The 70,600-nt window shown below is 41.7% G+C and overlaps 5 protein-coding genes across 21 annotated transcripts in view; 2 read left to right on the top strand and 3 right to left on the bottom strand.

Annotated features, from left to right (window-relative positions):
• mark2b (MAP/microtubule affinity-regulating kinase 2b) overlaps positions 1–3,960 on the bottom strand; it is a 65,154-nt gene extending 61,194 nt beyond the window's left edge. For all 14 annotated transcript variants that reach the window (XM_050067183.1, XM_050067185.1, XM_050067190.1 and 11 more), the window contains exon 1: positions 2,639–3,960. In XM_050067183.1, coding sequence (XP_049923140.1) covers positions 2,639–2,689 — 51 coding nt within the window. In that variant the 5' untranslated portion in view covers positions 2,690–3,960. The remainder of the gene's footprint in view (positions 1–2,638) is intronic.
• A 7,230-nt stretch (positions 3,961–11,190) lies between these two features.
• krcp (kelch repeat-containing protein) lies at positions 11,191–18,079 on the bottom strand. Its single transcript, XM_050067969.1, has 13 exons — positions 17,854–18,079; positions 17,367–17,528; positions 17,128–17,209; positions 16,451–16,507; positions 15,818–16,049; positions 15,602–15,700; positions 15,278–15,409; positions 14,983–15,170; positions 14,474–14,670; positions 14,265–14,359; positions 14,086–14,140; positions 13,824–13,921; positions 11,191–11,960 (listed from the first exon to the last, which is right to left on the bottom strand). Exons 1-13 carry the CDS (start codon positions 17,913–17,915, stop codon positions 11,719–11,721), a joined length of 1,701 nt encoding a protein of 566 aa, XP_049923926.1. The 5' UTR covers positions 17,916–18,079; the 3' UTR covers positions 11,191–11,718.
• Positions 18,080–22,272: 4,193 nt separating this feature from the next.
• Positions 22,273–27,896, top strand: cct7 (chaperonin containing TCP1, subunit 7 (eta)). The gene is made up of 12 exons (XM_050066791.1): positions 22,273–22,339; positions 24,153–24,236; positions 24,327–24,396; positions 24,486–24,592; positions 24,718–24,896; positions 25,049–25,220; positions 25,351–25,515; positions 25,633–25,821; positions 26,072–26,169; positions 26,273–26,405; positions 26,673–26,879; positions 27,025–27,896. The coding sequence occupies exons 1-12, from the start codon at positions 22,334–22,336 to the stop codon at positions 27,250–27,252; spliced, it is 1,638 nt and encodes a 545-aa protein (XP_049922748.1). The 5' UTR covers positions 22,273–22,333; the 3' UTR covers positions 27,253–27,896.
• Positions 27,897–28,172: 276 nt separating this feature from the next.
• hspa12b (heat shock protein 12B) lies at positions 28,173–47,648 on the bottom strand. Of its 3 annotated transcripts, XM_050066789.1 has the most exons (16): positions 47,591–47,648; positions 45,519–45,644; positions 43,751–44,088; positions 42,270–42,333; positions 41,678–41,760; positions 39,978–40,102; positions 39,704–39,890; positions 39,243–39,347; positions 38,907–39,023; positions 37,559–37,736; positions 33,437–33,523; positions 32,066–32,170; positions 31,694–31,952; positions 31,462–31,565; positions 29,965–30,155; positions 28,173–29,892 (listed from the first exon to the last, which is right to left on the bottom strand). In XM_050066789.1, the coding sequence occupies exons 4-16, from the start codon at positions 42,313–42,315 to the stop codon at positions 29,416–29,418; spliced, it is 2,064 nt and encodes a 687-aa protein (XP_049922746.1). In that variant the 5' UTR covers positions 42,316–42,333; positions 43,751–44,088; positions 45,519–45,644; positions 47,591–47,648; the 3' UTR covers positions 28,173–29,415. The 3 variants fall into 3 exon arrangements, with proteins under 3 accessions (XP_049922746.1, XP_049922747.1, XP_049922745.1); XM_050066790.1 differs by lacking the exons at positions 45,519–45,644; positions 47,591–47,648 and adding an exon at positions 45,098–45,116; XM_050066788.1 differs by lacking the exons at positions 45,519–45,644; positions 47,591–47,648 and having other exon boundaries at positions 43,751–44,455.
• Positions 47,649–51,731: 4,083 nt separating this feature from the next.
• paip2b (poly(A) binding protein interacting protein 2B) lies at positions 51,732–64,757 on the top strand. 2 transcript variants are annotated; one of them, XM_050066832.1, is made up of 4 exons: positions 51,732–51,988; positions 60,560–60,726; positions 62,308–62,490; positions 62,613–64,757. In XM_050066832.1, exons 2-4 carry the CDS (start codon positions 60,571–60,573, stop codon positions 62,667–62,669), a joined length of 396 nt encoding a protein of 131 aa, XP_049922789.1. In that variant the 5' UTR covers positions 51,732–51,988; positions 60,560–60,570; the 3' UTR covers positions 62,670–64,757. The 2 variants fall into 2 exon arrangements, with proteins under 2 accessions (XP_049922789.1, XP_049922788.1); XM_050066831.1 differs by lacking the exon at positions 51,732–51,988 and adding an exon at positions 55,211–55,372.
• The last annotated feature ends 5,843 nt before the right edge of the window (positions 64,758–70,600 follow it).

Raw genomic sequence — 70,600 nt, 5'->3', positions numbered from 1 at the left:
CTGACAGTGTTTGTGTGGGAGTATCCATCCGTGACCTTTTGCCTACAAACCCAGTTAAGGACTTGCCATGACCCCAAACTTTTTCTTACACCCCTAAATCCTCACTTAGTGCTGTAGGTTAAGGGTGTGTTCACAGCTGACAATAGCACTACAGCAAAACAACACAAGCGGCTGTATTGGTGCAGGCGCGTTGCTAAAGGGTACACAAACAAGGCACACCAAGAAGTCAAATTTGAGGGTTATTAATCACCAAGACACTGCATCTTGGTTTTATGCTCTTTCAAGTGTACAACTGTGAAAAGTTATCGCAGCAGCAGTGTATCTCCCTCCCACGAATTCAGTGAGGAAGTTTGCCAATATTAAAGGTTAATACTTGCATGTTTGTACAAGTGTGTGTTATATCGATACGTTCAAAACACATCAAACTTCAACTATGACATCAACCTTAGACATCCCACTGGATATGGAGAAGCCCTGTATGTGTTTGAGGCTGCAACGGTCGAAGACTTATATAACCCAACTGTATTGTTTGTTTCTGACCTCTGTTCCAGGTAAGGGTGTAGCCATATGAGAATATGTATGTGTGTATTTATTTGCCTACGCCTATCTACCTACCTACACAGCAGTCTAGCTTTCGATCTACTTTCCTGTACTCTGTAATGGAAGCAGTGATCTATTGTGTGAAACAGGCATGCGCACACACCGGCACACGCCGTGAGATCATGGTATCAACAGACAACTTCTGTCAGCAATTTACTTGTACAAGAAGTGAAGACAGACAAAACCTTTGACCCTTTGAATCTCCAACACCAAAAGGCTTCCCTATTGGCTAGTAAGAGCAGATCTGCTGACGATTGGCTGTGCAGCTGCAGTTTACACACCTGGGTTGGGCTTTAAATGTTTCAGGTAGAAAACTGACAAAGGCTGCGGCTCTTGGGATAAACTTCCCCCTTATTTATTATTTGTTATTATTAGTTATATTTCGTTAAGAGCCACTGTCAGGTTTATTAAGACGGTTTTTTATGTGTGTACATCTGCTCTGCTTGTGTTGCCACACACATTACAGATACTGACCAACTGCTACAACAATCCATCACGCCAAATCCTAACCGCAGCTACACTCATATACCTATAGAGACTCAAGCAACACAAATATAGAAATGGGTTCAGCTTCACACACGTAGTGACATCATCCACTGGCTACTCTGTCAACGTGCAGACACACAAATGTTTCCATACAATGCTCACAAGAGATTTTTTTTTTAATCACATGATGCTTGTCAACAGCTGCCCAAGTAATGCAAGTCATGGTCTGTATCGGAAACTATAATGGTTTTCATGTGAGCTTGTGCAGCTTTTTCATGATGACAGTGAAACTGCAGATAAAACTGTCGACAAGATTAAGACAGATGCTGTCTTGGAAGCAAAGGCTTTGTTCTGGCCTTCTAATAATGATTTACAGAGCACAGAAGGGGTTTCTTTGTCTTTTTAACCTTTCAGCACACTACAAGAGTCTCTACTCAATTGAATGGAAACATGCTTACTTTTTGAATCTCCAATTCTCTCAATCCTTTGCAGTTTTTGTAGGTGTATTAATTGAATGGTATGTAAAGTGTATTTAAAAGGCATCTGGATAAGGGTCAGCAGATTTAAGTCAACGGGGGACATAATGTTTGTGAGTGCCTTTAACCATCTTCTGTACCTGTATAGCAGAAATAACAATTCCAACTTCATATATAAATTTAAATCTATATCTGTTCCAGGAGTGCTCTGGAGCCCTTCACGCACAACTTATTAACTAATCAATGATTGATTTGTATTGTTTCTAACAAATTGCATTAGCACCAAAAACTCTGAAAGCCTGTTGTCTTCCAATAAACAGCCACCAGTGACTCTTGTGCCCAACAACAACCAGCAAGTACTTGCAGCTTTGTGATATATTCAAGGTTCCCATGTCAAGATTGTCCTGCTCAAACACAATACAACTTTTTTCTCCCAAGAGATCATCACCTGAGGGGATTTTAAGGCCGTGCTTGCACTTCAGAGGTCAAATCAATATTGTATTTTTAAACAAACCCACATAAGGTATCAAGCCTGCAACAAAAGACAACCTTCTTCTCTCTTAGGAAAAGAGAATTTCTCAGACACCATTTGATGATTTTGTGACTTTACAATGGATTATCAATGTTTCCAACAGCTAAAGGTGCATAAATAACACGTGTCACACATGTACTATGGTTAAAATAATCATGCATAGGGCTGATTCGTGGATGCTCGGCTCCTGTGCTGTCAATGGCATTCATGTGAAACTGTCTGACAGGGTTGTCTGTATTGCAACAGGTCAAAGTACTGAAAAGTCAAGCAGGAGGACATGCCCTAACACACAGACTAAACAGAGACCTAAATTTATTCTCCTATTCTGCAAAGAGTGGGAAATCCAGTGTGAGTGCGTAGGCAAGCTGGTGAATCACTGCTGTGTGGCAAAGACAACAGAGACAGAGGAAAAAGCTAAGAGACAACCAGAGACTGTGGAGGGCCAAACAGGGCCTCTATCCAAAGCATTAAGTATTTCATACTAAATGAGATTTATGTGTATATAGAAATAACATTATTTGGAGTAAATATCTTAGGTTCTTACCTGCCCGGTCGAATTTTCAATAACTTGCACCAGTGGGGGCCTTGTTGACATTTTTGAAAGACTTGAAGTTGCCAAAAAAGGGGGGAGAGGAACAGTGAAACAAAAACGATTATTCAGTGTCTATTGTGCATTTAAAATCGGTCTAGCTGATGGTGGAGGAAAATTTCCAACGGATGTCCAGTGCTAGCCAGCTAGCAGCACGACAGATAGCCCGTGAATCAACAAGTTGAATCCCACATCAGCGGCTAGCCGAGTTAGCCAGCTAGCTAGAAACTAGCTAGCAGCAACCGCACGTCCCATGTTTGTCAACAAGCACAAAACGGGAAAAAGCAAAATGTCCTCTTTAGCTTCGGTCTTGATGTGAAGACATTCACTTCCTAATTAGCATTTATCAATGTCGATGGTGACCGGCGAGCTAGCTACCAACCTGATGCTCTGACGTTTTGGCCAGCTAGCGACTTGGGCTAGCTTGAAGAAAAGTTGGGGCAATGGTTGTGTTGAACAAGACAAGGTTCAATTAGGTGGCTAGCATGCTAACCTGTACGGCTGCTAACAAACGTCTGAGAAAGCCCCGACTGTCGCCGAAATCTATAAAAAATGTTTATCCAGCGTCGTTTTCATAACGAAGTGTCGACGCTTTTTTTTCTCCTTTTGTGGCAGAGATGTTTCCTTTCAGATTTGAAACCAGGTCCGGGGTCTGCAAACTTTCAGGCCAAAGTTATTCCCGGCGAGGTCTCGACCTTCCCAACTCACACAAAACAATTCAAAATGTTCCCAGCGAGATATCCAGGGTAGGGTATCCAAAAAATAAAAGCAGCACCATGTAAAATGGTCACATGGCAGATGAGAAACACGAATTAATCTGTTGCGCTAGCTAACTGGCTGACCAATACTAGCCCATGTAGCTAGCTAACGTTAATTCAGTGTTTCTTTGGAGGCAAAGCTAGCTAGTTAGCTTATCCTCCTGCGGCCGCAGCGGCGGTGACTGCCACAGAGCAACCCACAAAACTCAAAATCCACGGAAATCACCGGCGCTCTTCCTTGTGTTGCGTGATTGGAATAAGGTCGTTCAACAGTGCTGCACTGCAGTGTGGCGATATACCAGTTCGTCCTGTCGGTACACCGACTCCTATTATTCCCGACACCAGCCGACTGAAGAGGGAATCATCAAGTTGTAAAATCCATTATCGGTAAACTGGGGTTTTCTCGTTAGGAGGTGCGTGTCACGGGCGACAGGGGGAGAGAGGCGAGGAGCTGCGCCCGATTGCAGTCTATGCGCACGATCCTGCCCTGATACCGGAACAAGCTCGCGGCAACATGGCTGCTTGCACCACGACTGAAAGAGGAGGCTTGGAGAGGGAGGGGGTTCGTTCAGCGTTCGGCTCTACTCGGTTTTTTCCGAGCCTTTACTGGTGACCGCGATTCCTTCAGGCTGGTAAATGGCAGGTGCAGGGAACTGTCTATGTAGCTTAACGAAGATAGGCCCCCAGGGGCCCCAAAAGCCCCACATTCATTTGTGTGTCAGTTGCTTTTCGGTAATATGATAACTTGCAAATTTGCACCACTTAAGTAGGCTACAATATGGTCAAGATCCTACATTATTTTATATCTTTGGCCCTAACTTGTAGAGGGCCCCCGGAGCCCTCACACAAGTTGATAATGCATTCATGTTTATTATAAAAAACAGTCAACATTGGGGGAAACAAATCTGCTGAGAGATCCACCCCTCAATTTGAAAACTAATTCCTACTCTAAGACATGATTTATCACAAGCAAGTACAGCTATACAGTATAATCTATGAATATGCAACAAATGAAAGCTACTATTGTCAATTACACATGCAGCACAACATAAATGATTGACACTTAACACAGACTTTACGTGGGCTAGCTGACGTAATAAGGAAACTTTACTGAATATGTGGGGTATTAACATTCCAGATTTTAACTCTATATGTTATAGAAAATGCATTTCATTATATAAAAATGATGTAAAAATAAATTCAATTACAAAAAAAAAAGTCAAATGTAGGGAAAAGAAACATAATGAAAACCTCCAGGGCTGCTGACCAGATGAAATGAACCTACAATGTTTAAATAATCCAATAAGTTTTGCCAATTTATTTGTGTTTTAAATTTCAGCAGTGGTCAGTATGTAATAAAAACTGTTACTGTAATAAATGTGACAAACTGATGTCTGATGACTTTTTTTTTATTACACAAAGCATCATTGTTTCTAGTGGTGTGAAAGATGCCAATAATTTCAGGGGCACACAGCAAATCCCATATTCTTTCATGGAAACTACAATCCCCAACAACACCAGCAGCTCAAATCTGTTAAGATTAGTTTAAATTACAAACACTGGTATGCACACATATCCTCTTTTACCCCCTCTGTATCTCTCTGTACGTTCCAGTTCTGCAGCTGCCAGATATTTTTACAACAGAGTCACATCCCTATATTTCCTTTCACCTGTCACACACGTATTTTTCCCTCAGGGGATTCCAGTCCTTTACACATCAGTTGGAGCAACCTAGGTCATGTCAGAGCAAAATAACCAAAAGGTAGCTGACCTTGTGTGTTTTTTAAAGTCATTCATGAGGCCACAGTTTTACATCAAGGTACAACATTTAAGGACCAAACCCAGAGCAGCACACCAATGAGCTTGTGGTGATATAATGCCTTGCTCACAGGCAGGATGACCTTTGTTGACACTGGAGATCCTCTGGTTGAACAGTAGTTTAATCGTTACTCCATAAAATCCTCCTTCTTTTGTAAACCAGACAGAATTTTAATGTAAAATATAATTTCCTTCTCCACTATCCCCATCCGCTTTATCTGAATTTATCTGAAGGCCAGTGCCAAATTATTAAACTATACTCTGATGTGGCTGAATTATGGGTCTAGAAATCAAGTGCCATTTGTAAATATGTACCCATACATGTGACTGCGAGATGCCGACAGCCGGCATAGACCTTCTCAAGTTACTTAGCAACAGCCATGGACTGATGAAGCTAACATGGCTGCCTTTGGAAGTGGTCATGCCTGAACTCTGTCAATCAGGAGGTCTGCGGAGACCAGTCACAATACCAAATATTCACCGTGCGCACAATGCAAGGATGTTATGGGGAAAATAAAAAAGAAATCAGGAAATGAAGGGGTATGAGAGGCTTGTTAGTAATGACCGGGAGATCATCCAACTGGCAGGATTTCCCGATGAATCAAGGGAAAAATCACATCCCTGATGATGGAGGGAGTGTACACAGGGGTGCGTCCACTGCTACAGGAGACAAACACCTTGGTTTTCAGGGCAAAAAAGTGTATTCTTATGATTAATAGCCTACTTACTGTACCAGAGGGAATCACGGGGCCTTTCTTGTAACTTATCAATCAGTACACACTCACAACAATCCAACTAACTTGGCAGCATGTCCTTTTTTTTTCCTTTTTCACGTTATTGGAGCATTTCCAATTTGACAGCAGATCACAGGACAGCGGATGTCCCCCATATAGTACAGTATTTTGTGTCAAGCACTTTGTGAAAAATGTTAATTATAATTCACAAAATTATATACCATATGAACTCAATGACTCTATTTTTCTTTTCTTTTTTTACAGATTTTTATGAGTTGTTTGACTTTGTTGCTGGGGGAAATGTGCTGAAGTGTCGCCATCTGCAGGATATCTCAGTATATTACAGTGAGCAGTCTATCTATCTATCTATCTATCTATCTATCTATCTATCTATCTAAATTCCTGCTGTGTCCCATAAAGATTTGACTGAAAATGCATTTTTTTGGCTGCCACACTTTTGCTTCAGAAAATAAATGACACTCTGAGCAGGAGGTTGAAGTGTAGATGATTTGAGGGTATTTTTAAGTCTCATTGGATGCACATTAAAAAACATATCAGCCTTTTTATCTCCAGTCTCCTATTTCAGGCTGCCAACTGTATCTGGCCAGATTGAGGCTGTAATGACAGTTATTTTTAATATGTAGCCAATAATTTTCTCTGTAGAGGCTGGCATCCTACACGCATCACCAGACTGTTGATACATCACTGTCAGGCTGTCTCTCCAGCCTTTTTTTTTTTTTTTTTTTTTTTTGCATTTCCGTTCATCTCGACATGAATCTAGTTCACTCTGTGGTAACATGCACATCTTCATTACAGTGACATCAGATTGAAACTGCATTCAAATCAATTCTCTGTCACGTTGTCACATGTGTGTTCTAAATGCATTGGAGCATAAACTACCCAGTTGTTACCAGTGATTTCACTCTCACTGAGGTATTTATTGAACAGAGTTTGGAAGTAATTACAGCAATTCTCAAAAAGAAATATATGCATTTGTTTGCATCAGAAATGAGCACAAATATATATATTCTTTTCTGATCTTTTTTTGACTAGTGACATATTGTAAAGGCATATTACTCCCAAACTCATCAGACCAAATTTTTGTGTATAAAGATACTTAATTACTGAGGAGTCCACAAAGAGGTTTTTATTACACAAAAGGCTCCATCTTATTATTTTTACAGCGTTGCCTTTTTTTTTTTTTTTTGGTCCATTTAATCCTCAATAAAAAATAAATTAAAATCTAATTCTGACCATGGCGGTCAATTTATTGAGTTGAACCTACTGTAATTGCATGTATTTGTAGATGTACAGTACATTAGAGGTGCAACATTATATGTAATTTCATATCCAGCTAATAAATTATATCAGGAATGTCTACTTTTGGCACACAAATTAAAGCACTTTATCATATTTATCCTCACCCACACAGGTGGTTTTAATTTTTCAGTCTAATCAGACTTCTGCTCCAGTCGAAGGTGGTTAGAGCTGTGTTGAATTTACATCCTGTCATCAAAATGCATGAACCAATAAGAATGATAACAGTGTAATAAACTTATCAGGGGGTCAGATATGTCAATCAAGGACAGGACTTATCAGGTAAATAAAGTGAGAACACCTGTGTAGGTGGACCATAAATCATACGTCGCCATAAAGTAGTCATAATGTCTGATTTGCAATAATCGTTTCTACTGACAATCTTAAGTAGATTTATTGTCACAATAACCGCCAGCAACAGGTTGGCTGTACAGGAAAGCCATCACCCTGAGTCAGCTATTACACTCGTACACCACCTGCTGTGGTTAAATTAGCAGAGAAGTCAAAATGAAGTATTAATACAGGTTAAAATGTCTTCTGCAACAGTATAAATACAAGCTTGACCAAACAAGACATTAACCATTCCACGATCACTTTGTCAGGTGTGAAAATGTTTTGTATGTCTTCTTTTATATGATTTATAGTGTTAAATGACCTCCGGTGTAACGTCCACTTAAATGAGAACAGTTGGAAGATGACGATAAGGGGTGCTTGAACTTATTTGACAGGGCTGACAGGGTTAGTCAGACAAAAATGATAGGAACCACTGCTTTTGGCCAAGACTACATAATATTGCCTACATCATCAATATGAAGGAGACTTGATATCGCTGGTCCAGATCATTCATGGAGATATCATTTAAGGAACACTGGAATAATCTAATCTTTAATAATCAGCTCAGTGGTGAGAATAAAATGTACATTTCTCCAAACCATGGATATGTTACATTTGTACGTTTCAAATCAACATTACTGAAATGGTGTACTTTAGATTACATGTGTGTGAGCTGAGTTTCTCATCAGAAGGAGGAGGGGATGAATGGTGTGACACCTAGGTGAGATGCAGACCACTGTACAACATATTCACTACATATGAAACACAAATGTAACATATCTATGGTTTGTAGTAACATAAAATGTCACCATTATCCTGGCTATTGGGTTGTGCCTACAGTATGCTCTGATGTACAACTGCATTGTAACCTAGTGAGATAAAATGTACTGGACATGATTACAGAAGAGGAAACAAAAAAGAGAAGTAGAGGAGAGGACGCAAAGAAATGTCACATTAGTGAGCGTACAAAGTATCTTTCTTTTGGCTAATTCATGGCCTAACTGACTAAAGAGGTGAAAATCCTTCCTTAAATTCAAGTAAATGTATTTGGTGCTGACTGACAGTGTGGGCAAAATTAGTGGAAAAGAAGCAAGCCCAAATTTTGGCTGAATCTGTACAGACTGCTACAATCACAGATCACACTACATGATGTATTTAATAAGTAATAAGAGAAATAATAAGTAAGTAATGACGACTTGTTTTGTAGCCCATTAAGAGCATTGCATATTTTATCATTTGCAGTGAAAGAATCAAGTGGAAAAAGGGCCTGTACTCGACAACTCATGAAGGGAAATGAGGAAACTGATTTTGTTTTCGATTGGAACCTTTTTTGGAAACCAGGCCTTCCTTTGTATCACCAGAGGAAATGCCACAGAGTAGGTGAAACCAGCTTTGCGGTCTCCAACAGTCTGTTTTCTCATAAGATGCCCAAAAAAAGCTGCAGAATCATTCGCCACAACAAAGCAGCAAGTATATATCTGTCGTCTGTGGGTTCTTGTGTCAAGCTTCAGTTTGCCTTGTAGGCCAAATTCTGTTTTTCACAGATGTCACATATAAATGTGACCTTGCTTGGTCTCTGTGAGGTAAAAGAGGTCACAGTCACTTCATGGCTGCAGGGCTCGCTCTGCATGATGATGATCATTCTTATCCTCACACAACAGACTGCAGTGAAGACTGAGATTGATGGAGTGATGGTTTCCTCGTAAGTCAATAAATGATTATAAAGTCAACAAACTAAACATTTAACCACAATCTGTCTCAGAACTTTTGTATTTTTATCACTGCCATTAGCACCAGATGGCATACTTCTTTCTAGGAAGACTCAAAACACTATATTTCTGTTGTTTTCTGAGTGGTAAAATTCAATCATACTGAATCTCCCACTCCCTCAAGTACAGTTTCCCTATTATAAAATGTATAACTTCTTTACCTCCACACTATGTTTTTATTGTCTTAATACCATACATACATGTCCCATACTTTTAGCACCTTTGTTTTTTCATGCTACACTGTGTAGAGTAGACACTATTAATGTATTCTACTTTTTTAAAAAACATTTTTCGTTCATTAGATCTTAAAGGTTAAGTTCGGTATTTTTCAACCTGACCCCTGTTTCATTTTTTTTAATGTCTAAGAGACCATGAAAAAACATTTTTGAGATTGGTCCAGTATTTAGCAGTGAAACTGGCTGCAATGTAACCATTTGGGGCATGTGTGCACCATCAATTTACATCTACTAAACGTGCTTGTTTTTGCCACTGACAGGCTCAGATTGTTGCTTTAAGTGTCTGACAACAGTATGATAATGATACCTACAAAGATAGTTTTTTAAAAGAGTAAGATCCTCTTTATTTACCCAGAAACAGCACCAAAATCAGCATTGTCAAACACACCAGACTCCAGTTAAATAAATAGTAATTTTCCCATCGTACAACACACTTCTTTCAAAGTCAACAGAAACAAAATAAACTCACAAACACTGTTTTGGTATGTCTTCCCACTGTTCCCACAATCATCAAGTCTGGTTTGGATGAAATAAATCCTTAATTCACCCAGCTAGGTGTGAAAACATGCTGCCTCTACAGGCGCTAAAATTCTTGTTTTTTAAAATGGAGTCTGGTGGGTTTGGCAATGGTGAAGTTGGGGCTGTTTCGAGTTAAATGGAAAGGATCTTACTCTTTGAAAAAGGTCTGTCTCTGTAAGGATCTTTTTCATAATGTTGTCAGACACTTAGAATAATAATCTGAGTCTGTCAGTGGCAAAAACAAGGAAGTTGATACCCTGAAGAATTACACTGCAGCCCATTTTGTGGCTGCAGCCCTCTTGCTCAGTAAAGGACCAGTTTCAAAGGTTGTTGTTCCCATTTGTCACTTAGACAACAAAATAGGCTACAGACTGAAAAATACTTATTTTACCCTTTAGGCGTTTAACTGTAGAATGTTTTAACCCGTCATGTTTTTTTGGGGACCAAGTTTCCATTATGATTTCTGCTCTGGGGGACGACCAAACATGGAAACACTTAATGTACCGCTAGTTTGTGCATTAAATGACTCGGCATTAACTGACTTGTGTGAGAGGTTGGCTGTATAATCCAATGAAAATATTAAAAGGTAAAAAACAGCCACATCATGACACCATTATCAGCTATTCAGCAGAAAAGAAGATAATCCCTCTCAAGCTGCTCTAATCTTTTATTAAAATGTCTCCATTTAGCTCTGGCTCTTTGATGATAGCATCAGTGTTGCTCTGCTAGTCTGACATTAGCCCGTGTTAGTGTTGAGTTACCGGGCCAGCAGGGATGTTACTAATCGGCCTTTCCGTTTAAAGTGTCGAACCTCATTTAAATTGCATCAGTTTGACACGACTTGGTATAAAGTATACTTCACCATCTTATGTCAGACTAAAAAGGTGGGTTAATTATTCTGCAAATGGAAAAAGGTTGTCGAAGTTGGGTTTAACTCAGGTCTCTGTGCATGTGGCCTTCTTTCTTTATAGACGCAATTAAGCAGAAAAACAACTGAAGGAAGATTATGCTTAAAATACAACATGAAAATCAAATGTTTATTATGTAAAGATAGAAGCCAAGTGCAAATGAACAGCACGGAAACATGAATTGAAGTATCAGGGCTACTGAAAGCCCATAATACTCATGATTCAAAAATAAAAATATACATTTTATCCGAGGAAGAAGTTGAAAACCTTTAAACTATGTACATAAAAAATTGACTGCTGTCCTTGATTACTAAATAATCTGAAATGTTTGATGTTTTTAATCAAGATCATTAATCGTAACCACAAGAGGAGAATGAGGAATCTCTTTTCTCTTGAGTTTGCCAAAAATCTTTCTGTTACGCACTCCTTGGAAACGACAGTTAAACTTTGGAGATCTGAAGAAATGCCCAAATTATAGACCTTAAAAACCTTTAAAAACCACAAAATAAAGAAGAGGGAGCTCACACGAAAAAACAGAAGCAAAGACAAACTATAGGAATATAAATAATAAAGGATCTGTGGGGGTGTTAAAATAGCTTCACATCCAGTCAGGGAGTGAGGATTCACCTCTGACTCACTCTCTCTAAATAGCGCCGAGCAGTTCCTCCACAGCGACAGTCGTCAGGTCGGAGTAGAAGTTGCCCTCGTTGTCTCCGCCTCCGAACACCAGCAGGGTTCTGCTGACAGAGCCGGCGTCCATATCCACGTCTTCATCCTCCCCTGAGAAACGTTGGTGGAGACTGGCTGTCTCCATGGTGATGATGGAGTGCCCTGCCCTGGGGACGGAGAGCTGAGGGAGCGTCACCTCTGTCCAGCTGTTGGTGTCTAAACCAATGAAACGAAGACAAAAGGGATTATGGCCATATTCACTGTGTAATTTCTGTAAATTAACACATTCTTTTGATATTTTTCTACTATCAGATTGAGAAATTGAGAGTAATAAGTGCTGAAACAATTAGCTGATCAACTGAAAATGTATTTTAATGAACATAAAAAATAGCAAACAACTGTTGCTTCCAGTTACAGTTACTCAAACGTAAGGATGTGCTGTTTTACCATTTTTCTCACTGCTGTTAATTAAAGTATTTTGGGGTTTTGAAGTGTTGCTCAGACAAAAAAGAAATCTGAAGACATCACTTTAGACTCAGGGAAATGCATTTTGTTGTCTCAGTACCTGTACTCTCAGGCAATGACGATAAAATCTAATCTAATCTTATATAATCTAAAATGTCTGTCACAGTTTCTCAATGTCATGATATTTCAAAGACCGCAGGATTAACTGAGAAATAATGGACAGATTAATGGATAATGAAACTTATCTGTTCCTATTACTTACAGAGCTCGCTGCAAGAAAACCTTTGATTCCACAGTTCAAAAGACAGGTGACTACTTGTATGTACTTTGATCTGTTAAAGGGGAACACCACCCAAATGAAGAATTCCATATATATTACTTCCAGTACCTTGTAAAGTTCAATCAGTATTTCAACTCTCTTCAAGCCAGAAACCAGAGAATTTAGTCTCAAACTTGTGATGTCATAGGTATAAAGTCTGGAGCTGCTCCGTGGACAATGATTGGGAGACTGATTTTGTGGACACAAGCTTTATTCTATTGTAGTGCTCTCAGTTGTGAGACAGACAATGTCCCCATGTACTCAGAACTTTCCCATGGGCGCTCTCAAGGCCTGTTTATACCTGGTATTAACATGCATCTTTGGTGATCTGATCACAAGTGGACTAGTCTCGCTCACCAGACCTCTCTCAAGAAAAGAAAGGTCTGGCTGCACCGACTCTCACTTTAAGATTGGAGAAAAAAACGCCCCGGCTTTTTTTTTCTTCTTTCAACCAATCACAATCGTTCTTGGCGGTGCCACAGCAACGGTGCGCTTGAAAACTGCTACACAACCGGAGGTGGTAGGGCGGGACTTCAGCGGGTGGCTCGTTCCGCCCAATGAGAGGCTGATCTATGCAGCGGACTTCCGCCCACTCAGACTACAAGTGGACAGACAATAACAACAACCATTGAGACGCACTGTGATCTGATCTCTCAAACTACTTGCTGAGGTTGGGGGGACGCATTTGACTACAAACTTTTGTAGTGTTAACACTAATGCGTCCTGATGCGTCTACATGCTGGACATTCTGGTTGTTTTGGTGACAAGATGCGATGACTATAACTTGCCCATTTTACGACAAGTTGGTCAAAGTGTTGCGTGACCGTCCATTGTTTTGTCTTACTGAAGGAGACATGTTGGATTCTGCTGACAGAGATATCTACAACTGCACTGACAAAACTGATAACATGAATAGCAAGTAGTCAGTTGGAGACGCATGATAGACACAGGTGGGAACGGCGATGTGTCTCAGCTGTCCACTTGTGTTTGGATCACCAAAATACATGTTGATACCAGGTGTAAACAGGCTCTAAGGGTCATCTATAGCATTTTTTTCTGACACTTGTCTACAGAGCAGCTCCAGACTTTAAACTTGATGACATCACAAACCCGAGTTTTAGCACTCTTGGTTTTGAATATTTGGACTGTCTTAGACCAGAGGAATAACATGTATGAATTCTGAAAATGAGAAGAGTTCCACTTTAATGTTAACCAGTATTTCTCATGGAAATCTTTCCTTTTGGTTGTATTTTATGTACGTGTGTATGTGCATGTAATCATGAGCTGCCTCTCACCTATGTCAAAGATGAAGGTGTCACTGAGAGCATTGTTTCCGTTGTAACCTCCGTGGATCAGGAACTTTGTGTCTGAGAGCACGGCACTGCCATGCCAGCTGGAACACACGCATCATATAAAAATTACATAATGAATCTGACCAGACATTCAACAGTTTTGTTTACTGACAGTTTTTAAATCAGCGCCTCTGATACATTTTGTTTGATACAGAGGTTCAATATCAACTTTTAGCTGGGAGCGTTTGTGTGTTTTGTTGAGTACCTTCGAGGAGAGGGCGCTTTCCCAGATGTTTTCACAGCAGAAAACTCCATCAGACCTAACAAAATCAAAAGCATTTTAATTTTAATATGCATGCGGTTTATTTACAACTCTATCCAGATACATGTGCCTTGTGTGTATCCATAAAAGTTCCCATAAAAACCTGCTGATGTGTGGCTTACCGAGGTCCAACATGTACATGTCATTGTAGCAGATGGGAGTGTCCCATCCACCAAACACATAGATCTTCCTCTCCTGCATCACACACGCAGAGTGGCTGAAAGGGAAATGAAGAGGGAGGATGAGACATGGAGAAAATGTGTGTGTGAAAAAAAAAAAAAGGACTGCCAGCCAGACATGCTGAGATGACATTTGGATCAAACCATCTTACCCTGAGCGGGGGGAGGGCTTGTCGCCAGTTACAATGGGCTGGTACCAGATGGAGAGGTGGGGATCGAAGATATACAGTGAGTCACTGCAGCCGTCGGGCTCCGGGTTTGGACAGGGAAACACTCCTCCCAGCACAAACAGCTCCCCCCGAAACATGCTGCAGCTGTGGTAGGCCAGAGGAGGAACCTTACCTTGTGCCTGGAGGAGACCAGAGAGGAGGAGAAGGAGGAGGACATGAAGAAAACAACAAGCTGCAAAAAATTGTGGAGATAAAGCTGGCGTATGCAGTTTTCTGGAAAGAGGAGTAAAAAAATAAAACAACAGAAATACACCGTTCTCCTGCAGCTCTCCGTCTCTGTCCTAAGGCCCTACCAGACGACCACGGGCATATGCAGGCGCTTCAAACAGTCACCCAATGTTTAGTCTAGTCTAGTTTGCTCTCGGACCACAACATTATCCTATATTATATTACTGCCTACCCGAGCTTTAAAACAAGCAAAACACACACACCTCCACCATGGTCCACTTCCAGCTCTGCGTGTCGAGGATGTGAACGTCGTTGAACCACTTTTTGTTCTTTGAGCCTCCAAACACAAAGATCCGCCTCGAGTCTGGGTCGTAGATGGCTGTGTGGCCGATCCTGGCCTCGGGTGTTGGACCCTCTGCCAGAGTCTCTGCTGCAACCCAGGACATGTCCTCTGTTGGACAGAGACAAAAACACTCACTCTGACATATACCAGGAACTGATTTACACACACTTCTCACTGAGGCCCGATTCTGAAATGTTTGTTTAAGACTGACGCACCTGTGCAGAGCTTCCACATGGGATCTTTGCAGAACTGCATCCTGGCTCCCTGTCCTCCAATCAGAATAGCTGTCTGAGCGTCGATGGGACACACAGTCTGACCCCAGCGGCCTGACGGGCTGGCCAATGGAGCTGCAGGAAAACCAGAGATTTGTTATTTGGAGAGCCCCACGTTTAAGTATACAGGAAACAATATTTTATGAAGTCAGGTGGGCGAAGATGTGCATCAACGCACCAGCTATGGGACTGAAAGGTGAATAAATAGGACAAAAGGTAAAGATAAAAACGACTAAAATAGTATGTAATGTGTAGGCACACACTCACCAGTCTGTGTGGGAGTCTTGGCCTGCCTACTCTTCGTCCTGGCTGCACTCTGAGGAGGCGTTCTTCCCACAGTCCCCTGCGCCTCTCCTGCTCCCGTTGCTACAGAGAGGAGAGAGTGAAGATGATTTGAAAGAGGAAAGAGTACACGAAGAAATGCTCGACATCAGGACATTATCATATTAGAATTGTCCTTACACAACATGCGGCCCCTCTCACCTGTTCCCTTCGTCTTTGTTGCATCTGCTCCACTACTGAACAGCTTCTGCCCCGCTTTAGTTTGACCTCTGGCCTTTCGCACAGGCGTGGTCTTCTCCACGGTGCCATTTGGACACATGTTCTCTTCCTCCCCTCTCATCTTCATCCTGCTCTCCTCGCTGTCTCCCTCTGACACTCGCTCTCTCTTCCTCTTGCTGTTGAGCTCCCGGGCTGCGAGGGGAGCCATGGTGTCCTGAGACGGTCAACAGTCAGCGTCAATTATCATTAAGACAACATTTATTTTTTGAAATATGATTCCAAGAGTTAATTGGGAGAGAAAGGTAAGCTGTCACAAAGCTTGACATGACTGACATTAGCCTCAAAAGACCAGAATGCAATGCTGCGACACAACCATGTTGCCTAAAAAAAACAAGTTATCGACCATTCTAGGTTGCTAAGAGGCATTGTGGGAAATGTAGGAAACTTAGAAAAGTAAATAATCATGAACAAAATTTACATTGAAGGGTGTTAAATATAAATATAGTACATTTTAAATATACTTCATGCAGATTTTGAAATGGGATTTTAATAACTAGATGGCTAATTTACAAAACAAGCATTAGCATATATAAAGTATATTATCACACAGATTACCTTTGGTGTGTATTCCTTCACAGACAGGAGCTCTGGCTCTGACCAATCTGCTTTTGCCTGAGGAAAAAGAATAACTAAAATGAATCCTTGCGTAGGAACTGACTTATAAATGTGATATTATTAAATATTTGTAATATATTACAAATTTGTCTACCATGTTAAGGCCTGGGCGATATGGAGAAAATCAAATATCACAAAATCAATCTTGCGACAAAGTTGAAAGGTAGACTACTGATACCCCCACAAAGTATTTACAAAATTATATTTTTGATAAATAATCACTGGTACCGGGGATATAATGACTTAAGTGAGTAACGGCAAATAATAGAACAGCCAGAACAGTCAGGTAAGTTCAGGAAATAACATCACTTTACTGTAATACAGCCTTTAAAACCAGGAAAACACAACACTTAGAACATCACAATATTCAAAATCTAAGATGATATTTAGTCTCATATTACCATATCAATATAATGTCCAACCTTAACCATGATACATAAGCTGATTTTACCCCCTTACTGTTTTAATTAAAAGGAATACAGTGTTATGTTTCCACTCTTTTTGTGTCATGGCTTGGTTATTAACTGGAACAACACAATAACCACTTCTTAGCCATTTGTTGTGCTAATCCCAGCATGCCATTTAGTCCAGAATCTTAGGGTTTGTTTTATATTTACCAGGTTTCCTCCCTCCAGAGTGACATTGAGTGTGACGCTGTTTGTCCAGGTCTCCTCTTCCCACTGCTCCCATGACAGGCACCTGCAGGACATAAGCATTCAGTGAAAGCTTCAGATGTGATGACAGTGGGAGACAGCAGATGCTCAATGCACCCAGACATAACACAACACAGTCAACTTTTGCTATATGAGTAAGCAGTCAAAGTGTGATAATAGTGACATGGTCAGAGTCATCTTACTTGTTATATGGAGTCAGTTTTCCGATAGTGATAGGGAACCGGTCAGCATCGTTGAGCTCCGCATTGACGCAGATCCTCTCCCCCCACGGCCCACTGCTGAACAGCACCACCTGGCGGACACTCGGGGGAACTGCGACAGACACCCTGCACGAACCTTCAGCACTGGAAAAACAAATAAATAAAGGAATACTGGTCTCTCTTACAAGAAAAAACAAGTATATATATGGGAAAATCTTAAGTAGCATGCGTTTAACAATAACAGACAAACTAACCGACGAACCCCCTCTACGGCTCATTTGAAGAGGCGCCATTGAGGAGCAAGATTTATGACATGAGCTGGTGACAACTACGTAACGTTATTTAATAACCCTCGCGCTGCAGTTTAGATACATTAAAGCTCTCAGACAAAATGAAAATGTGTCAAGGTGAGCTAATAGCTAACCTTAACGTTACTGGTAAAAGCCTTCATAGTTTATCGTAACGTTACCTCAGCAGCCTTTGAGGCGGACCGTGCACTCCGAAAACCGCATATACTCCAAAGTCTTCCATCTTTGCGTCGTCGTCCAAACAAAGCTGTTTCTTGTTCAAACTCTTTCTGCTATTCTACTTTATTTTGACGCTATTTTAAATACCAAAAAACGATATTTCTATCTCCCACTGTTCAAAATCTCCCGCCACAGCTCTGTGTACAAGATCTAAACTCCGCGCGAGTTCTTGGTGAAAGATTGGGAGCGCGTGTTTTGGTGTTGAGAGTATCTGCGCGGGTGGAGTCTGCACTATTGAGTATACTGGAGCAGACCTGGAGCTCCGCCCCTGCAGTAGATGCTGATACAGAATCGAGCACACTTCAGGCTGCAAGTCACAAGCCGCAAGCCAATCAGAGGCCTGCATTCAGCAGCGCTGCGAGACGTCACAAGAGCTGCGTTCAAGAGTACTTGTCACCACTGGAATTAAATGTTGAAATAAATACGTTTGATTTAATGCTATATTTTAGTCAATATCCGATTGGAAATAACATGTTGTGTACCGTACAGTGATTTCAACAATGTAGCATCGTGTTATCTAATGTTAAGAACAAAAAAGACCTTTTAGTTATTAAATGATTATAATATGATGAATATAACAAAACGTTCGCATGATAAAATGTTAATGCATTAATTTTTTAATAGTTTTTCATTAGCTTTCGTCTTTTTATTTTTATTTTATTTTATTATTTTTTTGTTGTTCGATATGTATCTGTACCTCTTTAAATGAATTTGAGCACAATAAGGAAAGTGAGAATATACATATTTCCACTTCTATTCGTAGGCTATTCTGCACTGTACTGTGTCTGCACTGCTATTTATTTCTCCTTTATTATGTTTTATTCAATTTTAGCTAATTTTAACTATATTCTATTGTCTTAAAATTACATTTCTATGCGTAGACCCATTGTCCTTGTTGATGGACACTTTTTTTATGCCATCTAATGGTAGCGAACTAATCCATGTAAAAACAAGATGGCAGCCATCTCTGCCAAGTCAGTCTGCAGTCGATCCCGCCACAAAAGTGGACAAGGTCCAAAGATCACATTTAATGGTTGAAATTTGTTTATTTATGATTGATTATGTTTGTAGTTTGATATGGCAACAAATTTGACCAATTTTAGCAACAGATATAAGCTAAGACACTGTTAATCAGGATGCACTAGTTTGAGGACATTAGGACTTTATTATCGTCTCATTTGAGACACTGGGGCTTAATTATCGTTGACAGTGTTTAGTTTTTATATTTATCAGGTCCTACTAGCTAGGAGAAATTAAAAATGCATACCAAACAAAAGTTCAGGTCTCAGGAGGAAATAATAGGCCACGCTGTATGTGGTTTGTAGTCTGGTTCATGTCATTTTCATGCAAATCTACAGTGTTCATGAGGGCAGCAGCTTTTTTAAATGACCCCTCAACACTGAGCAAACAGTTGGAGCACACCCTGCCTTCAAAGCGCCACTCTCATGGAAAGGTTTGTTACACCTACTTTACAGTATGTTCATCATTTGTAAATAAATCACACTGTCATGCAAGAAAAACTTATGCAGGTTTGCTACTTTGCTGTACTTTAATGACAAGAATTAAAAGATCATGTTTTAAATATGCAGTTTAAAGGCTTAATGTTGACCATTTCCTTTTTCCTCTGCAGTATGAACGGATCCTCTGTAAACTCTTCTTCCTCAGCCGCAGCATATTTCTGGTCTGAGTGTGATCCTTATGATGATGGTGCTGGCAAATTAGGAGGACCTTCAGCAGGCCTTCTCATCCTCTTCATCACCTTCTGCTTTGAATTCCTCATCGGCGTTCCGTCAAACATTTGGCTCATCTGTCACATCCTCAGAAAAAAGTAAATGTTTTCTTATGTTTTGGTGTAATGTTGCGACATAGCATGTACAGCCATAATGCATCTTTAATCAAATGATCTAATTAAAGAAAAATAGGGGCCTAGACCTATTTTTATTATTTTAATGTGGCATTCACTCTTTATTATTTATATTTATTTACTAAATTTAAAGGTCAAAGGTTGCTGGCGTCCTTCCTGCAGACTTCTTCCCCCTCCACCTGGCCCTCACCCACCTGGCCTTCTACCTGATCTTGCCTACATTCTTTGCAAATCACTATCTGTGGCAGAGTAATGATGTGCTGGTCGTGGTGACTTTGCTGATTTCGTTGGTGTTGGTTATGAAGCCGCTGCTCCTCTGTCTGGTGTGTGTGGAGATGTACATGGCTGTGGTGCGACCCCTCCATTATCTACAGTAAAGCCACACACAAGATGAAACATAACACCTTTTCTTTTTTAATTTGATGTTGCTTTGGGGTTGAGAACGGTTGACAACATCAGTGTGTAATTATTTGTAAAACCTTGGTGTAATAACCATAAACACATGAAACTATATTTATGATGAATGGGAGTGTCTGTCTCGACTCTCTCCTCTCTATTTCCCTTCCTTCCAGGTTCAAGGTGCATAAGTACAAATGGGGATATTTGGCTGTCTCATGGTGCATTCAAATCATCATGTCTTCAGCTTCCCTTGTTCAGCGCTCTGCTGTCACAGTGTGTGTGGTGTTCCTCCCTGTTCTGGCCATAGACACCTTCTGCAGCCTGTCTGTTCTCAAAACATTAAAAAAAACTCCACCGGGGGACAGAATGGTGATGGAGAAGAAGAAGAAGGAAGGGGGACAGAGACAGAAGAGGATGGAGGAAAAGGTGAAGGAAGCTGGGGGAAGCAAGGCGAAGGCAAAGGGAGAGATGAATTCCATGAAGAAGAAAGCCTTTATCGCCATTGTCGTCATCCAAGTTGTCCTCACGCTCAACTACCTCCCCGTCATCATCAGCTTGCCTATGGATGGACGAGTTCCAGCTCGGACCCTGAAGTGTCAGTATTTAGCCATGGGTTTAGCTGCTTCAGCCGGCTGTAGCTACCTGCAGCCTCTGCTCTACCTAAGCTGCAGATGGTTCTGCTCACACCATGTGACAAAGTCGCCCGCCACAGCTCTGTACTCAGCCTCATCACCATTACTGATACATCCAACAGAGTCATCAGATAACTTCTGCAGATGACAGGACTCTGTGCTGTAGTTGAAGTCTGTGGTGTTGAGGGTAAACAGGGAAGGGAGAAAGGACTTGAATCAAAGTAACAATCTCAACTCCTACAAATGCTCAGTGCAGCTGGATCATTGTAATTGTATAAGATGCACATCTTCAGAGCGTACTGCTGTGTTCAGTATGCAAAGTCACAGACTGCATGCTCAATATGACACTAATGGATGGTGACAATATTGCATGAACTCTTTGCATCTCTGAGCGTGTTTGTGTGCTGATGACAACTTTCCATACAGCGATGTAGATGTTCTTTAGAGAGTTTGCCTAATATTATACAACCTGCTATGAACGAAAACACTGACCTGTGAGGAATTTGTTTAAGAAAAACAAACAAATACCTCAACGTCATTATAGTGACCATCTTTGGTTCACTTCCACAAGCTTTCTGAAGATATTTACATGTAGTAAAATTATGAGCAATATCAACTGAGGTGGATATGATGCAGGAGGAGACATATTTTGCTCATGTGAGCCAGAGAGCAAAGCTTTCGATTTACCGCTCCATCTACGTCCCAACCCTCACCTATGGTCGTGAGCTAAGGTTCAAGGCCAACTAAGGCCCTATGTCTAAAGTTCAGCCTGAGACATAGGGTGAGGTATTCAGACATTCAGAGGGAGCTCGGAGTACAGCTGCTGCTCCTTTGAGTTGAAAGAAGCCAGCTGAGGTGGTTGGAGCATCTGATCAGGATGCCCCCTGGGTGCCTCCCATTAGAGGTTTTTGGGTACGTCCAACTGGTAAGAGGCCCCAGACTAGAGCACACCCAGCCTGGGAACACCCTGGGATCCCCTTGGTAGAGTGTTGCTGGGGAGAGGGATGTCTGGAGCCCTTTGCTCAGCTTACTGCCCCAGTGACGCAGTGCCAAATACGTTGATGAAAATGCATGAATGGATGGATTATGAAATAAAATGCGACATCATGATAAAAAAAAAAAAAACAGACTTTACCCCCGTTACTATGAAAATAACAGCATTGAAATAACATATTTCATGACAATTAGCTGAGTTTGAATCATTTCTGACTTTGTGTCACAATATATTGGTTCTTCTATATTTTACACAATTTAGTATTTGTCTATTTCATAATGTTTATCTTTATGTATCAGATGTTTAACACGTTAGAGCGCCATTTTAGTGATTTAAATTAACAGCATTTACACAAAAGAAGCGTGTTTATCAAAAAAGTTCACGTTTCAACTCAGAAAAGGTGTAAAACAAAACATTCAAATCGTTGACAAAACGTTGCATCATGTTCTTGAACGTACCCCAAGCGGCTCTTGATTTCGAAAAGCATTCTGGGAAGGGATGCCGGTGGAAAGCTTCTCGAAGGAACTGCAAAGATGATGGTGAGTGAGTTAGCATTTATTCCCAAACACAAATGTGTAATCCATGTCCATCCTTCAGTTTATCGGCACACATTTGCATCTGAACTACTCTCAGTTTATATGACAGCCTTCTGGCGTTGTGTGGAAGCAATTATTGTGTGAAAATAATTTAAAAAACGGGTTAATGTCAGCCAGACCGTTAGCCTCGTAGGATACCAAGTATCAATGGGCGTATGCGATGCTAACGGAGATGCTAGCTGACATGTTAGCGTTAGCTATTATTCATATAAGAGGAACTACGCTTCATTGGCGACAGTTTGATCTTAAAATGTAGGGTTGTTTGATTCATGAATTTGTCTGTTGGTAGTTTTAATAGCGTGTGGTATTGCAGCCATTTCAGTCAGGTTTTTATCTCGTTAGCTGCTGTATGTTTAGCCTCTTTGTATTAATGCAGAGGAAACATGTCTGACTTTACATTAAATGAGTTGCTTGAATTAATATATTCCTCGAGTCATGGGAGACTTTGTGTTTGTGTTGAGATTTGGTTAGTGAGCTACGACTGATTGAAGCGGGCTGATGCAGAATAACAAAGACCAGACGAAGTCAATCACAATCATGTGCTAAATGTGCTAGCTAATGATGGGAAACCGGTTTATAAGGTATATGATGAACATAATAAGCTGTTGCTACATGTAACCTGCCATAATGAACAGCATTATGAGCAGACTGTAAACAGACAGCCGGCTTTTGACAGTGTCACACAACATGTGTGGAGTAACAAAAGCATCACACCCTAAAGCTACAGTACCAGCCACAGCCTGTATGAGTCTGACCATATTAGCTTATAACCTTAAATGGTCAAATGATATAACCATAACTTACAGACTGTGCTTGAACTAAAGCTGGGTGATATGGCTGAGTTCAATATTATAATATATAAGTATTTTTCAGATGTTGTGGTATTACGATTTTATATATATTATCATACTGAAAGTTTAAGCAAAATCGCAGTGTTTATTACAGTTAAATATGCTCAAAGTTTTCATTTATTTTGATAGCTTTTAATTACAGTTTGCTGTGTGTGATACATTTGTACACCAGGATTTTGCAAGATGAAACATCATGCACACGACATTATGATCATGATTAGGGCTGCATGACATGCAAAAATGCAGTTGTTGCGATTGCAATGTAAGTTGTGATTTTTCTTGTGGGAATGATCATTTCTGCATTTCATTGTCATTGAAAATGATGTATAAATGGTGATGATGGGATTTTTGCTGGGGTCTGTACCAATCAATCATTATCCTTTATGTCTGGAATATGCTTTGTAGGCTGGGCATCTCTGTTGCACTGTAATACTTTTTTTGTATTGATATGTTTTTGCACATTTTTCTTTATTAAAAAAAGCAGCTCCTATGATTTGGATATATCACTTGGCCATATTGTGATTTTGATAATGTTTTGATTATTTGTGCAGTCATAATCATGATGATTTCACTGAAACATGATCTATTGCTCAGCTATAGTTTTATGAAGGGAAGTCGTGATATTAATAGCTTTTTTTTTTTTTTGCTGTTTGTACTGCTGCTGAACTTGGTCACAGCTTCTTATTGTTGTCACTGATATTCTGTGTTGTGTGATGTTGATGAAGAAGCAAACTGTGGCTGCATAACTGTGCGAGCCAGTTAATTAGATGACCAGGACACACTGTTTCAGTATACCTGGCTTACGTTATTGATCGGTTTGGATTTAGCCGACTCGATTTTCTCAGGCCCTTCTTCTTTTTTGTCTGTTTACCACCCACTTCATTCTTTGCCCTTTCTTTCTCCAGCCCACACCGGTTATCCTGCTGAAGGAGGGGACAGACACGTCTCAGGGCATTCCCCAGCTCGTCAGTAACATCAATGCCTGCCAGGTCAGAAAAACAGCGTTCTCCCTTTGTGCGTGTGTTTACAAGTTATGCTTTAGATGAGTCTAAATATACGTGTTGGGTTGTCCTTTCCAGGTGATTGCAGAGGCTGTCAGGACCACCCTCGGGCCCAGGGGGATGGACAAACTGATGGTGGATAGCAGAGGTGAGGATAAAGTTGGATGAAGGTGGAAGGGATGGATTCCAGGAAGAATTCGCCCTCACCAAATATTTATGATTGCTTGTTTTTTCCAGGTAAGGCCACAATCTCCAATGATGGAGCCACCATCCTGAAACTGCTGGATGTGGTTCACCCTGCTGCCAAGACCCTGGTAGACATCGCTCGCTCCCAGGATGCTGAGGTGAGAAGTGTGTGTTTTTAAGGTTTAAGGCCTGTTGAAATGTCAACACAGAGAAAGATCTCCATTGTCAGAACATCATACATTAGGCTTTGATAATCTTACTCATTCCTTTGTACCACCCTCAGGTCGGGGACGGCACCACCTCCGTCACTCTTCTGGCTGCTGAGTTCCTGAAGCAGCTGAAGCCGTATGTGGAGGAGGGTCTCCATCCTCAGACCATCATCAGAGCGTTCCGCACCGCCACCAACCTCGCTGTCAGCAAGATCAAGGAGATTGCTGTCTCTGTGAAGAAAGACGACAGGCAGTAAGTGCTCACCTTATTTTTTTTCATGGCAGCTACATAGCATTTGAGGTTTAATCACTGCTATGAGCAATATTATTATATTGAATCCTATTGAGCTTTTAAAAAAATGGATGTAAATTGTTGTACTTGTTCCCCCCTCTCTATCCTCTCAGAGAGCAGAGGCAGCTGCTGGAGAAGTGCGCAGCCACAGCCCTGAACTCCAAGCTAATCGCCGGTCAGAAGGATTTCTTCTCCAAAATGGTGGTGGACGCTGTCATGTCTCTGGACGAGCTGCTGTCTCTGAAGATGATTGGCATCAAGAAGGTCCAGGGAGGAGCCCTTGAGGTTTGTATCTTCGCTAAAATTGCCACTGAAATTGCTTAAAACAAGAAATGACAGCAACTGTATGAGGTTCTTTTCATTTTTAAAACTCCAAATCCGTCTGTGTTATACGTTCTGTATTTAATTTTTGCAGGATTCTCAGTTGATCTCTGGGGTTGCATTCAAGAAGACTTTCTCTTATGCTGGGTTTGAGATGCAGCCCAAACGCTATGAGAATCCAAAGATTGCTCTGCTTAATGTGGAGCTGGAGTTGAAGGCTGAGAAGGATAACGCTGAGGTCCGCGTGAAATCTGTGGAGGTATGGAGACCACAACACAGCATCAGGATGTGAAATAAGCACCTGGAACTGTTGTTAAATTAGTCTCGCTTCTGGCTCCCTGTAATTTTTTTTAACTGTCTTTCCCCTTTTCTGCAGGACTACCAGGCCATTGTGGACGCAGAGTGGAACATCCTGTACGACAAACTGGAGAAGATCTATCAGTCAGGAGCCAAGGTGGTTCTGTCCAAGTTGCCCATCGGTGATGTGGCCACCCAGTACTTCGCTGACAGAGACCTGTTCTGTGCTGGCAGGGTGCAGGAGGAGGATCTGAAGAGGACCATGATGGTAGGACACACAGATAATGATTACCCCACATCTTTAAACTATAAATCTGTGTTCCTAAAGGATGACGTTTGATGACTAGAATCTTGCTTAAATTGGATTTTCAGTAAATCTAATTATCTATACTGGCATGTACAATTCAGTCGTTTTAAAAATGTCTTCATTGTTTGAATCCATGTGTGTGTTGCAAACCCATATTTTTAATGTTAAAATGAGCTTAAACAAGTCTAATTGTGTATAATGTGACCTCCAGGCCTGCGGCGGCTCCATCCAGACCTCAATAAGTGCCATGACAGACAGCGTCCTGGGACAGTGTGAACTCTTTGAGGAAGTCCAAGTTGGAGGAGACAGGTAAGTGGGACAAGTTAGTCTTTTGTCCATCCTCTTTAGAGAACTGACACCATGAGTCATAATTCTTTATGACAACTCACACCCATCCCATCTGCGTCTCTAGGTATAACTTCTTCAAGGGCTGTCCGAAGGCAAAGACGTGCACCATCATCCTGAGGGGCGGAGCAGAACAGTTTACAGAGGAGACGGAGCGATCGCTGCACGATGCCATCATGATCGTACGCAGAGCCATCAAGGTCAGTTTATGCACAGAGTGTACTCCGATCACCCAAAACATTAAAACCAGTGGTGGGTGAAGTCAATAACACTGATCATCTTGTTGCAATACAATCTTCTCCTGGGCAGCCTTGGGTCCTGGCAGTTACATGAATGCCATCTGACCAGCTCCTTCCATCCAAGCACAGCTGTAGACCAAATACCCTCCCTTTACAATTTGGAAATTCTTCCTATTTGTCAGCCCATCTGTGCACACAATAAGCTGACTGTACTTAACACATTTCCAGAATGACTCAATTGTAGCGGGTGGAGGAGCCATTGAGATGGAGCTGTCCAAGTACCTGCGGGATTACTCCAGGACCATCCCCGGAAAACAGCAGCTGCTGATTGGTGCATACGCCAAGGCCTTGGAGATCATCCCCAGACAGCTGTGTGACAACGCCGGCTTTGACGCGACCAACATCCTGAACAAACTGCGCGCCAAACATGCACAGGTAGGAAATGAAACACACTTACCTAATCCTACACAAGGCTTTGAATAAAGTACAAGCATATGGGCGCTTTTATGGCCTTAAGTTCTAGAAGTTGAACAGGAAATAACTCTTGTCTTTGTGTGCTTCATCTGCCATCTCCCTGCAGAGCGGTATGTGGTATGGTGTAGATATCAACAACGAGGACATTGTAGACAACTTCAACGCCTGCGTCTGGGAACCATCCATTGTGAGGATCAACGCTCTGACGGCAGCGTCAGAGGCAGCCTGCCTCATCCTGTCAGTGGATGAGACGATCAAGAACCCACGCAGCAGTATGGACGGACCTCCTGGCGCTGGCAGGGGCAGAGGCCGCGGGAGGCCCCACGCTCACTAAGAGAAGCGAGAACAAAACCTCATTTTAAACTGGCATTGAAATCCAAATGACTGTGTCTTAAGTACTGTTTAGGTTACATTTCCAGCTATATGCAGAGATGCAAAGATGATGTTGAATGTAGCTTGGCATGTTTGAGCTGCATTTGGATTTGAATTCTAGATAAAAATTAGGTGTTGCCGCGTCAGTCATAGACACATTGCAAATGGCGGGTGTAGTGAAACAAATAAAAGGGGGAAGGCTATTTCAATACAGTATCTTTCGACTTTGATAAAGATGGCTGGCATTTCTTGTGTTTTCTTTGTCACCTGTGGTTTTTTTCTTACTGAGGTTTAGTCTGTTTAACATTTCAAGCACTGCATCTTTCCATGTGTGGCCATTTTACTAAGAAATTATGTTGCAATAGCCCCCTCTTGGTTTTGAATCAGACACACTCCTGTCCCCTCTAGTTCACTCTTCCTCTCTTTGACCTGAAGCAGCTGTTCCATCATTTCTAGTCTGGTTTTGTGTTCTGTGACAAACTGATGTGTAACATGGGAAGTAAAGCACTGATAGGATGTTGAGCAGTTCTGAACCATGCATTGGTTAGGCTGTGTGAAACTATTTATTGGACCATTCTTATCAATAAATTCACAGCTCAAATCGTACTGTTTATGATTCATATGTGTGTTACTTTAAGTGGTTTCCTGGTGGTGTTCAAGTTGCAGTTGTACTGTATTTAAGTAGTGTTTTTTTTAAATGAGAAAAGAGCGTGGCATTGCTGTAGGAACAATGATATAATAGTTTTTATTTTAATGTAAAATGTAAGGCCATGGATCATAAAATTAGGATAATGTAAGGATGATGCTTTGTAGCATTTTGCAGCTTGCACAGTAAGAAAGTAAGGTTGGGTTAAAGTGTTGTACATGGTACAGTGGTAGACGTAGACATGAATACAGTTTATTACAGCATACACAACATAAAAAGATTGGCAGTAATGTAACACAGTATGTTAAGGTGGCAAAGTTAAAACCCCTGCAGGAGCTCATTCACTTATAAAATTACCAGACAGACAGACAGACAAAATATAGCTTTTATAGCTTTTAACTGCAACTAGCCTGTCTCCCTCAGGTGATGGAGATAACTCAGTTGCCATGGTGATAGCTCAGATGTATGGACCTGTTGTAACGTCTAGTGAAGACTGCAGTGTTGTCATGATACAGGAATTTCTTAGTGATACAATATCTAAAAAAAATACCGATATTTGATACCATCTTCTTTTCCCACATTTAACCTGTGGGAAAAATTGTCCTGAGGTGTTAAACACCACACATAGCAAACACTACACCTGAATGAGAGTGGTGACGTACTTCATGAGAAACATGCAAACTCTGCAATGATGTCACAGTCTTTCCTAGTGAAGGATCTTCAGGTGTGTTTGATGCATCCATGATTTTCTGCTTGTAGTTCTGCCCTTTGACCACTAGGTCACGCACAATCACAGTCATTAGAGAAACATAGCCGCAGTCCAGGTAGTTATATCAATATCTCATAAATGGAGAGTGAGATAGAATTTAAATGAGGTATCGGACCAGAACTTGTGAGATATCTTTGTGTAATTCATCATATGAGGGAACAGAATTCATATTGAGCAATTTAGATGAATAATAACTAGGTAGTATGATGCAAAAGTTGAAACCTTGGACAGGTTGCATTAATAGAAGGTATCTGTTGCAGCAGGGATCTGTACCCAGCTTGCATTAGCTTGTAAAGAGTCCATACAAGTTTTCCACTGAACATGTTCTGGGAAGGAAATGCCTGTGAGAGCATTACATGGTGTAACATGACATATGCCACTCAATCTAGAGGCCGGACCTTTTTCTTTTTTTGTCCAAAGAGGGCGCCCTACCCTTCAGTTGAGGAAACACTTTTTTGATGGGGTATGTACTCCAGAAGGCTGGAGAAAAATGTTCCTCTTGTGATCTTTTTCTACTCTAATGAATAATGTAGAGCCTAAATGTCTGAATGACAGGATGTGAGTTTCTTCTTAGAATGCAAAGTCTAAAAAAAAAAGAAAAAAAAAAAAAGTGGCCCACTCCCAAAGTACCGCTTTCTCTACATCTATCATCCCTAGAATCAGTTTTTTTTGTGTGATTTCTGATCCTTGTCCCCACTTCCTGCTCCTCCTCAGTTAGACAGGAAGTCTATGGAAGCCCGGACAGAGCGGTTAGACATGACGTCAACGGCTGTGACTTTGATCTCTGTGTCCCCAAACTGCATGGTCGTTCTGATCTCTCTTCGCTCTGGGACTACTCCTCCCACTGCCCCTCCCACTGCTCCTGGTACTGGTAACGGTTCTGGTAGGTCCAAAGTTATCGTCCCACACTTCCTGACTCCAGGGTCGGAGATGTATGTGACGTCGTCCATCGCGCTGCAGTAGATGTTGATGATGATCTTCCGCTGGCCCAGACGAGCAGGTGTGTAGCTCCGCCTTACTACCTCACCCAGAGCCACTGACTGGTCCACGCAGACGAAGCGGTCGAGGATGTCGGTGCACCACTCGCGACCATCCTTGATGAGGAGTTTGTCACGAGGGTGGCGTCCTTCCACGAACCGGTTCAAGACGCCAACACCGTAGATCAGGGGGCATCGACGCACTCTGACCTGTGAGAGAGAGGTTGTTAGAATGTTTCAAAGAGCTGCTCCAGTACGGAACGGATGTTCCTAAGCACTCACCACAGTGGGATCCAGCCCGAAGAGCACAGCACCTTTCAGTATGGTCAGTCCGACATCATGGGGGATGATGATGCGACACGTCCGCCCGAGTGCTCTCTGGACTGCTTTCTGCAGCATGGGCGACTCTGCAAAGCCACCAACCAGGAAGAGGAAACGCACCCCGCTGACCTCTGGCTTTGCCATCAGCTCCTCTGTCAGCGAAAAAAAAGAGGGATGATCGGATAATTTTATCTCATGGAGTGTATAAGCAAAGTATGTTTGTCTGTGTGCTACTGCTGGATGTTTCATACATCCACCCTCTGTCTTTTGGTTATCCAACAAATGCCAGCTAAGCCAGACTCTACAAAACCAGTCCCCACTGGCATGTGGCTGATTAAAAACAGACACTCTCCACATTTCTGCTTTAGTGTGGTCTTAACAAGGCTTAAAAAACAAACAGTGAGGTCACCATCACCTAGAAAAAGGTTACAGTTTGTTTTGCTTGGTATGAGCTATACTTGAAAAGCACCAAGTTGTATTTTTTTGCCCTTTTGTACCATTTAGATTCACACCACCCATAAGTAGCTCTCTTAATGGAAAGTTTTGGCATCATGCTGTGAGGTCAGAGGTTTGGGCAATGTGAGAGAGTCAAAACCATAGACTGTATAAAAATAATGGATGTAGCCAACGTGATGTCACCCATTGGTTTGTGGAGTCCCAATTTGAAGCCTCGAGGTTGGCATTTTGGCTGTTGCCATTTTGGAAGTTTGAAACCAGAAGTGACCTGAGTTGACTGTGGATCTGACTGAGAGCCTGAGGTGACGCCTTGCAGACAGTCTGTCACTTAAAGCGGCCACGCCTGTAATGATATGTAACGTTAAGCCTCAATAAAAATCTTAATGGATGAGTTAAAAGATAGAGATAGAGATAAGCTGGGCATTTTATGGTGTGTTCCTTTTGTACTGGGAAGTTTCTGACTTCCCATTCGATGTTTCAGCTGGATCGCCCCCTGATGTCAGATTTCCAACTCAGAAAGTTGGAGGAACCTCACCAACCCTGAACTCAAAATCCAAGATGGCTACTCTGAGCATCAACAGTAGTAAAAGTTGCAGTGCTATTCTGTTCATTAGCACTTCAGCCTCATTTGTGTCTCGTTAAAACAGTCGTACACAACGTCCTGTCCAACTTCTATCTGTGAACATGTTGCTGTGTTTGTAAGCACTACATAATGCGTTGATATCAACTGATTTTGCTAACAGTGGCTAACCTCACTGGAACTGCTAATGCTAACAACGTCTTGGTTTTTACACCTTGTTGTATTGGAATATGGTCATATCGGAAGTGACCTCATTCTAAGCTCTTGGTTGCCTTTTGGAGCCAGCCTCAAAGTGGCCGTTTGAGGCATTGCAGTTTTCGGCACTTGCGCTTCATTTTTCAGCCCCAGAGGTTGCCGTTCGGTCAATGAAAATCCATTCTCTGCTCCACTAATCTGTACACATGTCTTTGTATGTTTCTCACCAATGTGTTTGACAATATTGCTGATGGTGGGCTGGAAGAGCTCGTTCATGGCTTCCTGTGTCAGCCGCAGCATCCCCTGGGACGACCACTTCACTATGTTCATACTGGCACACACACAAACACAGAGGAGAGTTTTCATCTTTAATGTTACAGATAAATCAATACATTGTTTAATTGAACGGCTCACACACTCATACAGTATACACACACACCTCTCCCAGCAAACACTCACTTGCTCCTCCTCAGGGCGGCCTCCACACTCTGCCCCCTGTGTCTCTTATAGTAGTCGATGAAAGAGAAGGGCAGGGAGATGTTGAGGGCGTTGGCCCTGCCCGGTGCCGCCGTCCGCTTCCTTGCCTCAAATGCGATGGTGAGGTCCACCCAGGCCGCCGGCCGCTTGGCTTTGAAGCTCTGGATGAAGTCCTCACCGAAGATCTGGCACAGCATGGCTTCGAAGGCCAGGTCTACTCCGACCGCACCGTAAGGACCGCCTGGAAGAAAAACTACAGCTTTGGAAACTGTAGGATTTTTGTGTGTGTGTGTGTGTGTGTGTGTGTGTGTGTGTGTGTGTGTGTGTGTTTCAGCAGATTGAGAAAGTTTGTACCTGAAGCTTTGTAGAGCTCTTTAAGTGTTCCCTGTGGCTGCTCAATCTGATGGACAGTCAGGTCAACTGTTCCGCCTCCGCAGTCTGCAACAATGTACCTGTCACCTACACAAAGAGCGCACACAGTTTTAATACCTGCAGTGTTCTGGGAACGTTAAGCATTTTCATAAAATCTGTTATTTTTGAAGACTTACTTATCAGTTTGATTTAAGAGCCAGGAAATATTTCACATGGCACTTTAAGAACATGATGTTTCTCATAAATTTGTAGGAGGAAATTGCGGATGATAATGTGTCTTCATTTGTGTGGAATGTCTAAATGTCATGTTTCTAATGTGTGTGTGTGTGTGTGTGTGTGTGTGTGTGTGTGTGTGTGTGTGTGTTTCCCCTGAAACTCTTCAACCAGCGGACTCTCAAACATAAACAACCCTCAGGCATCTGGGATTGCTGCGCTCCCACTGCGAGCGTGTGTGTTTATGATACATCCAGCGATAAGAGCTGGTTTCGGCTTCGTTACCCTGAGTTTAGCAGACCACACCCTGAACACGAATTAGTGAGTGAGAGAGAGAAAAAGTGCGAGCAACAAAAATCAACAACAAATGAAGAATGTGAGGGAAGGATGAGAGAAGAAAATGCAAGAGGAGGAGGACAAATCAGAGTTTCTATTCCTCTGGTTTATTTACAGTGCAGATGCACAGAGTCCCATGGGCTGGGTCCTTCCTGTGTGTGAGTGTGTGTGTGGACAGGAAAGGGAGCAGAAGGGGTCAGCAGGGGCGCGTGGCTCTTCAGATTGTTGTCATGGCTCAACAGAGAGAAAAGGCTGTGTGTAAAAGCCACAGAACTGGGTGAGTTTAACTCTCCAAGCACAGGATTTTATTATCTTAGGCAAAACTGGACACTGTGGGTTGTACACTCAGGGGCTGTCAGTACAGCTGTGTTTGGTAGTTTAAAGTGACAGACCAGTTGTTTCTTGGCACTTTATAGAAAGTATTAGGATTTTATTTTTATAATATTAAACACTTTTTGCAAAATTATCACATTCTTAAATTCTGACTTTATTCTTAAAATATTTAGACTTTTTTTCTCAAAATACTAGGACTTAATTTTCAAATCCTCAGTCCCCAAACAGTGCAGATATAGTAGGTAAAATGTGAAAGCTATTATCGCGCTGAAATTGAAAAGAACACAGTGAATGCAGTACCGAAAACTGAGGGTTAGTAGAAATGAGAAGGTGTGTGTGCTTCTCTTTGTGAGCCAACTGGGGTTAAAAGTCAATATCATCAATATCTCCGACATGTGGGGTCTGTCTTTCTCTCTTACACACACACACACACACACACACACACACACGAACATGAACACAGAGTCTCACCAGTCTGCAGCTCTGACCACAGCTCTCCGGTTCCACTCTCTACCAGGAAGGTCCTGCTGTGTCTGGATCGCCTCAGCTGCTCCCTCGCTGCAACAAACATAAGACATAATTCAGTTTTTATACCTTTGATATTTGGATTTCATCTCAGTTGCACACGCACTTGAATGAAAGTATTCATGTCATAGAATAAGTTCAAAAAGTCACAGTGAAGCAAAAAATAATGTTTAAACATTGTAAAAAAGCCAAAAAAAAAAGCAAAGTTCTCCTGTTTAGGGGCACAGCAAGGACCTCTATGTCCCAGGGGCACAAGTAAGAGCTGTAGTCCCCCTGAAATATTGCTCTGGGCCCCCCTTTTCAAAATACAACAATTGGACAAGAATTTTTATGGACTCTCTCCAGCTGTGGGCCCAGAGAGTCATCACCCCCTTCGACCACAGTACACTGCTTTTCCAGCATTTGCACATTTTTTAGTATGTCTGTATAAACGTGCTGCAGGGTCAGACACTTTAGCTTGTGTTTAACTAATGCTCACTGCAAAACCCTGATGAGGATGAATGTTAATTTAGCTTTAATTTAGTTTAGAAGTTTTGTTACCCTGGAGGTCATGACATTTATGCATTGAGTAGTTAAAAGTCTTTCTATTGAAGGAAAAAAAAGAAAAACACACCAAAATGAGAGTCACAGTGTTTTTGCATGACAGAAACAATTTGTTGGAAACACTCTCAGATTTCAGCTTTCCTCTTCACTCTCAACATGCAAACCGCTTGACTGACAGGTTAAAAGTATGGACGGAGGCCAACAAAAACAGAACACACTCAAACACAGCTGACAGAAATACAAAACACCTGACATCCCGTTTGACAGAGCAGATACACTCGTACTCCCCCATAAATGCAAGTGAACGCATAAAGTGAAACATAATGGCTTTAAGATGAGAAATAACTGCAGATCAAAGAAGCGAAAGGAGGATGGTGGAGGTAAAAATTTTTGTCTCTCGTGTTTAAAAACCCAAACTCTTTGAAAGGGTTGTGGTCTTGATGTTTAAGTGTATGAGTGTGTTGTAACAGGTTTGACAGCCTGGAGTGAAGTGTTTGTATAATTTAGGTAAAAGTGGTTTTTACTAGGTTCCCTCAAACCCCATGAGTACTACACACCACGATAATTAGAATAAGAGCAAGGTAAAGGAGATTTGTGGCAGGATAAGGAAAGAAAGAAAGAAAGAAAGAAAGAAAGAAAGAAAGAAGGAAAGAAAAACAATGACTACATTGTCTTTAAAGCAAATACTCTTACAGTTGTTTTAAGACTGGATGACGCAGGAGGTAATGTATGTGCGTCTGTGTGTGTGTGTGTGTGTGTGTGTGTGTGTGTGTATCTTTGTATGGGGGTGATGGATGAAATGCAAGTCTGGAAACCATTTACATGAAACAGCAGAAAAGAAAATGTATGTGTGTATTTGTGTGTGTGTGTGTGTGTGCGTGTGTGTGTGTGTGTGTGTGTGTGTGCGCGCGTGCACTAATGACTCCCCTGTGCTATCTTTGGAGACGAAATGAGGTGGAATAAAAGCTAAAGATAGTAAAAACCATGACCGTGATGCCAAGCGTGTGTGTTTGTGTGTGTGTGGAAGTACTGTTATGTCTGTTTATGCAGCTTTCTGTGTGTCTGCAGAGTCCTTGCAGAGTGTACAACCTGGCAAAAGAAAGTTAGAGGGGGAGGAAATGCTAGAACGACAGAGGGAAAAGAAAGAAAAATGAATGTGAGCGAAGGAGAGGGAGAATGACAGGCCGGGAGGGGGTGAGATCATAGTCTCGCTGCACCTTGTTCCAATTACAATATCCTGTGTTTAGTGTGTGTCGTTGTGCGTGTGAATGTTCTTTGTGTGCGTGTGTGTGTCACTGACTGCATATGTATAAGTGGGCCTGTGCAGGGGATTTTGGACGGCATGTTCGTTCCCTGAATTATACATCAGTCTCCTTTTTCCCCGGCCTGAAATCGCTCTTTGTTCCTTTGCTGTGTTTTAGTAGTATTTTCCTGTAGCTGTTGCAAACACAAATGTTTTCAATGCAGCTTTAATGTAGAGTTGTGACAATATGACGGCCATGTTTTCGCACAGTCAACAACTACGCTTTCTTTTAAAAGTAGTCACCTTTGTCCTTGTATTTTGATTGGGATGGTATAGGGTTGCAAAGTGAAAAGAGTTGATTGTTGTGGAAGAATTTCTCCTCACTGTAAATTTGGATTGTAAAGTTTTCTTTTAAAGCTGCACTATTCAATACATTTCTATCAACAGTGGGTCAAATGACTATGTGTAATGTAAAACTCCTCTCCAGGCATTTGAATAAATTCATCTCTGTTCATCAAAACTACACATTTACATATTTATATCCCTAAATGCTTTAAAATGGCTAAGATGCAACTCTTCACCTTGGCCTCATTTTGTACGCGTACATTGCGCAGATCTATGAATATGCATATTAGCTTCATCCTCACACACTTCCCTGCAGCTTTAGTGAACCTGCTTTGACTCTGCTCGTCAAACACACAAACCTCTGCTTGTTAACAGCAGATAAAGTGATTCTTAAACTTGACTATGTTATCAAACAGCTAATAATATGTTGCTAATGTTAGATAAACCTTGTTCCCAATCGTGAGCTCTGATAAGTTTAGGCGAAAGGGAAATGTAACTTGCAAAATACCAGTACGTAGCTATACCTACTTCTCCTCTGATACCCCTTGTTTTGCTGTAGCGTTATGCTAATGATATGGAAAGCCTAACTGTACTAGTTCAGAGGACCGGTTCCTTTGGTTTGTGATGTAACAAGCCCTGGAAGTCAGAATCCGTGTTTCTGAGGTATTGGTATACTGTCGTTCTGAGGTGGAAATGCTCAGCCATGGCATCGACTGCTTATTTTGCTCATGATATGTTTTGTAGAATATAAAATGGACATTGATTTTTCACTAGAGGAGGTCTTTAAAAAACTCTCTTGACACCCAAACGCACAGAGAATTATCACCCAGCTCTGCAGCTCTATGGAGAGTTTTAGCATCTTTCATTATTGTTTTGGTGTCTGGCCTGGAACCTAACTGTTTTGGTTCACTCTCACTGTTCTCATCAGCGTAAATTTCATGCTCAATAGGCTACTATTTTCTGTAGGCAAATAAGCTCTGACAACCTGCCCAGCACCAAATGACAGACAGGTAACATACAGATTAGAGCATTTAGCATCTAATGAGCCAGACATTTCCCTTAAGAGCGAGGACGAAAACAGAGCTAAAAAGTGAGTGAATATTAAAATTACATTATTTGGATGGCCAGAGACTCAACCTCAAATGAATGGCATCTTCTGAATATGCAAAAGGGGAACTGTCTACTTGCCAAATCAACTTCAACCAAATCAACAAAACCAGTCAGATGCTCAAATCAAGGCATCAGCAAATAAGCAAAATGAGTCTCACCTTAAGTTGCACATGCAACAAACTTTCAAGCCCATTTCACTGTTGGAGTCATAGTTATGTTCTCTCCTGACGTTTTTATGTACATAGGTTTGTACCTTTGACTTTTCTGGTGAAAGAACCAGATTTTGGAACACAGCTCCTCTGTTGACTGATTGATTCAACCAGTAAAGTTACATGCCCAAACTATGCTCCCTCTGCCAGGCAGCTATTATTGTTTTTGCAGAAAATAAACCCTGGATGCCCGAAATAACTTCTCCCACTTCGCAATAGTGAACTGAAAAGCCAGATTTACACAAACATAAAAGATACAGAAAACGTCACCATCTAGAAAAATGTTTTCATATCAAAAGTAGTTTGTCCACTGTGCGTGACACATATGGCGTCTCCAGGGTCATTTGTAAGTGTGCCCCCCCCCCCATCCACAAACACACAGACACACATAAACAACTGCAAAGTCATCTGAGGGAAAACCGCAAGTAGTATCTGAAGTCAGATCTCCTTCTCTCACACACACAAACCCACTTCGTCCTTTGCATAGACCACAATCCCCGAGTGAAACCCAACAACAACATTTCCAGGAACACAGTGTGGTTTCATGCTTATGCTAATGACAAAGTCTACACGAAGACACACACACACACACATCGACCCAAACTCTCTCTTCACTACCTTGTCTGAAGCTTGAGTCGAAGGGCCGCGACCCCTCCGGATCAAAGCCATTTGTGATTGGTTGCAAGCTCAGGTCAAGCACCTGGTGGAGGCGGAGCTTACGGCAGTAAATTGACGCTGCTTCAGGTTCCAGAGCGATAAGGAGCTGCTCAGGACAGTCTGGAGACACCAGACCAGCCTGGAGGAGAAAAGACCGACAGAGAGGGAGAGAAAAATTTACGAGCAGAATTTTATTATCCCGCAAAGCTCTTGATTGTATTGAGATATCTGGGGACTGAGCAAGAGAAAGAAAAGAGAGAGACATACTTGTACTGAAAAAAGCAGTTCTCAAAAATCCACCATGCTTTTAGACATGCATGTAGACACTGCTTTGGTCTGTTTATACATACACTGAGTGCCATTAGGAGAGGAGAGCTGGTATATAAGCATTAGCCTTGATGTATTGGGTGTAAAGTTGAGTGGCTGGAATGATGTGTGTGTATGCAGGGCGGGGGTCTGGACACCACTTCCTGTGTTTGTACGCCGGTCTCCCTCATTGTTCACTTGTGATGACATCATCACCAGCAGGAAGCACACACACCCCGACGGCCTCAAGCCGGGAGCCAGCGCAGGGTGTGTGTGCGTATATGTCAGTGTTGCATTTGAGTGCGTATGCATTAGGCTATTTATTTATGTACCGTGGTGAGTGAAGGGCAGATGAGAGATACTGGTGAACAAATTCACGTGTGTGTGTGTGTAAAAATGAGAACATTGAACAGAGAGAGAACAGGAATCAGGAAAGCGTTGACATTCAAGTAAAAGGTTGACACAGTTTTTCCCATGGACCACTGCATATGTACTGCCCAAGCACACATGTGTGAGTCCACTCTCAGTGATGTGTATTGTGATAGGACCCCCTACATTCCTGTCCATGTACGCACACTTCCTACAAGTCATTGTGACACGTATGGTGTGTGTGTATTGGTGGGAAGATACACAGGGAGGATAGAGGCAAAAGTGCAGCGTGATGATCTCTATGTGTGTGTACGTGTGTGTGTGGATCTTCCATGGGAACATTAATTGGGCAGGCTTTATCTCATGCTTCATACACTGCCTTTCTTTCCATCTCCCTGTTGTTCTTCCTCTTTCTCTGTCACACACACACACACACACACACACACACATACACACAGTCTACCATCATTCCCTACGTGTGTGTGCACATGTGTATGTATCTAGAAGACTTGAGTTGTATACATAATGTAAGTGGATGTATGTATGTATTGATGTATTAAACATGTATTAAACATAAACCCTCCTAGACTTAGGTAATGTCTTCTTTTAATTGCAGAATAGTTTGTGTTCCTACCAGGTATGCAGCCTCTCTCATAAACTGTTTGGCAGGTTGTCTCCACACAGCAGGGACAGTGATTACCCATCTGATCTCCTCTCCCTCCAGCACTGATGATGACTGATCCTTCACCTCCTAAAACAAAAAAAAAATCAGAGAAACACTTTCTTTGGTAAAACACTCAAAATCATACTCACTTTATGAGCTACAGTGCAGCAACTTTGGTTTGCAAAGTGAAGGTCTATACATATAAACCATATTAATAAAAATCACACACGTATATGTGAACACTGTATAGAGATGTCCACCAAGAGGCACTATACTGCAATCATAAACTGTGGCTTTAAAGTGCACCTTTAGAGCATGTTCCCTGAAGAAGCGCAGAGCGTGACCAAACACCTCAATGGCCCTGACCCTCCGACCGTTGACCGCCTCCAGCTCCGTCTCCATGGTGAGGTCCTGTAGCAAACACAGCTTTAACAGCTGAAACACTATGGCAAAAGCAAGTTGTCTTGCTGATGCTTAAAGCCTTAAAGGGGATACTTCATTTTACACTGTACTTTCTTAAAGTTGGGAGACTTGTGAGAGAGTTTCTAAAGACAATGGTCAAAACGAAAGCAGCAGAAGCCAAGATATCCTGATTTTTGATCCTTTGTATTGTTCTAGTTCCAAAAACACTGGATCCTACACTACCCACAATGCAACCTGATCCAGATGTATAAAACTGACCCTTTAAGTTTGTATGTATTATGTAAAATTGGCTTTTTGTCCCCACTTCCTGTCTACTCCACCTTTCCCATCCTGATCCCTCTTACACTTGTGCTGTGGATCTTCATCTTGAACTTATCAAAGTAGAGCCAGTGCCGGGCCTCCTCTGGGTCCAGGTCGTGGTAGAAGTCCCGGGCCGCAAACCCAAAACTGTGGAACCGCAAATCAGGAGTCAGCAGCAGACACGTCGGGCTCTTCTGATTGGCCACCCCTGGATCGCCGCCCTCCCAGCGTCTTCATAGATTGGAGGAAAAAGGTAGAGTCAGGTCAAGGGTAGAAAATAATAGAATAGAACTGAAGACAATAGTTGCAGACTCTTACTTCATCATGTGTATGGCTTCAGAGTCCTGTGTGAAGCTGAACGCGTAGCCACTCGAGGTCGTCCCAAAGTCTATTGCCACGACAACCGAGAACGGACAGGACATCCTGGGTCTGACCTCCACCCTCTGAGAGAGAGGAAGATTAGTGTGAGTTGTAGCTGATACTGATGGGAGAACGACTCCCCATAATCACTCCTATTGGATAGATTGTCATGAAAATTGGTGCAGAAACTCATGTCTCCCTCAGTCTGAATTGTAGCCCACATAGTGGTGATGATTGATTATTTTTAACCTGTTTTCATGCACTGTACAAAGCAATACACCAGACTTCATGTGTAACCCACATAATCAAGAAGGCTCCAATCATGCGACATATGTGCTGAAGAGAATACAAAGGGGAGTAGTATTAAAAGTGAAATTTCGCAGAGGTAGGTTCGGGTCGTGGTTGTGTCAAACAAAGGACTTCCTCCCAGGAGACTAGTGTTCATGTCCCGTGTGAAACCAAGTGAACTTTGAGTCATTTTAAGGTAGGTCATCACCATGTTTCTTTTCCTAAACCTACACTCCGTAACTTTACTTGCCTAAACCTAACCTATCTAATTTTACGTTAAGTATGTAGTGTGACAACGCCTAAACCTAACCTACATATCTTTACGTTAAGTATATAACTTTACCGTAAGTACAAAACATGTTTCTTTTCCTTTTTTTTTTTTTTTTTAGATTTTTTTGTGGGCTTTTTTTTTTTCCCTTTAATGACAGGACAGAGAGTGAAATGGGGAGACAGAGAGAGAGTGGGGACCGACATGCAGCAAAGAACCGCAAGCCGGACCCTAACCTGCGGCTGCTGCAGCGAGGCAACGCCACCGACGCCCCATTTCTTTTCCTTAACCTAACCTACATAAATGAACTTTCCAAAACTTGACCCAAGTACCTTTACTTGACTAACTTACCTGTGTAACTTCACATAAGTACGTAATGTGACGCCGTAATAGGTGAGGTGCTTATTTGTTAGATAGCATAGGAACCATTGTGCATTTTCACAAGATATCATATTTATCATACCATTGTATGAGGTATGTTGAACTTCTAGCACCGTCATCAGGTCAAAAATTTAATTTGTCCTAGAGTATATTCTGCTTTATGACTGATATTCCTTTTACCCTCAGCTGTTTATTGCTGAATAGACAATATAAGCATGTTAACTTGCTGAGCTAAGAACATGAAAAGCATACCTGCTAAACATCAGCATGTCACTTTAAGCATGCTAACTTTTAGCACAAATCACCGCCGTGCTTAAGTACGGCCTCACAGAGCTGCAAACATGGCTCTGACTCTCAGGGGAAGCATGGGTGGGACTTAAAATAAGTGATTCTTACATTTCAGTGATAACTACTTTCTATGAGTGGAAACAGCGTAGAATTAGCAGGCTTGGAAATCTTCTCTCCTCTACTCCTTTAGTGCCAAAGTGTGGATATTTCTTCAACACAGATTGTAGTCTTCACTGCGTACTTGCTTTAAGTCTACACTTCACTTTAATCTCAGAGTTAAGTGTTATTATAAACCACTAATAACAGTGAGAAGTGGATGTGGGTTTACAGGTCGTGTTTAGCAGCTTTATATAAAGAAAATAAGTAAGTGGAAAGGGTGTGTAGGAGTGTCTGTGGTGAATGTGTGTGTGTGTGTGTGTGTGTGCATAGTTACCGGGGAGGGGGAGGGAGTGAGGGGTGTGATGCTGCAGTCATTCCTAGCTGTGGCAGGCGATGAAGGGGCTGATAAATTATCACCTGGGAATTAGTGGAGAAGAAGGGAAAGAGAAATGTAACTACACGCAGTGGTGGCTACCTATTAAAATCTCATTATAGACAAGTTTCAACATTGGAAAAGCGCCACACGTACTCCACCGGAAAATGGACAGACAAGCCAAAAAGATCTGTGTTTGAAGTGATATGCAGCCATGTGAAAACTCTCTTATCACAAGGAAAGAGACATTATTGGACTGTCATCAACTGCTGATGCCAGCATACATGCACATATGCAGACAACACCTTATTTTTCATGCACTTGACCCGAAGCTCTCTGGATGTGAGAGTGGACATTTCTAATGAACTGCAATGAGTGGAATGTCACTGGAATGTGATGTGAGTAATATTCCCGAGTGGGAGAGGGACATGGAAAGGTCAGCGTGTTCGCGCTCCAGAAGATAAAGAGGGAGAGAGAAGTGAGTCATTTTGACCAGGTTGCCATGGTAATGAAGCCTGTGTATAAACTGTACAGTACTGTATGTGCGTCTCACCGGGTATCTGCAAGCTGTCGGGGTCTGGCTGCACCACGTCAGCCATCTTTACAGGAGCCAGGGCCTACGGAGAAACACACAAACATAATGCATATAAATTTATTCATGAGGAACTTTCTGCTTTATGGCTTCCAGATACAATAGTGTAAAAATAAATACAGTGCACTTGCTAGTGAACTGGGAGAAATTTTGGACACGCTAAAGATATTTTTCAGCCAAGGAGGAAGTGAAGAAGACACACCCCAACTATTGCAGCACACTTGAACTTCTAGCTCCCAGCTGCTACTGTAACTGCCTATACTATATACTATATACCATAACCTCTAGGAGGCTTTCAGGTGTACATTTATGAATCAGAATGTCTGCCAATTAAATACCAAATATATGTAAATGCTATATGACCATGATGTGAGAATGGACAAGTAAGAGAATCTGTTTTAATTAAGCTGATGAGTGTTGTGCACAGGAAAAGTGGATGTGACAAAAAAATCTGTTATGGAGGACGAGAGAATAGCAAAATGTATTTGCCTGAAACATGAGAGAAAGACATGGCATGTATCTACTGTTTCAACTGTATATATGAGTGTGTGTATGCAGTATTGTGCAGTTGTGTGTGTGTGTGTGTGTGTTGTATTGCAGCGCTGCTGGGAATCATTGGATCAGTCTGTGATCTGAGCCAAGAGCAAACTAAACAGATGAGCGCAATCAAACAAAGCTGTGTTTGTTTAAGTCTCTTTCTGTGAGCGTGTGTGTGTTTGTGATTGAGAAAGTGAGAGAGAGAAAGAGACCGTACGTTAGTTTGACATCCCTTCTTTGCGTACATGCATGCAACATCTGCGTGCATTTATTCAAGCATGTGCCTGAAACATTTGAACGTGCATGTGTGCATCACTGGCCAGCGTCTGTCCTCGCTATTTGATGATAAAAACAGAGAGACAATGAAACTCATCTCTGCTGCACATACTTTTTTTCTTCTTCCTCCTTTTTCCTCTTTCATCCCATCATCTCTTTGTAATCAATGTGCAGTGGACGATTTAAACTACCTGTGCCCCACAAGTCTTTTCTTCTCTCTCTGTTTCTCAGGCGCACGACCTAAGTCTAGCAGGGGATAAGCAGGACAAGCAACTCTGACTCCCTTGAGACGTTACATTACGGACGGATTGTGCAACACACTTCACTTCAATGCACAATTACCAATAGAGCTCTCTCACTTTGTAGTATGGCAGATATACCAGCAAGACAGGCTTTATTAGTGCTCATTATCATCTTTGTCTCTGACAGTTTGTAACAGAACTATCAATGCAATTGAGTTTATAGTTTAGAAACTAAGAGACAACTTAAAAGTCTGCAGACAATACAAATTTTGATGGATGCTTTTGTCTAGAACTGCTCATAAAAATGCATTTGAACTCCACAGGAACAAGAGCTACACGTCATAAACAATTATTACGTGCAATTTTTTTCCCTGAGTGTTAACTCACCTCTTTGTATGCTGCTGCAACACTATGCCCTTGTCCTTTTTTGCCTCTCCAAAAATATTCCCAAACTCTGCAATCCAAAGTTTGGAGCCCGTCTCCTGGGAGGAAGATGTAGAGAAGAACAGGAGGAAACTGTGACTGGATACAGGAGGATGCTCTCTAGAAATCCCTTGTTCAAAATGTAAGACTTCCCAGCTGACTCGCAGGCAGGTTTCCCAAAACTGGAATCACAACGATTTTTCTTCTTTTCTTCTCAAAGAAAATCCACACCTCTCCTAATGAAGTTCTGAGTTGGATTTGTAGTTCTGTCTCTCTGCAGCCGAGCTTGCCGCCTCTCTGCTCTGCGCAGGAATGTCAGAGAAAAGTAGTGACACACACACACTCACACACAAACATACACACACGAGTTGCAGGAGTGGGAGGGCTGTGACAGCACATATGGGGGGAATGCTGGGGGATTTACCTCACTGGGAAAATGTAGTATGTGTGTGTTGGAGAGTGAGGGTGGAGTATTCCTGAGCAGGCGGTGAATCCCAGTTAAGTCATCTTGCCCTCTCTGTCCCCTCCCACTCCTCCATATCTGTCCTTCCTCTGTTTAATTATCGCTTCCTGTCTTCCTCGTTGCTCCTCTTTTCATCTCCTCCCCTATTAAATTCTCTTCACATGCCTTTGCTTTGTTTGAATTGTTTTTCTTTCTTTGTCTCCCTCCACGTCTTTGTCTTTATCCCTTTACTTTCCATGTTACTATAGCTGCTCCCTTAACCTTTTCATAACCTTTATGCACACTTTCTAACTTTGCAGACAAAAGCAGGAAGCAGCCAGGTGTATTCGGTCAACCTAACACAAATGATGAACTTTATTTCACTGCTCTATTTTTTTTAAATGCAAATTCTTTGCTTTTTTTGCCAAGATTTCAGTTTAATAGTTAAACTGTAGATAAATGCATTTGCTGCACTCTTACCCAAAATGTGTTTTCTTTTGCTGTGTGTGTGTGTGTGTGTGTGTGTGTGTGTGTGTGTGTGTGTAATTTTGTATGTGTGGATCTTGAGGTCCACATCGATGCTGCAGGGATCTGATTTCTCCCCACTAGAGCCATGATTGAAAGCATACATTAACCCCCAGTGCCTGCAAACACACACACACTGAGACTAGCTGGCCCCACTCCCAACGGGCAGAGGAAGTCAGACCTCTTGAGTGAGTCGAAAGAAAAGGCCTCTGGTATATACACACACACATCTCCATACACTCAGTCTCCTTGTTCTGTCAGATTTCCAAATCGAATTAGGGTGTGTGTGTGTGTGTGTGTGTGTGTGTGTGTGTGTGTGTGTGTGTGTGTCTGGAAGCCATTACCTGGCATGTCTCCCCTTGCTGCCCAAAAACCAAGAGGCCCCATATGGATCCTGCCATCACCTCTCTCTTTCTCCGTCTTTCGTTCGCTTTACTGCCTCTTTTATTGTTCTACATCTGTCCTTTCTCCGCCTTATGGGCCATTCTCCTGTCTTTTCTCTTGCATCTTTCTTTGTTTAATCCATTTTATTTGAACCCTTGCCTCCATTAATTTGCTCTAGTTAATTTTCTAATGACTAAAATCAGCAGTCAGGTAGAAGAATATCAACAGCTTTGTTACCAGATGTGGGCTTTTCATAATGTTAGGCATTTGTTTTGACATTATCTGCATTCGTCCTGCTTAACCCAGCGGGGGGCACAGTCAAGCTCCTCCATCACCCAAGAGACCCCAAGTTCTGAAACAGATCCTGAGTCGTGGTCCTACCCTTCTCCTTAGAGGTCCAGACGCAGGAAGCCAAACACAGGAAGTGATGGAGTCAGGTGACAGGAAGGAACCCCTGTGCGGCATTCCTCCCATGAATTCCACATTATCTCTGGGACCCTGAAAGGCCTAGAGTGACGGAAACACACCCATAACATACACATGCAAGCGTGCACACAAACACAGACACACACTGTAAGATAATGTTCTTCCTCCATCTCCTCTAAATAGAGCCCAATCTTAGTCGCAGCCCGAATGAGAACCTGTTACTTCCTCTCCAGATAGTGTTCATGCAAAAGAGTCAAAACAATTTTGGGAATTTCTTTTTTGAAAAGGCAGTTAAGTTGATTATATCCTGTTGATGAAACATATTACATTTATGTAAGTACGTGCTAAAGCAATAGTATAACATTTTGGTAAATATTTGCCTTTTTTCTGAGAGTTAGATGCTAACATTGGTATCACTAGCTACAGGCTACAGCCAGCGGCTAGCTTACTTAGGTTAACACAAAGAGTTGAACTAATGTGAAATAGCTAGCCTGGCTTTGTTTTGAGTCCTAAAGAAGTCACAATGTGCTCTTAAATACATGTAATGCCAATACTGTATTTACAAAAATCATGAATGCTTTTTAAAATCTGCATTTATTTGATAAAAAGTTACTTAGCTGTTAAGCTAACGTTAGTAAGCATTAGCTTGCTAACTTTATTAATAGCCATTCACTGTGCTAATGCTACTTAAAATGTTGAGCATAGTTGAAAGTTGTTGCGTCTTGGTCTTTAACCCACACATTATACATACTGCAATTTAGTCTTTGTTAACCACCACATATTTTTTTGTATGAGAAAAGAAATATCTTTGCTATCATTTTCCCAAATGGCACTCAGTAACATGTTGGTTCTTCATGGTTGTCTCCCATAACTTCACTGGACGCTATCAGATTGGTTCAAACTAACGTTAAGTGGATTTGGGGAATAAGGCTAATGTCCACTTTCTGGCAAATAAAGGGAAATTAATTGATTTGTGGCAAACTTTTAAATAAAATGCTTGGTCAACTTTGGGCTTGGTGGAAGGTAAGAATTTTCAAGTCCGAATGGTGAAGTCCATGTGAAGTCACAAGGCACTGGCCTTAAAGTATGAGTAAGGTTGCAAGTCTTTTTCTTTTTTAAACATTATTTTTTATGGCTTTTGCCTATTGGACAGGACAAATTGAGCTAAAGTCATCAAATTTGTGACTCGAGTCCACACTGCCACATTTAAATTTTTTTGCTAACCACCTGTTGGCGGTAGCCTCATATTTAGTCTGAGTGGGCAGAAGTTTGCTGCATAGATCAGCCTCTCATTGGGCGGAACGAGCCACCCGCTGAAGTCCCGTCCTACCACCTCCGGTTGTGTAGCAGTTTTCAACACGTCCTTTACTAACTTTTGCAGTGTTTGATCTTGCGGGGATGTAGCCATTTTTCTGCCATGGTTTGTGTCCTGTAGGCGATATTTTTGTGGGCATGTTACACCAAAACCTGTTTCCCCCTGGCAATATTTTTGCAAGCGCACCGTTGCTGTGGCACCGCCCAGAACGATTGTGATTGGTTGAAAGAAATACAAGCAGCCGGGGCGTTTTTTTCTCCAATCTTAAAGTGAGAGTCGGCCCAGCCAGACATTTCTTTTCTTGAGAAAGGTCTGGTGAGCGAGACTACCTCATATTTAACCTCAGACATGATAGGAAAATCAGTCTTCTCATCTAACTCTTGGCATAAAAGCAAATAAATATATTCCCAAAATGCTGAACTATTTCTTTAACATAAAATTATGATGGATATGTTGGGCTTTTACTTCAGCTTTTCAGATTAGATATAATGCATTATTACTGAGCTTTTGGGGTGCTGGTATGATCATCTTTTTAAATCCAGGGTAGCTTTTTTCCACATTTTCCAGTTTAAGGTAAGTTAACTGGCTCTAGCTTTATATCTATTGTGAAGACAGAGTACTATCAATATTCTCAAATAACTACCCATAAGATTTTCCGAAGGTCAAGCATGAACTGTCAAGCTAAAGAAAAATGAGAAATGTTCACAATTACCTGCAGTTAGGACAAATGTTATTCTGCCCTTTTCTTCCATTGAAGTGCCTGATGGTCATGAATTTGCAGATCCACTCACCCTGCGCCAGTATTGTGAATTATAAAGTGGTAATAATTATGCAACCTCTCGTAAAACAAATTGTCTTGCACAAGAGCTGCATGACTTTTTGCACCATTTTTTCAAAGCAAACATGTTAAGCACACGAGGGGCCCTGAGTCTGAACATGCGAGTGTAAAACTCACAGGGGAACCATTAGAGGGGGAGTAGAAATATCTGCATGTACTTTGTGACTCCTTGTTTTCTTTAAGCTTTCTGGAACAAATGTATAGCAGGAATATATTTCCACGTTCACCTTATTAAATTCGAACATACCGTCGGCCTGTTACTTATTGGAACGTTAACAGCACCTCGGTGGTGAGTGTTAACAGGACCTCGGACTATAAGCGCTTGAACGTGCAGGAATATTGAGTTTGTGCAGCAAATAATAAAGGCAATATTGTATCTTGGAGTACGTGCTAACGTGCAACTTCCTGCTTGTGTGCACGCGAGGGTGTGTCGTATGTTCCAGTGTGTGTATGTGTGCATGTGTCCGTGTAAGTGGCATTGGATAAACTCACCGGTGAAGCCTGGGGTGGGGACCCAGGGCCACAGGAAAGGCTGGGGTAGGAGATACACACACATATTACACACACACATTAAACATGACTGGCCTCTGACATCAAGTCTGGGCTATTGTGTAATAAAAAGAGAGGGGGAGCAATGGGGAGAGAGAAAGGTACAGGAAGGGAATTTATGATTTATGATTCAATAGCAAATAGAGAGGGTGAAATTTATAGCAGAGGAGAGAGGGAAGAGGGAGGGGGCATCATGTAACACCAGTGGAGAGAAGGAAGGAGGGGGAAAAGAGTGGAGTACCTCCTTTTGTCTGTAACTAAATAGTGAGTGTGAGAACAGTTGGTATGAGTGCATGCATGTTATTACTGTGTTCTCCCATGACAATATATGTGGGTGTGTGCACTGTATTAAATCTGCAATATGAGGCAACTCACATCAAGCTATTTTTCACCCAAAGACTCTTTAAATGTCTTTGTCATGTGTGATCAGAAACCACAGTAAAGAGACATATTTGACTAGTTTTGGCCTCCATTTGGATACAGCTTGTACATGCGGGTGTGTGTGCTGTGTGTATTCACAAGGACACAACCCATTCCTGACTGCAGCCCTTTATAAGTTTTCTGAGGAGAGGTATCACATGTCATTGTGAATATATCAGCACACAGACACACACATAGGTTTGAGCTGACACTCTGTGAAACATCTGGTGCTCCTATGCACAACCATGCATCTTGCATGCAGCTGAGACAACGCAGAAACAACAGAGCAAGCTGGACATCTGTTAGAGTGCTGATTTAGGATGACGTGGAGCTAATCTAAATGTTAGGCACTTTAATGTTTTATGGCAAAACATTATATCCCTTATTTAATTAGTCTCTACTTCAACAGGCAGTAGCAGCTACAGGGGTGGGAATTGGATCAGGGTGCAGTATTTATGTCCAAGGTTTCTGCTGCACAACTTTGATCTACATCGACAGCACAATAATGATCTTTCTTCCAGGGGACACATCATACTGCCTAATAACCACACTGTGTGTTACAGTCGCCCTCCTCTGTGATTTTAGGGTAATGCACTCTCTAATTTACTGCTGACCTGGAACATCTCCTCTCTTTTAGCTTTTGAGAGGACAGCTGGGTTGAAACAGGTGAAAGTTGTAATCATGGGTTGATAATTGCGCAAATGAGCCATGGACTCTTTAAATAGGTATGGCTGTTCAACCTTATTAGAAAAAGTAGTGTTTAAGTGCCAGGAAGCTAATGAGGAACATGGCCTCAGTTATCTATGTGTGCTACCAATAGGTTAATGACCATTTTAAGAACAAATGTACAATTTACTACTATTTTCTATCTAACTATCATTGTCAGCATGGGCTTCAAATCTGCATTTTGAATGCACTGTTATGTTAGATAGAGTCTGAAACAGTATACATCTCTCTGCATACACCAACATACATGTCACTGTCATCGTGTTATTTATGCCATACAGTGTTTCTGATTCAGAACAGCATTTCCATTATTAAAAACATTGTCAGCTCTTTAACACTGTCAACACACAGAAAAAAATTCTGCCAGTTTAGCTGTTATCGGGCCAGGGAATGGCCATAATCAGTGGTGATAAGTGTCTTAGATTTGGGTTAGTGAAACTTTCTGATAGAAAGGGCTTTCATGGGACTTTCCTCCATGTCCTAGGAAGTCCACATGTAGGGAGGGGTGGTGGATGGGTCAAATGCAGGATTTTCACTTAGGACACTGCAGTTTGAGCTCCACGTGAAACTAATATTTACAACCAACCATGATCTTTCTCTAAACCTAACCACATTATTTTGGTGCCTAAACATAAGTAAAGTAAAAGTGAAGCCTAATAATGGCCATTGAATGTGCTGATGACTGCCTACTAAACCTACCAGTAGGTGTAGCAGGCCCTTACTGACCCATATCTATGAGGCTCATATCTATGAACTACAGATAATAGCCATTTAATTGGCAGATAACATCCTAAAAATGTCTATAATCATGCTGTTGAGCTTTCTGTGGCTTGTCTTCATCTTTAGATTAAAGCTGTAACCAATGGGAGGGCAAATTTTTAAAAGATTTTTGGAAATGATTACACCCAATTTCTTCAGATTTAAACAGTGTTAACATTAAGGCTTTGCTGTATCATCAGAGGGATATTAAACCTTTAAAAAATATAATCTAAGTGGTAAATTTGGACTGTTTTCTGCACAAAATCTAATAACATAACCTTTCTTTTTTTTGGGCATGTTTTGCCTTTAATCAACAGGACAGTGAAGCGTGAAGGGGGGAGAGAGAGAGGGAGAGACATGCAGCAAAGGGCTGCAGGCTGGACTTGAACCTGGGCCGCTGCGGCAACAGCCTTGTACATGGGGCGCCTGCTCTACCACTAAGCCACCGACACTCCTAATAACATAACCTTTCTTAATAAGGAGTCAACGAGCACACCTAACCCTCACAGCATCACTGCAAAACATCATATTCAGGTGCTGTTTGTTAATCTCACCTTAACCTTTGATCATCCTTCTCATGTATTGTGAATACATTTGCGTCACAGAGCTGAACTCTAAAAAAAATATAAATATCCAGTGACGAGAAGGTTGTTTAATAACACTTACTGCATTTCTAGAGGCATTTCTATAACCCTCAAGGACTCTTCACCCTGATAGAAAACAGCACAACAACAATTCCCTCCAAAGATGGGTCCTACAAATTGACAATGCCATTGCTCAATTTGTGTGGCAACTGTAATAGTTAGTTGTCTATACTGATGTTGCTTTCCATCATTTATATTTTTCATACACAATCATGTAAAAACAAAACAAAAATAAATTCCAGCATACTCCAGGAATGCTTAGATCACCTACATTTATTAGTTTAGCCATACATAATCACTTATCTGTGAGCGAACCACGCGTGTGACTTCAGGTTCGCTCTTCACATGATCTGCACCAGCCGTGAACTTTTAGAGCTTCTTTTGACTCGTGACAGTCAGTGATCGATGATGAAACAAACACAATACTGTGTTTGTGTGCATGTTGTGAATAATTTACAATACATTGCTGTGGGGATATTTCAAGAATCCAGTAAAAACAAACACTTCTTAATGTTTATAATTCTGAGAAACAGATGTAGGCCTAACTCCAATGTAATTGATCATCCACAAACGCCCCCAAAAACCATTTGCACGCCCCTGCTCACACTATTATGAAAAGCTTTCATCTGTTGTACTTTTACTCTCTTCCTTTCTTCTTGCTTTGTCTTCCTTAACAGCCTTAAAAAACAAAAAACCACAGCCTCGTCTGCTAAAGAAGAGTCCGACCTGGTTAAAACCGCCACGTTGTCAAATATTAACTAGTCATATTGATTACAAAAAAGGAGCAGCGAGAAAAATGGGTTATATTTTGTTTACTTACATGAATTGAGGGGTGGGGCGGGGCGTGTGTTCGTCTGAGCCAATAGCATTGCTAGGAAACGTTGACTGACGTTGATTCCAACCAATGACTGAAGTGTACAGCTGGACAAACGCAACCCACGACACAACGTTTTCCCCCCTCGACGTTTCGGCAGAGAAACAGTGGATTTACCCGTTTTTTAGCCAACAACGCGAACAAACTGACAAAGGAGACACGTGTTTATTTAGCGTGTTGGAGATTATTGGAGGAATTTCTTTATTGTGCGGGTTTTCTGTGACGTCCGGGACCGGAAAAGAGCCATTTTCCCCCGACAGCTGGTTTGCTGATTCCCCCCTATCTGCACTTGAAGTTGTGGTGAGTCTGTTGTTATTGGTGGAGTAAAGGGGGGAGCTAGCTGTTTGCTTCAAAACATAAAGAAAGACAGAAAGAGGGAGAAGCAAGAACCGCTAACCGGCTCTAAATGTTAATTTAACAGCAATTAACTCATGTTGGGTTCATTGTAAGAGCCTCTTTCTCAATAGCTTGCAGCAGTGCCATGGCTAACATTACTTATGGGTTTGTACCATCAGCCTTCATGTGTCAATCTGAAAAGAGGAAAAAACTTTCACTAACATGATGTAAATGTGGCAAACAAACTTGAGAATCTTCTCCTGCATGAGTTGCATTGTGGTAGATTGCAACACTGGAGCCCAAGTTCGTGAATATATGAAGTCTTAAAATGTTGGATCAGTATCTTTCTTTAGATCAGTAACACACTACATATGATATTACATTACACACACACTGACTCGAATAACAGATCTCATGAGTTAATTTTCTGGTGTTCATCATGATAATAATTTAGTCCCCCACATAAAAAGTCAACGAAAGTGTTGGTTATTTGTTATCAATCGTCAGAAATACTTTTATTTCCGAAGCCACGCAGGCATTTGTGCTTTGGAGCAGAGTAAAAAGTGTAGCGGTAGTGTGGCGGAGCTTGAGGGATGTTTGTTCACATGCTGCGTTCAGGTACCCATAGTAAACTCCGATTTTCGCCCGTCAACGTAACTGTGACGTGCAGTGTTGAAACGATGAAGTTAATCGATTGGTTCATTGGTTTTCAACCTTTGTGGCACAGATATAGATTTCGGGGAGGACACATCATCCTCAATATTTAAAACATGTGCATGACATTTGCAGAGGATATGTGTGGATTCAAAATTCAAGACATTTATACCATAAACTGATGCAGAAAAGGCATAAATTAATACAGAAGTAAAACCTATGCCCATGCTTTGTGGTGTATGACCCTTGGCCTTGGGGTTGCACATGTCCTTGAGTTGCAAACAGCTCAACCAACAACTGATAAAACCTTGTGGTGTGTTGCAACTAGGAAGCTTTTATAAGCGTGAAGAGGAAAAGCTATCCAATATGTTATAATATAGCAGGAAAGTTTGGTGAAAAGTGTCAAATGTAAGCATAACTTGTGCAGAAGATGTCCACATGTATCTTCTGACTCCTCAGGGGAACCACCAGACCCTCAATGCTGGGAGCCAGGGGATTAGTTGATCAAAAGAAAACGTATTGGTAACAGTTTTGATAAATGATTTACTGTTTAAGTCACTTTTCAAGCAAAATGCCAAACACTAACGGGCTCCAGCTGTAAATCTGAGGGTTTGTTGCTTTTCTCTGTTATGTATAATTCAAAATGGAATAGTTTGGGATTTTGGGCTATTTGTATGGACAAGTAGTGTCACACACTCAGTTGTCAGCTTATTAGGCACACTGGGCTAAAACAAATATAGTCTAATACAATGGTCCTACAACAAATCTTGCCTTCAGGAAGTTTGTAATGTGTTTATTGAGGCGATGATTCAACTTTATGGCATTTTGGTGCTGTTGAAATGCATTTGTATGAGAGTTGTTAGTCTACCCCCATTGATATAGGCATACATGGCAAATATTGGGAACCCATCTCAGTATAATGCAGTATAGTGCAACAGCACTACAAACTACATTTTCCAAAATGACCTTAAAATGTAATCAACAACTCTCTAAAATAGCCTTAACAAAATCTGAACATTATAACGGTTATGAGGGATCATGTACTGCAGAGTTGGTTATTTTTTTGTTAAGTGTCTCAAATAAATTGGTAGCTGAGTGTACAGGCCATGGAGTTACCATCAGATGTCACGACTGAGCAGTCATTGCGGCAAAATGAATAAACTCGTGGCCTTGAGCTATTTACTGCAATCATTTCTTCAGTGTATAACTGTAAACTATATGTGTGGAGGTCACAGTGGATGTGCTTTGCTCGATTCAAAACAGGATAATCACTTTTCTTAACTGATAGTAAAACACAATGATTGTCCCTTGTTTGCTGCTAGGCAACCACAATCTCAGCCACTGTGAGTTGCTCAATTAGCGTAACTAAAGACATTAACAACAGGGACTTCTAACCAGAGAAGAAAGAAATATATATTTCAGTCTGTGATAGTCCAGTGCAGGTGGTGTTTATTTGTGTTGTAATATTTGTCGAATAAATAGGACAGGGGAGAAAAAAACAAGCCAAGATCCACATTTGCAACATTTCTGTTAACAGATAAAAAAGACAGGCTTTTATCCAATCAGACCGGACAGTAAAGGAACGAGGGTCAGTGATTTACAGTGTTTTTTCTGCTTGAGTTTATCAGAGCTGGATCTTCTTCTGGATTTCCTCAGTCTTGGGATCCATCATCCAATCACGCACTGCTAGCCTCTAGGGAGGAATAGGAATGGAAATACTGTGATGGTTCACAACCAGATGTTGTGCTGTAGCGGCTTGCATATCTGGGCCACGTCTGTTTCTGTGCATAATATTCTTTTGTTTTTGCACTATAAAGAAACATCAGTTCTTTCTGACTGCACTTTGGGTCAGTTTGTTTTTCATTTGCACCCCACATGCACTGTTTACCTGGGCTGTATGTACTAATATTTGTGAGTGGTAATGCTGTTTATCCTTCACACAGAAAGCTGCATGTTCTGAAAATTGTTATTTGCCCACGTCAATATTCAGATGGATTCTGACATCTGAGTTAGGGCTGTTAGACATGATTGAAATCCCTGTATCAACAAGCATTTTCCAATATCCATATAGCTCATGATATTATATATATGTATGTAATATTATATTTCCATATTAACACATCAAACACTCAAAGCACTGGTGCATGAGATCAAACTCTTTATACTGTTATCAGTAGAATACAAGAATTTTGTTAGTTTTTTAATCACAGTTTGCTCAAGTCTAGAACTACAACTATGAATCAGTTCATTTATGAATCACTGAAGTAGTCTATCAAGCAGAAAAACAATATAATGTGATGATTTTCAGCTTTTTCCTGTTTATATCATTGTATGCTGACTTTTTTATGGGTTAGGACAATTGATCGGTTAAAACAAGACATGCAAAGATGTTACCTTGGGTTGCTGGAATTATAAAAGGCATTTTTCACATTTTTAGCATTGCTTTCATGTGAAATCTGCTCCTAATTCCCACATTCCCGAGAGAGCGCGAATGCAGCAGCAGACCACGTGACCGACCCAGCTTTCTAACGTTAGCAAGGTGGCTAACAGGATTTAGCTAACTTGAGCTACGTTGCATCGCAGCACAGAGTAATCCCCACTGGAGAAACGACGAACACGCACTCTTCGCTGTGCAGTTAATATAACTTTGTGTCACGTTACACTTCGAGGAGAACACCGAAAGCACAATGCCAGGTAACTTTTAAAAGCTTGTCATGTCGTGTAGTGTATGTGTGTGAAGCTGTTGCAGTCCCCGGAGCGGAGGCTTGTTATGTTGACCTGCTTCAGTGATGCTGCCATGCTGTAGCAGCGTGCTAGCTGATAGCGGAGCAGCCGACTTTGTTTGGCCTCAAGCATCTTAACAGGAGCGGACTTTGACCTCGGTGTGTGGTTAACGTGTTGTAAAAGCGTACAGCGTCGTTTGCGTTTGGTTAATTGTTTGCATTTGAGCTGTTTTCAGGCAAAATCACGCAACGACTGTAGTGGAAATAACTGCTTATAGCCACCCAGCCCGCTACCCTTTGTTGTTACTGGGATAGCTTTCACCTTAGGCCCGTCCATTGACAGCCCAGCTATGTGTATCCATCTATTTGCAGCTACGCGAAACTAGCCACTTAGCATTACCTCGGCTAAAACCGTCCAATCCCTTTACCAACTTTCCAGGTAGGCCCGGACACCTGGTTGAGCCCGTTAGCTCTCAGAAGGCGTTAGCATGCTATACGCTACGACGACACAGCTCCCATTACACACAGTACACTAACTGTTACATTACATAATGTGTTATGAAGCGTTTTACTCTGTCGGATTCAAAGCACATATTATGAACAGTTGACGGAGTTGCATTAACATTTCTTCGCTTTCTCGTGTTCTTTAGTTTTTTTCCTGCTCCATGTTGGATCTCTGTTGGAGATTTTTTTTTTATTTTTAAGTTTTTTTTTCTTCACATGCAGGTACTCAAAGTGTCCTTTAAAAAACAAATGATTTGTAAACACCTGACCAGACATATCCACGCGTGGAGTTTAATCTTTTGACCTTACAAAACTGTTCCTTTGTATGGCGTTACCTGATTTTGTTGTTATCCAACCAGTTTATAAGCTGTTTACAATTGGGATGAATGAGTTGACTTGGAGACATGTCTTTTACTGTTTGTATTGATTTATGTTTTTAGGGCTGCTACCAAGAATCGTCTTCATTATCAATTTAATAATGCAACTGTTATTTCTTGAGTAACTGCTTAGTCTGTAAAACGACAATCTGTGTGAAAAGTGTCCATCACAGTTGTCCAGAGCCCACAGTGATATTGTCAGATCTCATATTTCTTTGTGCAACAGTCCAAAACCTAAGAAAAACAGCAAATATTTCCTTTTGACAAAGTAGAATTATTATATGTTTGGCTTTTTTGCATTATAAATTCAAGGACTAATCAAGCAACCCCCTAACCTGTGAAGTGGCAGACTAAAGCAAAATAAATGTCCAGCATTGTTTTCCAAGGTTTTGCTTCTAATGTTTTGACACTCAAAGTATTTAATTTATACAAAAGCTGCTGGAATTAGTGAATTTTGATTAATTTGTGTGATGAATTAATGGATTATTGGCTTATTAAAATAGTTGCAAAAATAACATATTTTAATAGTGACATTTTTTTAACAGAGGTACACCTCCAATTAATGTCATTTAAAATATGTAATCCACTCCTCATACATAAAACAAATATGTAAACCCAAGGAGACATTATTTTATGCTAAGAGGAGGAAAATATAGAGTTCATCTTAAAGATCTGCAGTGAAGAAATGCATAATCAAGGCAGAGCAGCATTTTACCTTTCCTCTGTTTATCCTTCACCCTCAACAAATCGGATCAAATCACACTCTGCTTGCAGGCATGGAGGATGCTGGGCTCCGCTAACTAAATATTACATGGTGACGAACACATGGTTATGCAACGTGAACATATTAAGTGCTACATGCCGTATGTGGCACAGTGCGCGTTGTCCCCACCTTTCCTTATTCATGCCGATTGACCCGCTGTGCACTCCTGCCTCGTCCAAGTAGAGGCATGTTTGCAGTGAGTAAATTGTTGGAATTGATTAGTAGGTTGGGGATTCCCCTGATGACTTTTGGCTTTATGGATTTCATACTTCTTTTAAGACATGTTTCAAACAGAGATGCAAAATGGATTCTTTTTCTTTTTTCAGATAGAAAATGTATGGTTTAATCTAATGTCAGAAAATTATCATATAAAACAGAATAGCAGCCTCTTTGACTTCTTTGACAGAAGCTGGAACCAGAAAGTAGTTTGGCATGTTTGCTTCATGAGTGACTTGAATCATATTTTTAACTATAATTTCATCCATTTATAAAGGACATTTTGCTATAGATAGACCTCTGGTGTAAACTTCATTGTTGCCTGTCTTGTTTTTCTTACTCCCATGCCTAATATATTTAATTAAATGCTGCACATCTTCAGTGTTGTGTATTTGTTTGAACTGTCCGGTAAACTTTGGCAATCGATGTTGAAAGACTTTGTTGTTCAATGATACGTTGTAGACTGCAGTAAAAGTGAATTTGAACACAGTGGCACACTCACATGCAGACTTCAAACTCTGCTGGCGCCTTGCTCAGCGAGTGCAGAATTAAATTTAGGCCTGTCGTATTCTTTTACAAAACGTTCTATCTTGCCCTCTCACATGCTCCCTCCCTGAGTGTTATTTGCCTTCATAACTGACATCTCGTGTAATCTCTGCACTGCATAATTAAACTGCTTCCACAGGTAGACAGAAACACTGACAGCTTTGAGCCAGGCAGACACACCTCCTCTTAGTCTACTAACCTACTTAGATTATACGTGTTTATTTGAACTCCTGAAGAACAGTGTGTCCGTGCTGTCACTGTGTACTGTCAGCGGCAGTCTGCCTCGGGTTGGACTCAGCTCTCCTTTGTTGATTTTGTTACACTGACCAAGGCCGAAATAGCAGGAATCTGTGTCAACGTAACATTATGTCCTGTAAATCAGGTTTTTATTATATGAGTGAAGCTGCTGGGAGTCGGACCCCGCAAGGCAAACATTGCCATAGTGTGTCTGCATCGGGCTGACCCTGGGGCTGTGTGTGCGGCTTGGTTGAGATCATCGCTGTCCCTTTTTTTCCCCCTCTTCCCACTGAGAGGCCGCAGTTGAGTCATGACACGTCTGTTTGAGCTGGCTGGCAGTCTGAGGATTATGTCATTACAGTGGGCATTTCTCATGAGAGCAGAAGTTCTGCGTTCCAAAAGTAGGGAAGCACAAATAATCATGTTTAATTGCCATTTTCTCCTTATTTGACTCTAGAATACTTATGATATGGCATTTTAGATGGTATCATGAATTCCTGTTGCAATGTGAACTACCTTTTTTAAGCATAGTTATGTCGTGTGTGGCAGAAAGTAGAAGGTATTGTAACACCCAGTGCAAAGGAAGGAGAGAAGAAGTGAAACAGGATGGAAGTTCATTTAAGGCCCAGACACACTAAACCTGGCAACGAAGGCGGACTGTTATGTTGCCTGTGTCGCCAAAAAATTGCACTTACAACACACCGCAAAGACTAAAGCCAGTGGCCAACTAGCACGTACTAGCACCTGCGTGAAGGAGGGAATAACTTCATACCAGCAGGTGGCGGTAGTCTGTATGCGTCATTCAAAAAGGGAAACCGGAAGACAGACAGGACGTATTCAAGAGCCTAGTTAGCCAGTTAACGACACAACCTGATGTTGAAAGAACAAAGCATATTCACTGTGCGCTAACGAACAATAACACAAACCATTTTAAACCGTTTCTGCTAAAGAGCTCAGTGGCTAAAAAATAATCTAACCTAATATATATATATTTTTTTTGATTAGTTCTTTCTTGACTTGAGTTGATTTCACTTACCAATGGGCTCTGGTGTCTCAGATACTGATTCTCCAAGCTCAATTGGCTGAAAAAAATCAGGCGATGGCCAGCGGTGCAGGATGCACCACCAAAACTAGAGCAACAGGCACTCATCAGCGGCCTGACATTGACCAACGGCTGACTGTCAACTTGGTGTGTCAGGGCCCTTTCATGTAGATGACGCTGGCTCTTTGTACTTAGATGTCTGACAACCAGGTGTGCTTTCATTAAAGCGTCACTCAGCAAGTATTTAAATCATTCGATTGGAAAGTTCAAGCGCAAAATGTGCAGTATAGAATACTTGTCAGTGACATAAGCACTCAAAATTACTTTCTAACCTGCATAATGCTCAGCATTAAGAGTACCAAAGAAATACCACTGGCACTGTAGCAAGAACATCCGTAAAACACATGTACTGAACCCAAAGATTGATTTTTCAACTGCATTTTAATTTTTTACTCAGTGATCTATTTTGCCTTCTGTTTAATCAGTCATCTGAAGGCAGCTGGACAGGTGTGTGTGAGTGTGAGTCTAACACCTGCATTGCAACATACAGCACTATTATGTTTGATGACTCACTGATTTATTGTAACTTTTCTCTCCTGACGCTGCTCTAACTTGTGCTTTTCTCTGTTACATTCCTGGTTTTGCTGTTCTTGCCGTAGATTTGACTCTAAAGCTAAACTCTGTATGGAAATGAGGAAGCTGACATCGTGCTGTATTTTCTCTTTTTAATAGTATAATCCAACTGATTTAACACCTTGGGTGTTTGTTTGCATGGGATTGTCGCTGTTTCTCTTCATGATGTCAGCCTGGGCCTGTGTGTATTTTCCTTGTTAAAAATAACACACTGTGGCCTTTTACCGCAGCACTGCAATTCGCCAACCTGAAAAGCGATTGATTGGAGTCGTAAAATGCCAACAACTCTATTAAGCTCTCGGTCTCATTTAGTTGTTTGCTGTAGGAACATTTTTAGATATCACAGAGTAGTTTTGGAGAGCAGGATCAGTCCCAGCTGGTGATGCATTTTTCAGTCTGTCTCTTATTCTTCCGATTATGAGATAGGGAAAATAGTTGTTTTATGGTTTTATTGTTTATGAGCACTGAGACTCCATGAAGACTTTTCTACCCGTAGGAGCAATTTTTCAGCTGTAGCTAAAATGAAACTGAGATGCCGCTGATTTGTTCAATTTGGATCCCGGGCTGAAACGTCAGAGCCTCGATTCAGATGAGATAATGTAAATTTAACAGACAATAAGACCCAGCTGCGGGTTAAATAATGGGAGAAGAGTCAAAGTTATCTGGCTTGAAGAATAGAACAAAATGAGGAAGTTTGCTCGTGTTTCATTTGTTTTTGGGGGCCCAAAATACTTTCAGCATGTCTTTTTGAATATATATATTTACCACGATGAAGTCGTGAGCTGAAGTTTAATGAAGAGTTTTTGTGGTTTACCTAAAAGTTGCTGTTTTCCTGTGCAGAACCGGCTGAGATGAGCGGTCCAGAGGTGGCCAAGACACCGGGAGGAGGAGCTCCGGGCAAGGAGGGAAAGGAGCCAGTGGCTAATGGGCACGCAGGAGAGGGCAGCGACGCCAACCCATTCGCTGAGTACATGTGGATGGAGAATGAAGAAGAGTATAACAGACAGGTGGGTGCTCACACTATTTTAACTCTGATTTCTAATTTCCAACTGATTTTAGAGACAGACAGACTGAGATACAGAGACTCGATGTGTTTGTCCCTCGCAGTCTCTTCCTACTCTCATTCCTTCTTTCTATTTGGCCTCTGTCCCCACACACACATTCCCTCATGCCATAATCATCTTCTTCCTTTAAACACGGCGTCATCTTGGAAAATTCAGCCGGGGGACATGATTAGTTTCATCAAAGCAAAAGTGCTGGTATTATGTGCTCTGTCTCAATATCAGACTTCATATTTTGACTTGGACGCCATCCTGAAGGTCACGTTCCGACCAACATCTGCCTGTGCTGGCCAACTAGGAAATGCCAAGGATAAGTTTAAAGTCAATTAGAAACAGTGTCTTCCATATATGGTTTTTCCAGGCATTTGTCAGCTGCTAAATGTGCCACTTGGTACATATTTTGGTCAGTTCTTTCAAAATCAAATTCAAGGGATTGTTATTTTGTGATATTTTTTGGGACATTTTATGCCTTTATTTGATAATGGAGAGAGACAGCTGGGACTCACTGCTTTGGGCCTTTGCCCCATGTGGTATGCAACCTAACCAAAACCACCCAGCTATCGGGTTGTCCATAGTTTATTATTTTTAAAGTATTTCTGGGAAAGAGAGATAGCGAATGGCAAAGAGAGTTAAACTGGGGAAGTTGATGTTCATGGTTGGCTCCTTATCCCAAGCATGATCAGGCACCAGGGCCCCCCTTTCTCTCTGGATCATATTTCATCTTCCCACCAGCACCTGCAGCAGCATGCCCACACCAACAAAGCCTCCTGCATTTTTATTAGCAGAGCCTGCTAAGTGTTGGAATTTAAAATGTTAACATCCCTCCTCCTTGCACCTGCTTTCCTAGATTGTGACCCCACATCACATTGTGCTCTTTGCTATGTTGCCTAGATTAATGAGAATTTCAGGAATGTGCCACTGAATTACTTCTCACCCTTCACTCCATACCACTTGTCCTTTTTGCTTATTTGCCATTTCCTATATGTCCTCACTCCCCCCTCCGCTTCCTTCCTGCTGTCCCGCTCTCCTGTCTCTCTAACCTCACTGAAGCTCCCCTGTACATTTTGCACTGCCATTTCATTCTGCACCCTCCTTCATGTTTTCCTTGCTATCCTGACGGAGGGTCTCGGGTCAGACTGATATCCACCCACAATTTAATTTTTCTTGAGTTTTCTTTCACTTAAGTTACTGGTTAGTGATGTATAGGTAGAAATGTGTACCCCCAACCCCCCCACCTCCTCTCAAAATCCATCTTCTTCCAGTATTCACTGCCCCTTCAGCTGTCTCTAGACCTCTCAGTCTGTTTCTCGAGCTTGCCTGGATGAGTCATGTATTTTAATGCCACCACATTTCTGAGAAGATTTCTCTTTGGGGAAACCTTCCACCTACTTGTCGCGCAAATAATCTCTCATATATATGCCTCCTGCTGTCCATCTATCCCATGCTCTTTTTTCCTGCCAATTTCTGTGCCCTTGCACATGTCACTCACCTCTCTGTCTCTTTATTCTCTCCCGCATCATCTCCCAGGTGGAAGAGGAGCTGTTGGAGCAGGAGTTCTTGGAGCGCTGCTTCCAGGAAATGCTGGAGGAGGAGGACCAGGATTGGTTCATCCCTTCACGTGACCTCAACAACCAGGGGGTGGGGCAGCTGCAGCAGCAGCTCAACGGCCTGTCCGTCAGCGATCACCACAGCAACCTGGAGGAAGTGGCGGTGAGTCAGAGATGCATCCAGTTTCACAACAGAGACACTCACTTAGAAATTGATGAACACTGCAAGAGTTCAGGTTCAAAGGAATAAGCCCTTACTCTTGTTCCATGTCTTTTTTTCTGCAGAGGAAGAGCGTCTTGAATCCCGAGGCGAAGGAGTTCATCCCGGGGAAGAAATACTAGGAGTCCCCCTCACCCCCATGGAGCCTCCACGCGCACACACACAGACAAACACCAGTGCTCACATATTCTCAGAGACTCTGGCGGCCTTGACCGCACACACACTGATTGTCACACACACACACACGCACACATGCACACACTCCTACACACTTGAAGTCAATGGCGTGCTGGCAGGCCCAGTTGGGGGGTGGGGGGATTTCTTTTTCTGTCTTTCTTTTTCTTTTATCTTTTTATTTCCTGTTTGTTTCTTGTAAACTGAGGGACATTGGGAACAGGGGTGGGGGAGGGGTGTAATACCAGCACCGCCCTGCTGCGGGCGTTAGCTCATCATTGCATTTCAGATGACAGTGTTGACGTTTACAGAGTATGCAGATCTCATTGATGTCGCTTTGGAACTGAGGCAGCTACCAAGGAGTGATGCCAGGACAAAAACGTCAATCCAAAACATCTAATTAACTTTAAAATGACTTCACATTCTTGTTAATTTGTGTGCTGTCAAATTTGCAAAACATCATCTGTAGGTCGAGGGTTTCCATGACAGTGTGGTCAGAGAACGATTAACATTTCAGGGGACTCGATGGGTTTCTGCAGCTGCTCTGTTCCGTCATCACGGTCAGTCCAACCCGTTAACGTTTGCTCCTGTGATGTCATCACATCACAGAATCTTGTGCATCTAGAAATGCGGGTTCTTATTTGTATCTGCTGCGGCTCCGTTCCAAACCAAATACAGACCCCACCCTCCCTGCACACTTGTTTTCTAAGTGATCCTAACAGACATGGACAGGTGTAATCATGAAGTTATTTTCCCATTTTATGTGGAAGTCCATGTTTATCTTTTGTCCAGTTTATTAGAACAGAGGTGTGAATTTCAATCATGCAACAAGTCGAGTTAAGCAAGAAAAATATTATTTAGGGACGGTCAGAGACTTTTGAACCTTTAAGAACTTTCTTCTCCTTATTTTTGTTCATGGTTTCATCCTTTAGTTCAATTTGGATTTATTGGGTGAAGTGAACAACCTTGTTACAGGGGAGTATTTGGTCTGGAACACAGTCACTGCCTCTTTCTGCCGGAGCAACTTGGTTTGTCCAGCATCAGATCAAGTGTCCATATCCAAATCAGGTTTTCAAATAGCCTCTCCTCCTCTAATTTTCTTTTTTTTTTTCTCCATGTTTTTGAGGACGAGGCGTTTTGTGTCTCTTCTGGGTACAGTAACCTGCGGTGTCCATTCAGTCCTGTTTGCAGGAGGAAAAGTGAGGAAGCAATATTGTCACGGCCAATCAGGATAAAGCAGTATGGAACACATGGCAGACCGTAGGGCTTCCTTGCTGTTCCTCTTTGTAGGTTGACGTCTTTGAGGAAGTTCCTTTTTTTTTTTTTTTACCGTGAATCTTTGTTGTGGTCTGGCTTTCCCTTAAGCATCACCTCGTAGTGCAAGTGTAATATCTGTTAGGTTATGAACCAGTAAGAAGAAGTTGTATATGTGAAGATGCTTTTTAGGAAACCCAGATTCTGATCAACAGTAATCATGAATTATTTAGTCAGTTTTTCAAGTTCTCAGCCATCTTGGGTTGAAAATGCAGAGGCAGTATTGTCATCTTGTGATCCGAACATTAATGTTCTTCATGCCGCTGTTCATTTGTGGTGACAACAGTGACAATAATGTCTTGTGTATTTTACTGTATTGGTGTTAAGTAGACACTTGTGCACTTGTACTTCATTAAAATAATTAGTGTCTGACAGGTGAACGCACTTCTTTACATCCATGCAGCTCATCTGATGTTCAGCCTAACAAGTACTCAAGTGTGTTCTTAAACCGTGCAGTTAGAAACAGTAAAATCTTGGTTAAAAATGGAACTTCCTCGCACAGTGTTGGACCACAGCTGTGGAATGGCACCCTGGTGAAGCCAATAGGAATGTCCGCCAGGTGGATTGTACAACATGAAATCATTTTTGGTGATTTTTGTTTAGACGCGTTAGCTGACAGAAGCCGTTAAAAAAAATAAAAGAGGTCCAGAAGACACAAAGAGTATGAATTTCAATACAAATAAAAATAATGAAAAAAGATGAATAAAGATGTTAAAGACAAATGTTCTGTTACTCTTTTGTCACATTTTGATAGATACTGGACAAGAACCCTGATAAGCCCATACTTTTTGGTCAGTATTAATGATGGTGAAGACACTGCCATGTTCTTCTTTAATTTAACACACAAGCACACACAGCTCTATTAAATTAATACCACACCATTATAATATAGACAAGACTGCTTTTTCCAGATTGCCTTGAGTGGCCAAAGTAAGGCCCTGGGCCAGTGTCTGTAATCGTAAATGCAGAAACATCAGTGTTGAGAACTTATTTCAACTAAAAAATTATTTTATAGAGCTCAAGATCTCACCCAGTAAGAGGTAACCAGCAGTTGGTTGGATTACGTACACAGAGGCAGAGGACACACGTAAAAATGTTGTAAATGTTGTAGTTGATATAGTCTACAGCCATGCTAGCAGCTCTGTAAAGCTAAAAGTAATGCTATCAGCTAAATGCTAGCATGCAGATGTTCACTGTTAGTTTAGCATACTATGCTACCATTTGCTCTTAAGCACTAAACACAAACTACAGCTGAAGCTGATGGGATTGTCTTCATCTTAACAGGTATGCAGGTAGGATTATTGTAAATTAACTTTTTTAAGGAAATGTATTAGATCGACTTGTGTGTTCTCATATTACAAAGAAACAAATACATAACTTGCAGACATTTTAGGCCTCCACAGATGGTTATCTCTCTGTGATAGCTATCATATATACTAAGCTTTTTTTTCTTTCATGGCCCCTCTTACTCATCATTAAGCTTAGTTTCCTCATTCTGAAACATTCTACATAAGCTGTGGTCTAGGAGATTTGTGAGAGTGTAAGTGTGTGTGCACACACCACAGTTATCAGTGTCTTCAACAGCAGCCACTGAGTCAAGAGATACCTGAACGGCTCACTGCTATCTGTGTATGGTGTCATAAAGATTGTGCACATGGATTTTGCCCAGTTGTCATGAAAATGTTCAAATTTTCATTTTTCTGGGCACTTAATGGACTTACTTGGACTTTGTCCATGTTGTCTTAAAAATCATGACTGAAATTTAACTAAAAAATCTCAACACAAGCTCCATTAATTAGCTGTCCTTCAGTTTACCCAATGATAAGTCATTAAGTCCCTTACTGAAGTTACACAACTTGCTTTGCATTTAGGAAGGTGAAAAATGTTAAACCAAACATAATCAACTTGAGGAGCTGTTGTCTGATAATGAAAAACCTCACCACCCTTTCAGTGTCCATGCTTAAACATCCACGCCCCTTCACGGTAGAACCTGTCTAGGCTGCATCCATGGCAAATGTCAGGACAAACTACCTGTGATCACCTTTCACTTATTAATATGACAAAGTGGAGAATGCTACATGCTGTTGTCTGGTGGCAAAACCAGCACAAGTCATGATGACCCCTGCAGGCTTTAGGTAGGGCTGCAAGATCATTCAGTATGACTGTCTAATCATACTTTGATATGGGGTTCAGTTTTTCATGTTTAAATAGAAGATTAATGACCTAAATCTGTCACAAGATAAAAAAAGATACTGTTTGGTTTTAGTAAACCTTGAAAAAGATAAGAAAATGCATTTTCCTATGATCATGTGTATTAATCATCACTTTCTTTGATAATTGAAATATTTTTGTCCATGTTGCTCACTCCTCCTTCCCTTGGGCCTCAGTCCACCTCATCAAAGTTCATAAAGCGGATCTGAAAGCAGACCGGAGGAACGACATCCTCCCTTTGGAGTGGGAGGCTCAACCGTACAACAGCGTTGTGTCCACAGCCTACAGTGCTGTAGAAGAGGAGACGAGGGGCTGATTCAGGGTGTCTGACTACACTGATGATGGCCACAGGATACTGTCATTGTTGCGCTACTTCCCCATTGTGGAAGAGGAGAGCGTGGAATAAGAGGAGCCTCAGAAAAAGAGGAAGAGGGAGGAAACCCCCATGGACGACAGCAGCACTGACCTCTAAACAAAGACTCCTCAGACTGTAAATATTGTGCTAGTGATTAAGAGATGACCTCCAGGGGAAGGCACGAGGCGTCCTATTTCAAACCACCTAAAGTGCCTTAATGCAAAGGAGCATTAAGAAATGTAGAGATTTTCATCTCGTCTGCGTCACACTGGGCTGCAAACCACCCCAGAATGCACTGAAGGTCACAATCTGATAAGGTGAGCAGAACATAATCAATCTGGTAGGATGACTGAAAGGGTAACTAAGGTCATCATAGCAGATTATCTCTGATAAGAACGTGACTGACGTCATACAACCAGAAATATGTTCATTTTCTCGATTAATGAATGGTTAAAAAAAACAGCAACCATAGAGAAGTCTTACTTCTTCCTATTTTCACCATGGCAACGCCCTGTAGTGTGTTGACATATACATTTAGGCTGCAACTTATTTGTAAATGAACACCTGCCCTTTTGCCTTGTTTTATTTTCATTTTTTACTTAAAGAATCTGAGTACTTATTCCACCTCTGCACTGCCGCGTGCACATTTGAACCTCGTCCCAACAGGATGACAAGAGGCACATTTTACTGTCCCCTTTAAGTGCCTGCCAGCAGATGGTTTACTGCTGTGCTATGACTCATCCTCAGCTTCTGTACCCTGAGGCAAGATACCTTGACCGCTTCCTCAGTAAGAGGGGTTTTTCACATGTGGCAATCCTCTCGGCCTGAGACGTGCTGGTGACTGGATGAAGAAGCAGTGCTTTTTAACATTAATCATATTTGACACAAAATATAAAACAGTTTTTTTGTAATCTGCTGTGTATTGAGACAAAAGAAAAAAAGAGATTCAGCGTGAAGGATCAAGTATCTTGGTACATGAAGGATGATGATGGTGAATGTAACACTGCTGCATCTTAGGCTGGGCCCACTGGGAGGAGACACACAAGGTAATGAGAGACAAATATACAGGAAAATGAAAAAGCCAAAGGGCTAGAGTTTGAAGATCATCTTACACACACACTCAATAAAGCTCTCTTACCTCAGCAGTGTACCTGGCTTGGTACTCTGTCAACGGTGGCTTCCTGCTGGGCACTGTGCAGTAGAAAGTCGGCTGTACGTGGGCCGGAGGTAATGTGCTGCTGTGAGGGATGCAGGGAGGGAAGGTATGCACCTCAAAGCAACAACGATTTGGGCTCTCACTTTGCCATTCACAGCTGAGAACGAGGGGAAAAGAGAAGAAGTGTCAAAAAAATAACACACAGGGCTAAGAGGTATTTGACAAGAAACAATTTTGAAAAATGTGTTAGTGGTAAAGAGATGAGGTTTGTGCCTGTGGCTCACCAACAACACTGCCTGGAGGTAGGCTGAAGGAAGAAGCTGTTTTTCAGTCCAATAGCCGGTCCCAAGCCCCTCACGCAGGCACAGTGAGCCCAGTTTTCAGCATCTAATAGGAGGTATGACTTAACAAAGTCATTACACTGACAATCATCTGTCAGCATGCTTTGTCACTGTTTTCAGATTTTCTCAGGGGTGATGGTTTCTGATGGCTATGCACACATTACAGGGCTTAATGCTCAATTCTGATTTTTTTCCCCCAGATCTGATCTGTTTTCCTAGACTGTTCACATTCATGTTTGAAGTGACCTTTATCTGCCAACAGTGTGAACAGACCTCTGCCCTGAAACGCCTCATATGCAATCAGTAACGTCACACAATTGGACAAACAACAAAAAAATGTCACATTTGCGAAACATGTATTAAGGGAAAAAATAAATGACAAAATGGTGCAAATGTTTATTTCCCAAATGATTTGCTGCGGAGGTGGGATGACAATTACTCATATGTCGAAAAGGAAAATGCCTTCTATTCTGAAGGGCCATGTCTGTAATGGCACTCTCCCAAACAAAAGCAAATGGCTAAATATTACTCAGAATTGTACCTATGTTTTTTGTACACTGGGCTGTCATAAAATGGGACATTTTTCGAATTATGAGCTGTTCTAACAATGGTATGAGTGTGAGAAGACGAAGGAATGCAAAAGACATAGCTCTATTAACAGCTATTGGTATTTCTGTGGAGAGAGGTGTGGGTGCAGCTGGTAGATGAGGTCCAGAGTGGTTGGGCTGCGTTGTGGAGGTTTTTACAGAGGAACAGTTTTTTCAAAACATTTAGGGTGTCCAGGGCTACATTCCAATATCTCTGTTGGGGCCTGATGACAACACTGTCACAGAGCGTAGGCACGCTGCCCACGTCAGAGAGAGTCTGGCAGTCGGGCTCTATTGGCTAGCAACTGGGGCAGCCTACCACAGTAGTGGTGCAGCCTCGGCAGCCTTCTGTAGTTTCAACAAACTGCTCTGACACTGTATGGTAAGTGATCTGAACCTGCACAGTGAAGTATGACATTAAAAAAAACATGGACATACGGGAAGAGCAAACATGAATTCTGGTCTAACTGTTCACACAGCAGTCGCATAGCCAGTGATGGGATGTGTATCAGATTTAAGACCACATATGACAGTGGACCAAATCTGATTTTAAAAAATCAGATTTCTGTGTCCACATTCTGAAAAAATCTGATCTGTGCCACATGAGAGGAAAGACATGAGAGATTTAATTTGGGTCACACTTGCTTGTAATGTTAACATAACCAGAGAGTTATTCTACCTTTGACTGTGATAATTGGACTGCAGGCCACAGGAAGGCGGAGCAGGTGCTGCAGCCTGGCTTCTCTGCAGACGCATCTAAGGAAATCGTCACAGCAGGCCAGACCGGCATGAGATGACAACACAATCTCACCTAAAAGTGCACAAACAGAGTGGGTTTATGTAAATTATGTGTAGTTCTGTATTCCAAAGCCACTTTACCTACAGTTTGATGGCCTTTGTAACAATAGCAGGCTGAGGAAAAAGGTGGATTAAACAGTGAATGCGTCTGGTGAATTTCAGCAACCACAAGCCAAAAGTACTTCGAAAGGTTTACAGTTTGCATCTTAAGTGAAAAATGACAAGATGAATCAAATCAAAACTCCCAAAGTGAAAAGAGCCATCTTACCTTCCTCGCAGAGAACATCAATCATCTGCTGCGGCTCATCTTTTGCCTCCAGCTGCTCCAACACATTAGCTGTCAAAGAAAATGGAATGAGTACCAATGCAGCTGCCAGCTTAGATGCGTCTGTGTGTGTGAGTGTGTTTCAGGGAGACAGGCAGAACTCCTTGCCCTCTCCACCAAAGACATAGTGCAGCTGACCTTTCTCCTCCTCACAAAGAAAAGGCCCATTCTCTCCTGCAACTCCCGCTTCCTGTGTCCTGGCCTCTGTCAGGGAGGAGTCAACAACCCCAGACACCTCAGACATGGAAGGAGTGTGGATGCCGAATGGACGCAAGGAGGCAGGGAAGAGGGAACAGGAGGGAGGCTGAGACATAGAGTATTAAAAAAGTGAGGGTGGTGGTAATGTTAACAGAAAGCTAGTTAGAAAATAAAGGACATTATTGTGAAGTTATGTGTGAGTGAGTGTTGTGTTTCACCTGTGAACAGGTACTTGAGCCATAGATGCTGTTCGTTGTCTTATAAAAGTATTGATTAAATGAAGGCCAGGTTTCATGATGAGTCTATGAAAACAACACAGTCAACATGTCAGTGAGTCAATCTGCATCAATCAACGTGTCTGTCTGTTCATCCATTAATCCATCCTACCTGAGGTGGGTTGATATATGCAGGAGCAGCCTCAGCTTCAGCTTCACTTCTGTGCTTTAGCTGGCTGACTTGTGGGTGGTGCTCACTGGGAGGTTTATAGTCACTACTGTAAGTGGTGACATATCCTTCCAAAGGTGTCCGCCCCACAGTCTGAAGGGGAACACATGCACTGTCAGTGGGTCATATACAGTACTAGTATAGGTTAGC

Source organism: Epinephelus moara, chromosome 17, assembly GCF_006386435.1.
Source record: "Epinephelus moara isolate mb chromosome 17, YSFRI_EMoa_1.0, whole genome shotgun sequence".
NCBI lineage: Eukaryota > Metazoa > Chordata > Actinopteri > Perciformes > Serranidae > Epinephelus > Epinephelus moara.
This window is presented reverse-complemented; position numbering and strand designations above follow the sequence as displayed.

Bases quoted from the DNA above. Each gene is read 5' to 3' on its own strand.
- krcp (XM_050067969.1), bottom strand. From the start codon at position 17,915: ATGGAAGACTTTGGAGTATATGCGGTTTTCGGAGTGCACGGTCCGCCT. The intron at 16,508-17,127 runs GTAAATATAAAA...CTTTTTCCTCAG, and splicing joins CTCTGGAGGGAGGAAACCTG to GCAAAAGCAGATTGGTCAGA. The intron at 15,171-15,277 runs GTGCGTCAGTCT...TCTGTCCAACAG, and splicing joins CATGTGGAAGCTCTGCACAG to AGGACATGTCCTGGGTTGCA.
- cct7 (XM_050066791.1), top strand. The intron at 25,221-25,350 runs GTTTGTATCTTC...TAATTTTTGCAG, and splicing joins TCCAGGGAGGAGCCCTTGAG to GATTCTCAGTTGATCTCTGG. The intron at 26,880-27,024 runs GTAGGAAATGAA...ATCTCCCTGCAG, and splicing joins TGCGCGCCAAACATGCACAG to AGCGGTATGTGGTATGGTGT.
- hspa12b (XM_050066789.1), bottom strand. From the start codon at position 42,315: ATGGCTGACGTGGTGCAGCCAGACCCCGACAGCTTGCAGATACCCG. The intron at 39,891-39,977 runs GTAAGAGTCTGC...CAATCTATGAAG, and splicing joins GAAGCCATACACATGATGAA to ACGCTGGGAGGGCGGCGATC. The intron at 33,524-37,558 runs GTAGTGAAGAGA...TGTTTGTTGCAG, and splicing joins CGACTCAAGCTTCAGACAAG to CGAGGGAGCAGCTGAGGCGA.
- paip2b (XM_050066831.1), top strand. The intron at 60,727-62,307 runs GTGGGTGCTCAC...ATCATCTCCCAG, and splicing joins AAGAAGAGTATAACAGACAG to GTGGAAGAGGAGCTGTTGGA. The intron at 62,491-62,612 runs GTGAGTCAGAGA...TTTTTTCTGCAG, and splicing joins GCAACCTGGAGGAAGTGGCG to AGGAAGAGCGTCTTGAATCC.